The sequence below is a fragment of the Ricinus communis genome, chromosome 8 (assembly GCF_019578655.1).
Source record: "Ricinus communis isolate WT05 ecotype wild-type chromosome 8, ASM1957865v1, whole genome shotgun sequence".
NCBI lineage: Eukaryota > Viridiplantae > Streptophyta > Magnoliopsida > Malpighiales > Euphorbiaceae > Ricinus > Ricinus communis.
Genome location: NC_063263.1, coordinates 22,902,776 through 22,974,864, shown reverse-complemented (window position 1 = coordinate 22,974,864; position 72,089 = coordinate 22,902,776). Strand labels below are relative to the sequence as shown.

At 31.9% G+C, this 72,089-nt stretch overlaps 2 protein-coding genes and 1 long non-coding RNA gene across 12 annotated transcripts; all 3 read left to right on the top strand.

Annotated features, from left to right (window-relative positions):
• The first annotated feature begins 31,706 nt into the window (after positions 1-31,706).
• Positions 31,707-44,937, top strand: LOC8282016 (abscisic-aldehyde oxidase). Of its 6 annotated transcripts, XM_048378160.1 has the most exons (10): positions 32,198-32,254; positions 39,292-39,362; positions 39,437-40,983; positions 41,521-41,780; positions 41,913-42,113; positions 42,227-42,445; positions 42,876-43,841; positions 43,935-44,030; positions 44,245-44,343; positions 44,544-44,932. In XM_048378160.1, exons 3-10 carry the CDS (start codon positions 39,513-39,515, stop codon positions 44,754-44,756), a joined length of 3,525 nt encoding a protein of 1,174 aa, XP_048234117.1. In that variant the 5' UTR covers positions 32,198-32,254; positions 39,292-39,362; positions 39,437-39,512; the 3' UTR covers positions 44,757-44,932. The 6 variants fall into 6 exon arrangements, with proteins under 6 accessions (XP_048234116.1, XP_048234115.1, XP_048234113.1 ...); XM_048378158.1 differs by having other exon boundaries at positions 31,710-32,254; positions 39,292-40,983; positions 44,451-44,684; XM_048378156.1 differs by having other exon boundaries at positions 31,712-32,254; positions 39,292-40,983; positions 42,263-42,445; positions 44,544-44,936.
• A 3,825-nt stretch (positions 44,938-48,762) lies between these two features.
• Positions 48,763-54,737, top strand: LOC8281988 (beta-glucosidase BoGH3B). The gene is made up of 10 exons (XM_002523889.4): positions 48,763-48,996; positions 49,590-49,846; positions 50,044-50,248; positions 50,749-50,839; positions 50,936-51,084; positions 52,592-52,835; positions 52,941-53,045; positions 53,195-53,377; positions 53,482-53,686; positions 53,910-54,737. Exons 2-10 carry the CDS (start codon positions 49,615-49,617, stop codon positions 54,392-54,394), a joined length of 1,899 nt encoding a protein of 632 aa, XP_002523935.2. The 5' UTR covers positions 48,763-48,996; positions 49,590-49,614; the 3' UTR covers positions 54,395-54,737.
• A 5,295-nt stretch (positions 54,738-60,032) lies between these two features.
• On the top strand, positions 60,033-62,209 carry LOC107261636. Of its 5 annotated transcripts, none has more exons than XR_007216888.1 (4): positions 60,033-60,663; positions 61,095-61,159; positions 61,553-61,775; positions 61,974-62,209. It is a non-coding gene; the product is annotated as an uncharacterized LOC107261636 (long non-coding RNA). The 5 variants fall into 5 exon arrangements; XR_007216886.1 differs by having other exon boundaries at positions 61,525-61,775; XR_007216885.1 differs by having other exon boundaries at positions 61,516-61,775.
• Positions 62,210-72,089: the final 9,880 nt, after the last annotated feature.

Here is a 72,089-nt window from a genome sequence, read left to right as displayed (position 1 = left end):
TCAAATGGTGGAAATGTTATCCCCTCTTGAATAACTATCGATCCAATCTCTATAGCTCAAGATCTCCTTCTTCTTTCCTTTGAATCTTCAGACTACTCCTCAAGAATAGTTATCTCTATCTTCCTCTTCTTGATCATCTGGAAGGTTGCTCTCAAAGTCTTTCTTGAAGACCCCAAAGTTCTCTCTTTAGAATCCTTCAAAAAAATCCTCCTTTTCTCTTTCTCTTTCTTTTTCTTTTCTTTTAAATTAGGTTTCAGAATCCAACACAACTTGGATTTGGGCCGTGCTATTAGATCCTTGTTGTGTTAAGCTAAAATTGTACATTTGGCTTTCTTCAGCACGGCTTGGAATTGAGTCGTGCTGCTCAGCACGAGCATGCTCCTAGGCCGTGTCACTCTCGAAAATCTTGTTGTAAATCGCTTCTTCTCACCATGGGCAAGGCATTTAAGCACGCCCTCTAACCCTGACCGTGCTCCTCAGCACGGGAGTGTTGGCAAGGCGTGTTGAATAGTCTAACACGACCGATTCATCCGTTTCTTCCCGATTTTAGTCCGATTTCTCTCTAATTTTGATGATGTACTTAGAAAAGCACCTGAGACATAAAGAAAATTAAAATAGGGTGATTTTAATATAAAAACACATAATTTTCCCTAAAAATAACTCAAAATCAAGCATGCAAACATGTGTAATATCAAGGATATCAATTGACTAACTAAAAATGGACCACATAGACTTAGGCCTTAAATTTGGACCCAACATGAAAACCATAGTCCATTAGGCTAATAAATGGTAATTAAGCTTAAATTCTAAAATCAATATAGACTAAGTTGGCTATACCATGTTTTAGTTAGATCAATTGGGCCATATTAGATTTAGGTTTATACAATTAGGCCTTATCATAATTAGTAGTCCATCTAAGATCAAAGGCTTGGTGAAACATAACTTATAATTAAGCTAGACTAGGAGGGACTTGTATATAATTAACTAGTAAGTTAGATTAATAATCTTAACAAGGGTTGGACTTAATAAAAAATGGCTAGACTTAACTGAACTATATATGTTATTTGGTTTGCTTGTATATGAACTGTTATTTTTATAGGGAATGATTTGTTAAATAATAAAATTAATGACTACAATATATAAATAAGGAAGTTGGCTTCTGAATCCATCTTTGAATTTGTGGCGTAAGCTTCCCTATGAAATTTAAGAAATATCACTCATCAGTAAAGGTTTCTCGGTGAATCACCCGGGTGGCGGCTCCCATCTCCCTGCTAGTCTCAAATGTGTTCTCGATCAGATTGAAAAGACTACGGCGCTCTCCCAAAACTGCTTCCCATAATGGCGATTCCACTAGGGATAAGAGAAGCTGATTCCAATGTATGTTTGTCTTTAATTTTATTATTTAACAAATTATTCTTGCATCGTTAGACCATTTTCACACATTGAGCACTTTGGTCCTTATAGCCCCGATGGCATCGGTTAGTGGTTCTTTGGTTCCACTCGAACCCTAGAATTGTGACACTGGCTAACCATCACTCACAAGTAATGAGTGAATTTCCTTCATCGGATGGACTCTTAAGTACCTAAAAACTAATACAGAATATTAAAATACATCAAAATCGTCTAAAGCTTAAAAATTAGGACTAGGCCTTGTACAACCAATCGGCTCAACACAGAGCCAATTGGCTCTACCTTGAGCTCATCGGCTTTAGGGTTCCTAGCGGCTATCTGTTAATTTGTTAGTATGTTTTGCATCCCTAGAGCCAAATTTCACATGCATAGAGAGAGAAATTAATTAGATATGAAAGAATGTCGTTGAGTCAAAGGCTGGGTAGGAATCCAGTTCTGGATCTAGTGTTGAGAAAACTTCTGGCAATATAGAAACAAGTTTCCAAAATAGAGTTCTTTTTTCAGTGGCTTAAGTTCTCAAGAACGATAGTCTTTTCTTTTTTACTTTTCTCTCTAGTTTTTTTTCTCTTGGTTTCTTTTCTTTCCAAGTGTTTTTTTAAGTGTCATTGTTACTTATTGGTAATTGGTAACTCTAAACCTAATCACCTCTTTCTATTTATGTAGGTAGGATTTCAAGGGAGACCCTAAGAGAGATATAAATTTGAAAAATAATGCTGATAAATATCCAATGTATTTTTTTAAATTTAAATAATTATTATTAAAAATCATGATTATCGTCAAAAACCTTCTAGAAACTATATCTAGATGTAAAATTATCGAGAAAAATGATGTCGGATTGCAAAAAAACCCAATCAGCCCTATATAGAGCAGATTAGCTTTATATAGAGAAAGTTTAAAAATCTTGCGATTAGGTCCCTGAATTTATGAAAACTACCGTTTTGACCCTTGAACTTTTTTTTTGAAAATTGAGTCCAAATTGGTTTTAATTAGGTAATTCTAGCTGGATTAACCTCAACCCTAGCCATAGATTCGCCTGTCCTTCATCTCCCGAGACTCGAGAAGACAGTGACTTTCATCATTGAGTTTCTTGTATTTCCCTCGATATATAGATCCAAAAAAGGGGTGCTGACACCAAGACTCAACACATGGTAATTATCGTAGTAATCTCCCTTAGGAACCCTTTTACTTGCTATATGAAATGTTTCTCCTTATAAGTGTCTAAAGCCTAAGTATTAAAAGCCTTGGCCCAAAACATAAAGAATTAGGCCCTAGGCCCGAAATATGTAGGCTCTTATGCTTATATTGAGAAACATTGTCATGTTTCTTTCTCTACTTTGAGAGCTTATGGCATGCGCATCGGGCCTATGGTCCTTTGTTGATAAAAAGCCTAAACCCAAAATACTAAGGTAGAAAAGACTCACCATGAACCGTCTTTGGGAGAAATAAGTTTGGAAGGATGCTTTGTATAATGACTTTGTGTATGCTAACCTTTCTCTTCGACCTTGTGCATATCACGTGCATCATACATGCCATGCATAGCGTGCATCATACATGCCATGCATAGCGTGCATCATACTAACCCTTAATTTTTTAGCCATATAGATTCTCTTGTGGCTTGGAAGAGGCAAGATAGTGGGAGGCTGGAAAAGGTACCCATTCTCTGAGAATCCGAGTTATATTAGAACATCTTGAAAGAATAAGGTGCCAAGCTACTGAAGCTACATTTGAAATGGCCAAGGAAAGAGCTAATGAGCAAGAAGTTGAGATCCTCAAGAATGTCGTCATTGACGATTTGAGGGTTATGTTTCAGGAAGAGTCCAACAACTTTTGGCTAGGGCGACTACAAATCAATCCCCACTTGCTGCTCCTATTCCGCTAACACGGCCATGTTCAGCTTCCTCATGCGCATACTTAGCTTGTTTCGGCAGCTTTGATGTCCAATTATGCTCCAATTCTTCCCTTTATCATTCTTTGACTTCTTTTGAACCTAATGCATACAAACAAACGCATAGGGTGAGTGTTGGGACCAATTCACATCCAAATGTCCATAAAATCAATCTTAAAAATCCCATTTAGATGTGTGTATTTTACGCACATCAAATAACCCCATACTTAGCTCATTGCTTGTCCTCAAGCAATCAAAAATTAAAATAAGGAAAATAAAACACTAAGGAACAACACTTAAACTGACAGACAAGCTAGAGAGCGCCTGTACATATCCTTAACAAGCGTAAGTCAAACAAAAAGAAACGAAGCAATCAATTCAAGTATCACAACCAAGATGCCAATAATTTGCAAAATATTGTCTCAACAAAATTATTCAGAACCAGCTCCTCACCAGATTCACTCTAAATCACACAAAGTGTTTAAAGGGTAGTGTTTAATCGCTTAATGAATCAACTATTGGCTTACTATATGTTTGCTCTTAAACCCTACTCCTACCACTTATGGAGAGTCAACAACCATGTCAAGAGGTCTTTATAAGGGTTGTAATAGGGATTAGGTAGGGGTAGGTAAATTTGGTAAGAGTTGAACCCATGGTGTTCTGCAATAAAATACATGACCTGCACACAAGTCACAATAGTCACAAGGGGTAAACAATGGATAGTAGTCTAAGGTGGGAAATAGGAATTAAGTCAAAATGTAAACTCTGAAAAGCAATTAAACAATTAGCTCACTTACTTCCTCTCTTTTCATCACCCTTCCCTCTTATTGTTCTTATTATTTTTTTTCTTTTTCTTTTCTTTTTTTCATAAGGGAAGAACATTCACATAATAGAGTGAATTTCTTTTGGATTGAAGAAAGCTGCTACAAGATTCCACACTATTCCCAAGATAAAAATTCCCAATAAAAATAACTCATATGCAAAATCATAACCCAAAGCAGAATAAAACTAAGTGCTAATGGAATATGACCAAAAAAATGGTGAAAGAAGGGGTTATCTACAGAATCAATAAACGAATGAAGGCTATTTGGCTAGAATGAAAAACCTAAGTGCCTCTATCATACCAAAGTGTTAAACTCTCCTTGTGGCCCTTATAAGCATTACTGAGCAAGTTCTAAAAGTAAAGACAGTAATTGGCACTCTCAACAAGAAATAAATACAAGCATATAAAGTGTATGCTTACAATTTAGGCTCAATTTCTCACAAGTGTGCTTTTGAGTAGTTTCCAAACAAAAATCATCAAGATAGAATTAAATAAACCAAAGCAACTTAGTGCAAAACTCAAACTAATTATCTTACATTCTTCCGCAAAACTCAACACTATCAGTTTTACTCGATCACATGGACATAAACAGGATTTCAAAAGCAAGTCAACAGTAAGAGCATCGAAACAAAGTGAAAAATTTTCAAAATTTTACAAAAAATTGCATAAAGAATAAACAAATTACTAATATGGGATAAATATCACCCACCCCACACTTGAAGGACACACTGTCCCCAGTGTACAAAATATATAAGAAATGAAAAAGGAAAAAGAACTAATACTGCCCTGACTATAGCTCCGGAGTGAAAAGAGGTGCATCAGCAGGTATATCAGGGCGTTGGCTAGTCTGTGGTAGAGGAGTGGCTGCAAATAATAAAATAAAGAATTAAAATCGAAACCGAAACAAAAGTTAAATAAAATATGAAAACTAAAACTAATAAAATGTTTTAAAACAAAAGGTTAAAATATTAGAGATTAAAGATAAAACTTGGGGTGCCTCCCAAAAGCGCTTCTTTTTTATGTGATAAGTCTTCTTAGCTGGACTCATGGTGAAAAGCAAACGAGCGTGATCGACGACCATCCGTCCTTCTTCTAAGGAAATGTCTTCGAGTATCCACTTAGAGGGATAATCGTCAATTTCCTCTTCCCGACTGTCAAGCAAGCTGCCAGTATGATGGGCAAGGCTCGCTCCTCGTATAATTGCACATAGTCATGATGCTCTTCCAATTTGAAAGCTAAAGTTTCACCAATTGGAAGGATCGACGGTTGGGAAATTTCTTCAGGAACGTCGATGGTTTTCTCTAGTCCTTGGCTTGGTTCACTTGCTAGAAGAAACTCGAGCTCCTCCAAGACTTCTTCATTGGATAACTCATGCTCATCTTCCATCATCGAAGGAACTTGTGGAAAATCCACCAAAAATTCCTTTAACTGCAACTCAGCATCATCAACTGTACGTTCCTGTTGGTAGTCTTTCAGAGGGATCATTTTCTGGTTCTATCTCCATGTTCAAAGAGTCGTCTTGCACAAAAGCATCATCATCAAACATAATAGATAACCCAGAAAAATTCTCACATGAACGCAAAGTGACGGCGCTCAAGTGTTCCTCGGATTCAGTAGCGTTTGATGGAGTTCCCAATTGCTCTTCAGCTAGTAACTTGAAGATTAAGCCTACTTGATGCTCTATGTTCTTAATCGAGGCTCGTTGATCTTCAAGTATCTTCTCTGTTTGTTGGAATCTATCCTCAAGACTTGCAATAAACCTCATCATCAGCTCCTCTAACACTAACTCTTCACCTTGAGTTGATGGTGCAAGATTAGGCTGCTGAAATTTTGGTGGTTCTTGGCCATCTAAGCTCCATCCAAAGGGTGAAAGAGTGCTCCATTCTTGATTATAAGTGCTTCCATACGAGTCATTTGGCCAACTTCCCATATAATTCACATGTTCATAGTTATAAGAACAATGAGCAACATCACTATACAATGGACAAACATTACTCAAATGTAAACCATAACAAAATTCATTAAAAAACTTGAGATGAAAGGATAGGAGTAGAGAGTTGATCGGTAGCCCTGCAAAACGATTCCACTCGAGCTTCTAAAGATGCACGGGTATCCCAATTTTTAGCACTCTCTTGGTTCCTAATCCTATTTTCCAACGTGTCATACAAAGAGTTTAGTATTGAACCTCCTTATCATCCACTACCCGAGTCATAAGATTAACTAAATAAATATGTATAAATAAAAGAAAATAAATAAATAAATAATAATAAAAACCATAAAAAAATAAAAAAATGGCTAAATTAATAAATAGCAAATTTCACTCTAGTTTTCAAACAATTCCCCGGCAACGGCGCTAAAAACTTAATGGTTGCTATTTTTGTTAGCTACAATCTAAGACAGTGTACCTATCGATGCAATCTAGCACTAATGGCGAGTATCAAGGTCGTATTCCTCGAGAAAGTGAAAGCCTAGAGTTACTCCTTTGTTCTTTGTTATATTAACCTAAAATGAGTGATGAATAATTTCTAAACTAACTAATAGCTACAAGCTAAGTTCTAAGGGAGATGCATGAGTAATTGATAAATAAAATAACCAAGACAAGAAAGCAAACCCAGAGGGAACCTAAATTAGTTGGCAATCAAACAAATGATAAAGGATTGGTGAGTCTAATTATGCTACCCGTGGATGAATTCTTAACCGAATTCAGTTTCTCTCTCTCGATAACCGAATTCCTAAATCTAATAACCTAAAGTTGGAATCTCTTCCTAACAATTGACTCTTAAATTAGCATTAAGCTTTAATCCGCCTCTATTAAGCTTTGTTAATTCTTAATCTGGCTAATTAATTATCCTTATCTCTAAGCGATCATTAACCAGTTCTTGCTATTCAAAATTCCAATTGCTAAATGGACTTCTCAATCACACAAAGCAATCTAAACATACAATTCACAATGTCTCATGAATAATGCATTATCTTATTAATACTGAAAGCAAGAAGAATACAAAACTAACCCAAACAATCCAACAATATAATACTAAGCCAACATAGTAAAGAAATCCTAATGGACTAAATCAATCTAGCTAATCATGTTCATTATCAGAATCCACAAGAATTCAATTACAACAATGAGTAAAGGTAGAGAAACCCGATTACACCCTTGGATGAGAGTAAACAGCCCTAATTCCTCTTGCTCGAATTGAATCGATTCTTGTTCCTCTTGCTCGAATTGAATCGATTCTTGTTCCTCTTGCTCGATTTGAAAATCGATCAGCGAACCTCGCCCAATCTTCAATCTTTGAAGGGAATCCGATTGAAACCTTGATCCAAGTCTCCTTTTCCCTTGGTTCCAGCTCAGAAAACCCTTAGAGAAAGAAATATTAGGGTTTGGGACGTTCTCCCATGCTCTCTTCTTTCTTTCCTCTCTTTTTTCTTTTAATTAATTCCCCCTGTCGCCGCCAACACGATCATGTTGATGCCCGTGTTCCCAACACGGGATGGTGTTTATGCCCGTGTTACTCTCTGTGGCCATGCTCCCTAAAAACTTCTTTTTCTTTGATGTTTGATGCACCCAACATACCGTGATTGGTGCTGTTGAACACGCCGCTGTTGAAACCAACACAGCCATGTTCAGCTTCCTAATGCGCATACTTAGCTTGTTTCGGTAGCTTTGACGTCCAATTATGCTCCAATTCTTCCTTTATCATTCTTTGACTTCTTTTGAACCTAATGCATACAAACAGATGCATAGGGTGAGTGTTGGGACCAATTCACATCCAAATTTTCATAAAATCAATCTTAAAGATCCCATTTAGATGTGTGTATTTTATGCACATCATTGACCTAGTTGTAATTGTTGTCGAAACTACTGCCACTACAGCTGCTACTACTGTCGTTGTTAATGCCAATGTTGAAAACTCAACTAGGAGGGTAGTGCCCCTTAATTTTTGGGACTTTGATGAATTTATGCTAGACCAGGCTAAAAGAGAGACCACCCTTGCCACCAATGAAGTTGTAAGTGGCTTGAGCACTAGGCTTGATAAAATGCAAGGCATGCTGGAAATCAAAGGTTTGGACCCTACTTATGATTTCATAGAGTTGGTTTTGACATGTGAAGACAAGCTGCCTTCGAAGTTCAGAATGCCCGAGATGAACAAGTTCAATGGAACTAGTGATTAGAAAGTTCATCTAAAACATTATGTAACAATTATGGGAACTACTAATCTAATTAGGACCTAAATTGTCAAGCTATTTGTATTGTCCCTTGAAGGACCCACCGTAAACTGGTACCATAGTCTGGAAATATCCACTAAAGCTAAATGGCATGATTTATATATGATATAGGCTACAAGAAAGTTGAGGCATTATTTCTAATCTTATAGGGTGCATGCAACTTCAAAAATAGACCTGTTGAGTATATGTTTGAAGCTACGTCTCTTATAGGGAAGCTAGCTAGATGGTTAATACTACTAATAGAGTTTGGCATTGAATACATCACCAAGAAGGTGGTCAAGAGTAGGGGCGCAATGGAGTTTTTAGCTCAAAATGCCATCAAAGGAGATGACCTTTAGAATTTAGAGTTTTCAGATGAAAACTTAGGGGAAGTCAAGATCTAGGAGTGGAAGATGTACCTCGATGGAGCTATGAACGCAAGAGATGCATGGTTAGGAGTAGTTCTGATCACACTAGAAGGAGAAATGTTGTCAATGGCCAAGAGATTGGACTTTAAAGTGACCAATAATATGGCAGAGTACAAAGCATATTTATTTAGATTAGAAGCGGTCATGGTAGTAGGAGTTAAGCAGTTGATGGTCTATGGGGATTCTATACTTGTAATCCAACAAGCCCTCGTGGAATGGAAAGTAAAAGAAGAGAGGTTGAAGCCGTACGTTTACTATCTCAAGACTTTAGTATATAATTCCTCCATGTGTTCCTTTGTTCACTTGCCTCAAAATGAGAATCACATGGTAGATGCATTGGCTACTCTATTATTTGTGTGGGTCAACCCCTTGCAGCTTTCGATGAAACCTTTAGTGATTGTGAAATCAAGTGCGCCTTGTTATCAAGGGGATCGGCTAATGTAAGTTCAGATAGAACTAGAAGAGAGGCCATGGTTCTACAATCTGAAGAGGTTTATAGAAAACAGAGAATATTCAGAGAAATCAACTGCCAAGAAAAGATACACACTGTGAATTCAAGCTAGAAATTACATTATCCATAAGGGAGTCTTGTATAAGAGGATGGTGTCGGGTGTACAGCTCCGATGTGTGACTAAAAAAGAAGCTCAAGTAGTAATGGAAGAAATATACAAAGGAGTATGCAGGCCATATATGAATGGCATAGTGTTAACCAAGAAGATCGTGCGTCAAGGATACTATTAGTTAATGATGGAAAAGGATTGCATAGCATTAGTGAGGAAGTGTCATGACTGCTAGTTGTACGGTGACTTAAGCCACATACCTCCAATCGAGTTACACAATTTTACCTCTCCTTGGCCCTTACAGCTTAGGGGATTGATATTATTGGAGAAACAAAACCTCCCTCGAACGATTATAGGTTCATAGTCGTAGCAATTGACTATTCACTAAGTGGGTCGAAGTCGAGTTATTCACAACTATGAGGGCAAGGCAGACAACCAGATTTATAGAAAGGAACCTGATCTGCAGATATGGAGTCCCACATCATGTCGTGACATATAATGGGGTGCAGTTCATGAGTGAGACAACGAACCTACTAGTAGAAGAACCTGAAGAAAATACTCTAAAAATGGTGTGGAATTACAAGAACTAGTTATTTCAGTTACCTTTTGCACTTTGGAGATATCGAACAACCAAGCGTACGTCAACTGAGCAAACACCATAATCAATGGTTTGTGGGACTGAAGTAATTTTGTCGGTTGAGTTGAATTAAAGTCTTTGAGAGTTGTATTACAGGCTGAAATACCAGAGTACCAATGAGTCGAGCAAAGACACCAGTAGTTGGCTTTGGTTAATGGAAAAGGGATGAAAGTACTATACCACATGCAGTTGTAATAGAAAAGGATAGCTAAAGTATTCAATAAGAAAGTGAAGCCGAGAAAGATCAAAGTCGGTGATCTAGTATTGATGCATATAAGACCTACTGCATTCGACCCAAGAGGGAAGTTCAAGCCAAATTAGGAAGACTCGTACTTGGTAAAGAAGATCTTGCCTAAAGGTGCTGCTAAAATTTCAGACTTGGAGGGGAACGAGTTACTAAACCAATCAACTTGGATTGTCTCAAGAAATACTATATATAAAAATAAGTAATAGAATAATAGCCTATTGATAAAAAAACCTGAAAAGACTAGTCAGGCAAAAATTAGGGCAACAAGAGGGAAAATAATTAGCTAGAAAATTTGAAAAGGCAGGCTGATGACATAAGTTATATCTTGAGAAAACATAATGTACCCATCTGGGCTTTTACAAAATGAATAAATTGTTTACAATTGTTATCAAACATATATATGTATGTTTACCATTCTACATACTAACTGAAAGAAAAACAAAGCTAAAGGTCCTAAGCAAATTAAATGAGATTTAAAAAGAAGCATATTTTATATCTTCTTCTCCTTTTTGTATCTGCATCCTTAGATAGAGTAGCTATTTGTAGAGTCCTCTTGAACCGTGCAAAACTAGGAGAAGTGGAGATATGAAGTTGAACAAAAGCCTTGAAGTTGTCATAAGTGGTCAAATTGCCTTTGAATCAAGGTTTCGCTCTATGTCTCGGCGGGGCCAAGGTCTTTCGATCTTATCTAGGAAATCCTGTCTTAGCAGGAAGCCTTTGAATCCAGGAAGAAATTCCAAGGTCCGTTGCTTCTGCCCATACTGGCACCAAAGTCTCTAAGGCGTGTAAAAGGTGGAAGCCCGTAGTCCAAGTAATGGTATACAATGACATGCTTGATTCTCCACCAAGGGCAAATCCAGCGGATGAGTGTGTCTAGAACACCCTTCATCTAGGAAATTCAGCCACCATCTCAAGATATATCGATAAGTGCGAGCCGAATTAGTCAAGAATAAAGTCTGCTAAGTTAAAAACTCAAAAGGACAGCTTAGGCAAAAGTTAAGACAAAAACCTACTAAGTTGAAAACCTGATAGGCTAATTTGTAGCTACAATCTAAGGCAGTGAACCTATCAATGCAGACTAATACTAACGGCGAGTATCAAGGATGTATTCTCGGGAAAGGGTGATCCTAGAACTACTACACTGTCTTATGATATCTAACCATAACAAAATCGATGAAGTTGTTATTCTATGATTAAATGTAAACAAGTGATTAACTAAGTCTCAAACAGTCTGAAAGGATTTCATGAAACAATCAAAGGAAAAAGCAAACCCAAGGGGACCTAAGCTAGTGGGGTTTTAGCGAAGGTAGAGATTATATTGATTACCAATTGCGATTACCCGTGGACGAATTCTTAACTAAATTCGGTTGCCCTCTCAAGATAACCAAATTCTCAAACCTAAGAACCTAAAATTAGAATCTCTTCCTAACGATTGATTATTAAATTAGCATTAAGCTTTAATCCGCCTCTATTAAGCTTTGTTAATTCTTAATCCGGCTAGTCAATTACCTTTATCTATAAGTGATTATTAAACGACTCGAGATAAAAAGAAGTGCTTTTGGGAGGCACCCCAAATTTTATTTTATGTTTTTAACATTTTATTTTTTAGTTTTGAAACATTTTATTAGTTTTAGTTTTCATATTATATTTAATTTTTATTTTCAATTTTTATTATTTCTTTATTTTTCATTTTCAGCTCCTGCCGACGAACCACCAAATTTTCACTCCATCAGCCTCGGCGGATGATCAGAGCAACCCCCCTAGATCTTCTTTTTATTTTTTGTGTTGATTTACTTTATTTTTCATACATGTCATCTACCTAGATACTATTGATTTTGCTTTCTTTATTTGTACATCCCATATGCGGGGTACCCACTTCGTTTTACACTGAGGACAGTGTGTTCTTCAAGTGTGGGGTGGATATGGGTAAACCATATGTTCTTTCTTTTTCCTATGACTTTTGGATGTGTTTGAAATTACTATCACTAGTGTTGTCTATTTTTAGGATGTTAGGACCTATGTTCTTCATGTCGCTTAAGCTTAGTTTGTTCTTTTGTAATTAATAATTTAATTCACATACGTGTAATTGACTGTTCCTCTTGATTTTTGTTCTTGGAAAGCAATTGCACTGTGTTCAATATGTCACTTTGGCCAGGTTAAACCAGTGTTGCTTGAGTTCTTTGCAAATTTCCAGCCTTTATCTTTAAACTTTGATTAAGCCAATCTCTTATACCATTTATGTGATGATTCAATTGATAAGTCTGGGAACCAATTATAAATTTTAGCCACTTCAAACGTGAGCTTTTGAACTAAAATTTGAGAATCCATTGCAAATTATGCTCATGATTTTTCTTGTTTGAGTGTGCGTTGTACTTAATTTTGTTTCCAGAACTTGTTCTGTAATACTTGTTGAGGCTACATAAATTTTTGAATACCATTAAATGATTTAGGCAACTTAGGATTCACCATATCTAGCTAAAAGCCTACCCTTTGTTTCCATTAGTCAGCCAGTATTGAGCCTTAACCTTTTCTTCATGATTTTCACCTATACACTACATCTACACTATTCTCGACATTTATCTTTTCTTTTACTTTGTATACTGAATAATTATGTGTTATGCTTCTTCTTTTATGGAATTATAGTGCCTAACTTTGTTATAAATTCACTTAGTCCTTTTAATCATTCTTTGATGCTCCCTTCAATCCAAATTGTATAACTATTCTCATTGTTTGTGTCATTAACCATGCAGCCTCTATATAAGCTGCAGTGCCATATAAAAAAAATAAAAAAAAATTAAATAAGTGTTTATTGTGCTTCTTTTTTAGCTCTTTTCTCTTTTGGATTCAATTCTTTGAGCATCCTCTACTTCAAATAAGGTTTATTGAGTACTTTTGTTGATTTGGCATTCAGCTCCTAGAGCATTCATTCTAAATAATTACATGATTTTTTAGTATATTTTACACTTCTTTCCAAATATTCTTACCTTTACCTTAGCCACATTTCAACTTTTATAAAGACCCTTTGATTTTGGTATTTATTGATTCGCAGTAGCGAAGATGGGGTTTATGAGCAAGCTTATGGTAAACAGGTTTGGTGCAGCTACATTGAGAGAATCTTTTTGTTTACCTGTAAATACTGTGAGTGATTTGAGAGATCCCTGTGAGGCAATGGTTCCTAGTCTTTAATGCTGAATTGTTATATAAGTTGTACTTCGAGATGGTATTATTATAGTTCTTCTTTGAAGGTGTATAATTTGTTTAGCTACTTGAGTTTCATTCTTTATATGTTGAATAAGGTTAAGTTGTGAACTTTAGCATGGATTTTGAGGGGTGATTGTTGCTTGTATATGTATTGAGTTATTGATTGGTTGAGGACAAGCAAAAGCTTAAGTGTGGGGTGATTTGATATGCATTGTTTTACACATGTTTATATGCCCAATTACTTCCATTTTTGTGCATAGTTATCTTGTTTTATGCCAGAATCACCTGTGTTTTGGTTCCTTTCATGTTTTAGGTGATCATTGATGGACATTATCAGTATTTGAGGGAGATATGTGCGAATACAAACCAGAATCCATCAAAATTGAGCAAAGGCTAGCATTTCAAGGTTAAGCATGATATAGACTTTGGCCATGCTGAACCATCGACATTTGACCCTCAAAAGTGACCTTTCAACATGGTTTCCGAGGCCACCACTACCTTCATCACGGCTTGTGGTGGCTCAGCACCGACGAGGGCAGTGTCAGGGAGAAGAGGCTGATTTTTCGGAACTCAGAGGTCTAGCACAAGCTTGAGCACGACCGTGCTGACCAACACAGGCTTGAGCACAGCCATGCTGAATCATTTATATAGGCAAAATCGAGTTCTTTTGAAAGGGGTTCGATTTTCTGACTTGATTTTTCACATACATGCACGAGCCACCCCTTTTTAGACTTCAATATTTGACTTTTGGAGACTATTTTTGTATATTGAAGGACGGATTTCAGTGGTTTAAAAATCATATTGAAGATCAAGAGTGGGTTTTGAGGGAAATCAATAGGCAATTCGGGAAATCAACCGCAGTGTAGATTCAGATTTTAAGTTGTTTATCCAATTCGAGGGAAAACGGTGTATCTATTTCATTTTCTTTATTCTTTCATTGTAATTGAATTCTTAGTTGTTTTAGACATGAACATGTGTAGCTAGATCGATCAAACCTATTGGGATTTCCTTACTATGTTCGCTTAGTACTGAATTATTCGATTGTTTGAGTTCCTTTTTTTATCCGTCTTGCTTTCAATATTAATAAGATATCGCATTATTCATGAGACATTATGAATTGTGTTCCTTAGATTGCTTTCTGTAATTGAGAAATTCATTAAGTAATTGGAATTTTGAATAGCAAGAATTGGTTGATGATCACTTAGAGATAAGGGTAATTCACTAGCCGGATTAAGAATGAACAAAGCTTAATAGAAGCGGATTAAAGGTTAAAGCTAACTTAATAATCAATCATTAGGAAGAGATTCCAACTTTAGGTTCTTAGGTTTAGGAATTCGGTTATCTCGAGAGGGAGACTGAATTCAGTTAAGAATTCATCCACGGGTAGCATAATTGGATTCATCAATCTGTTATCTTTTGTTTGATCGCCAACTAGTTTAGGTTCCCTTTGGGTTTGCATCTTGTCTTGATTGTTTAATTTATTTATTCATTCTTGCATCTTATTTAGAACTTAGTTTCCAATTATTAGTAAATTTAGAATTTATCCATATATATTTTAGGTTAGATAACAAAGAACGAAGTAGTAACTCTGGGTTTTCACTTTCCCGAGAATCCAACCTTGATACTCGCCATTAGTGCTAGACTGCATCGATAGGTTCACTACCTTAGATTGTAGCTGCATAAATAGCCTATCAAGAGTTGTAGATCCCTAGTTGTAGGAGGAATTCCTTGAGTCACTGAACAAAGTCGTACCAAACAGGTACACCAGAAAGGCTCGGGCCATCTGATCCACCTCCCGAGCATTTTGAGGAACAAAGCCCCAATATTTAAGGGGTATGCTCTAATAAGCGATGTAGCGTGTGTTCTAGCATGCCGAAAAGAACTTTAGTAAATCAGTAATAAAGCGCTCCCGGACATTAGAATGCTAATCATAGATCACATCATCAAAGAGCATGGGCATGCCGGTAAAATCAATACCTATTATGGCAGCAAATGATAGGAGAAATAGTCAGTTGACCGATCAGAGTGTGGAAGGTGTGGGTGGTGTCCATCCACCTCTCGAGTAGGTCATATACGGAGGTATGATATGTCCTCTTAATGACTGACGAAAGTGTAGCCACAAATCGATGGAAGCTGGTGTAGCTAATCCTAGCCTGGATAGAGCTAAGGAGCTCATTAAACCACTCACGAGCTCTATAAAGGTGTTTGGCAAACTGGATCGATACAACGTCACCTTGAAAAGCCAAACGCACAGGTAGTAAACACAATTTACGCATAAAAAGACTCTAAACATGTAAGTATATGTTTATTTTTTGATTTTATGTAGAAATGCCCTAAAAACCCTAATTCAGCCCGTGCACGGTTGATTCGGACTGTGCAAAGTTGATCGGCTTAGCACAAAGCTGATCGGCTGTGTGCACACTCGATTAGCTCTACATAGAGTCGATCGGCTCTACAAGCTAGGGCACACATTTTTTTGACATTTTTCATAATTTTTCATGAATTTTAAGCAAATAATGTGTCTATCTAGTATATAAGTGATAGAAAACAAATTCCAAAGCTAGAAAAATTACCTCTCCGATGGCCAAAAATGCCCAGTGTGTGTTCAATTTCACTAAAAGGCGTGATTTTCTCTCCCTTCATAAGCCTAAGTCGTTTTGGCAAGAAATTGAAGGCGAAAACTCCTAATTTGATGTGATTGGGGTGCGTCCAGTAAATCTTCATGAAGAGCTCGCCATTTCAAAACTGATTTCATAGAATTTGGTTAAGAAATAAGTGAGAAATCGAAGAAAAAGAAGAAAGAGATATTGAGAGAAAATAGGATGGCAAATAAGATGAAATGATTTATGCATGGATATGAAGGCTTATATAAGGCCTAAGGATGGCAAAAGTATTGTTTAGGTCCCTGAGCTATCAAAATCACATTTTAATTCAAAAATTGATCCAAGTCCCCAAAAGACACATAGAAAGCTAATTGGCATCCCGAGGTGAAAGTCTCTTAAAAAATTACTGTCAGCACTCCTTTTTTCCGGATATAGCTATCTAGGGAAATATGAAAAACCTTATAATGATAGTTACTGCTTTCTCGAGTCTCGAAAGGTGAAGGACAATGAATTCGAGGCTGGGGTAAAGGTTAATCCAGCTAGAATTAGCTTTTTGAAATCAATTTGGACCTAATTATCAGAAAAAATTAAGTTTAAGTGTTAAAATGACAATTTTTATAAAATCAGGGACTAAACTTCAAGTTTCAAAACTTCCTCTATAGAGCCAATCGGCTCGATATAGAACCGATTGGATTTTATCGATTCTTCAGACGATTTTATGTTCAGATACAGATTCTCAAAGGTATCCTTAACGATAATTATAATTTTATCAGAAATTACTTAAATTTTAATGGGATATTTATCGATATTTCCTAAATTTTATCCCTTTCCCTAAGGTTTCATTGAAACTCTACCTATATAAACAGTAGGAAGCATTTAGGGTTCAAGGGAGAATCAAGAACTAAAAATCAACCGTGAGTGAAATCAATAGAAAAGAGACATTGAGAAAGAAAGAATAGAGAGAAAATCTCGAGGAAAAAGAAAGAAAAGCACTATCGATCATAGTAGTCATTAGAAGATCCAAGCCACTGAAAAAAGAACCATTTTAGGAAACAAGCAACTGAAAAAAGAACCATTTTAAGAAGCAAGCCACTAAAAAAAGATCATTTTTGAAAACTTTTTCTAAATCATAAAAGGTTTCTCAAACCTAGATCTAGCTCTGGATTCCTACTCGGTATTTGATTCAACTGCCTCCTCATCGCCCAAGACTCGCAGATCTAACATCCATGGTGACAACCTGATGATTCCTTCCACCATACATCTGCATCAATCATAAGACTTGGTTCTTTCATTCCTCTTGTATTTTTTTATGTTATTTGTTTTAAAAATATGATTAGGGTTAGATCTTTGATAAATATGATTAGATTAGGTGTTTTTATTAAAATGTATAATAATAGGATTTTGAATATGATATTAAGAACTAGGTTTTTCAGATATCATTCTTTTATCAATAGGATTTTAGATTTGATTAAAAACATGTTATAGGGTTAATATTTAGATCTCTTTATTAATATGATTTAGTACTTAAGCCTAAATAAAATATGATTCTTTTTATATTCTGTTAGTTTATAAGATTTTAGGGTCTTTTAGCTTCTATAACTTTTACTTTGTTATTTTTTATCCGTTTTATCTCATTCTAATTAATTTTTAAACACTCGTGTATATGAAAATTGGCTCTGGAATGTGATATTGAATTGATGAATAAAGAAAAACTGACAAAAATCTAATTTCTGACTCTAGAGCCGATCCGTAGACCAAGTTGGATACTACTTTTCTTTTCTTTTCTTTTTTATTTTTGGTGTATTTCGATGTATTCTTTGCCTCTGTATAGTTTTAAGGTCTTTTCAATTTTGCAATTGTAGTTTTAGACAGGTTGTAATAGCTAGGGTTTTCTTTTCTGCTTTATTTTCTTCATTTCTCTGTTTATTATATGTTAACCCAATACATAATTAAGTGATTAACTAATAAAAATGGGCCACATAGACTTAGAGCTAAAAACTGATCCAACATGGTAGTTTAGTACTCAAATCCACCTTAATTAGGCCTAAACCCTAAAATTCAATTAGACTAGTGGGCTTTAGCATGTTTAGTTAGTATTCGAACTTAGTTAGGGTTGAGATCACAATGAATGAGCCTTCTCATAACAAGTAGTCCATTAGGCTTAAAGGCTGGAATCCAAAGAGCATAATATGTGATTGGGATAGAATAGGTGGCTTTATATATAATTAGTTAGTAAGTTAGATTGATAACCTAAATATGGACTGGCCTTGAATAAAATAGGCTAGACTTAGATGTATTATGTGAAATTTTTGGCATGCCTATGTACAAAATACTTGCATTTATAAGGAATATTTTATTAAACAATAAATTTAAAGACTAATATACATAAATAAGAAAGTTGGCTTCCTGATCCATCTCTAGACTCTATGGCGTAAGTTTCCTTATGAAATCTGAGAAATACCACTCATTAGTAAAAGTGTCCCAGTGATTACCCGGATGGCGATCCCATCTTTGTGCTAATTTTAGTGATTCGTTAGCGTATTCCCGATTAGGTTGAAAAGCTTTACAGTACCGTAGTCGCTAAATATACTTGGGTGCATGCCAAAAACTGTTACCCACAGTGGCAACTCTGTTGGGGATAAAAGAAATTGATTCCAGTCTATGTTTATCTTTGATTTTATTATTTAACAGATTATTCTTTTATCACTACACTTTCATATATTATGCACATTGGTCCCTATAGCCCTGATGGAGTTAGTTAGTAGTTTTTTGGTTCACTTAAATCTTAAAATTGTGACACTGGCTAACCATTATTCATAAATAATGAGTGAAGTTTCTTCGTTGCATGGACCATTGAGTGGGGAGACGAGTTAAAGAAGAGCACATTTCACTTACAGGAGCCTTTTATCCTTACCCAAGACTTAGCTCATAGTAATGACAGTAGCAATCTCTATTCGGAACCCTGTTGCTTGCTATATGAGATGTTTTTTCCTTGTAAGTATCTTAAAGCCCAAGTATTCAAAAGCCTTGGCCTGGAAACATGAAACTAGGCTCTAGGCCCAAAATATGCAAGCTACTTATACTGAGAAACATTGCTTTGTTTGTTTACATTTGCTTTGAAAGCTTATGGCATGAGCGTCGGGCCTACAATCCCCTATTGGTCGAAAGCCCAGACCCAAAAATCTTAGAAGAGAAAGACTCACTATGAGCCGTGTGCGAGAGTAATAAGGTTAAGAGGATGTTTTGTATAATAACTTGTCTGCTAACCTTTTTCTTTATCCTTGTGCATTGCATGTGCATCATGCATCACACTAACTCTTTATTTTGAAGCCATTTTAGATTATCATTCTTAGTTTGGATAAGACAAGAATGGATATCAAGAGGACCCATTTCACTAGTAATCAAGACAAGAGCCTAAGAAGTAGCACTTCAGAAACAAAGATGCTCATAAGCAAGACATCGATGCTATAAAGACTGCAATCATAGTTGATCTAAGAATTATTATCTGAGAGGAACTCCAATAAGCTTTAGCTGAGGATTTTAAGAAAAAAACTACCCAAAAGGCTGTTGTTGCCCCTGTAACTACTACTCATGATATAGAAGCATATGGTGAGCACCTTTGGAGTCTATATGACTACATGCTAGAACAAGCTAAGAAAGAGTCGGCTTTTACTGCAAAAGCCGTTATAGAATCTGAGACTTTGTAGAGTCTGACTAAACGTCTTGACATGATGTAAGATATGCTAAAAGATCAAAGTTTAGATTCACCCTTTAATTTCGATGAACTAATGCTGATTGGAGAAGACAAGTTGCCTCCCAGATTTCGTATGCCTGAAATGTAGAAGTTTAATGGAATTGGAGACCCAAAGGTGCACTTGAAGCAATTTTTTATTGTCATGAGTACTACTCATTTAGCTAAGACCCAAATCATTAAGCTGTTTGTCCACTCATTAGAAAGGTTAGTTGTGAACTGGTACCATAGATTGGAAAGGCCCATCAAGTCTGATTGGAAAAAGCTTTACAATGCTTTTGTGCAACAATATGACTATAATGCTCACCTACAAGTCTCTATAAAGGATTTAGAATCAACAAAGCAAAAGCTTGAAGAGTCCTTTTCTAACTTCTTAACTAGATAGAGAAATAAAGCAATTTTTATGAAGAATTAGCTGCAAATGATGAATCAAAAGACCTTCACAAGCTTGTGCGATGATGGCTTACAAGTAGAAAAAATTGAAAATGCTAAAACTGGTTGGAGCATGGAAAACTTTGAAGCTACAAAGATCGAAGACCTACCATCTGAAGATGATGAAGCTTCACAAGATTCAGGTCTTGATTTGTTTTAAGAAAAAAAAATATGATTATGCTTTTAGGATCAACTATATAACTTTGATTTTGCTTATTTTATAATGTTTATCTTAATGGTATTTTGCATTACAATGATTATTATATGAGTATGTTTGATATTAATTCTATTTGAATTCATTTATTTAATTTGGGTACAAATGACAATCCTATATATATTTCTATCACACAACATAACTCTTGAAAGAAAAAAGTAAGAGAACAAAAAAAAGAAATAAAAAAGAAAGAGATAGTATTTGATATGCATGATTAAATTCAAGGTAATAGAATTATTCAACATACTGGGGGCAAGCAAAAATTCCAAATTCATCCTCCATCACATAATAACCTTGAAGTAGGGACCCTCAAAAATTAGAAGAGATTAAAGATTAGTGCTCTAATCTTGAAGTCTGCAAGACCGATAACATCTGACTCTAAAAATAAATTTAGATCGAGCTAGAAACTTTCAAATCAAATAAGAAAAATTATGCTCGAAGATGCTGAAAAGAGTTCAAATCTCGGGGGCAATATGTTCACGAGTCAATCTGTACTATTTTAGATACTATCCTCTGAAAAAAATAGAAAAAATAGAAAGAATTAAAAGGTGAGAGAAAAATATTCGACTAGAAAATCTAAATGGACTAGTTGATAACAAGAGTAGTATTATGTGAAATAGAAAATGTATATGTTTATGCCTTTATTAATGAACAAAATTTGTTTAGAATTTTTGTCAAACTTGCATATCAATTTTCATTACTTGTGCACTGCTAGAAGGATAAAATAGAATAAGAAGCAAGGTCTATGAGGTCTGAATAAAAGCAAGATCAATTTCTTTAACTCTCCTACAGGAAAAACCTAAGAATTGGCAACACTCAAGTCTCCATCAATCTTGACATCATGCACAACGAATCGGTACAGTAAGAGCCTCACAACATACATTTAAAGAAGTCTCGTCTCAAGAGAAATCCTAAAAGCAGTGGAATCATCTACAAGCTTGATAAAAGAGACTACAAGTACTCAAGTAACCAAATCCACAAAAGAGAATAAAAGAAAAAGAAAAGGAGAAAATAAAGAAAATGCTAAGTTGAAAACTTGAAAGGGCGGCTTAGGTAAAAATAGAATCTGCTAAGTTAAAAACCTGAAAGGGCAGCTTAGGCAAAAGTTAAAACATTAGCCTACTAAGTTGAAAACTAGAAAGGGCGGCTTAGGAAAAAAAGTTAAGGCATAAATGTAAGAGATAAAAAAAAGAGATATGGTTACTATATGTATAAGATTGTTGTGAAGCCAATTGTCATTAGACAAGTATTATTATAGCTCCAAGGCAAAATAATTCGGTCTTTCCATGCTTGAGTTATCTCTAGATCTACACTTCCTGTCGTCACCATGACTTTTAGATTTCTGATATGCATCATCGTCTTCATTCGGCTCCATGCCCTGTGATCGAAGAGTAGACATCCTACTTGTCAAAGAGTTAATCTTTTACCGATGAGCGTCAGTATATGCCTCTATCCAAACTAAAGGATTGTTTTTAGAAATACATTACATGTCATACATAACATGCATATCACATACCTTCACTTGATGAAATCTCTATATACAATTGTATATATATCACTAACATTTAACAGGAAAATAAAGAAAAGTTTGATGGATAAAATCTCGTTGTAACAAGTGTTGATCTACACTCAGTTTACTTTCTAAAGCAGAAGTTCATAAGTTTACATCCTAAAGTGGAAGATGATTAGCTCATTCCTCGAAGTGGAAGTTTATCGGCTTACTTCCCGAAGCGGAATATCATCATACATCCTGAAGTGGAATATCACAAGCTGATTCCCAGAAGTGGAGAACCAGTTCAAGTTCTAAAGCTTACTTTCCAAAGTGGAAGCTCACAAGCTTACTTCCCAAAGTAGAATATTATCAGACATCCCGAAGTGGATGATCTCCAACCTATTTTTTGAAAGTAGAGAATTAGTTTAAATTTCAAAGAATCAACAACAATCTAAGAAAGTAAAGCACATACTAGTCCAACACCTAGAAGTGAACAATTTACCAAAAGTCACAACCTGAAGTAGAAATTACAACATAATTGCATCCTGAAGTGGAAAATAACCAAAAAGCCATAGGGAAGTCTCTACAAATGTTTATCCTCAAGCGTGGCTCCTAAATCAGTTGGGCGTAGTTTCTAAATCATCAAGCATGGTCCATAATTCAGACGGGCATGGTTCCCAAATCAACGTGCGTGGTCCCTAAATTATCGGGTGTGGTTCTTAAATCATTGGGCATGGTCCTTAATTTACACAAGCGTGGTTGCCAAATCAACGAATATGGTCCCTAAACCATCAGGCGTGGTTCTTAAATCAAAGGGTGTGGTTCCCCAAAGAATCGGGTGTGGTCCCTAAATCAACGGGCATGGTCCCCAAATCAACGAACGTGGGTGGTAGTTCCCAAACACCAGTTCAACTTCTAGAAAGAATTAGAACAAGTCAAATTTGTGCCAAAAAGTAGGAAATTCCAACCCAAGTACTTGAAAGTGAAAAATTACCCAGTTGACCCAAATTAGCAAAATTGTTTCCTATAATGGAAAGTAGCCAGAGGGGGGTCTCTACAATCACTAGTTCAACGAGTATAGCCCCAATTCTATGGGCGTGGCTCCCAATTGAAATAGACATGACACCCGAAAAGCAAGAGTCCTCAATACAAGTAGGCAAAATCCTCGATCCAAGCAGGCAAAATCCTCAATTCAAGTAGGTGAAGTCCTAATTCAAGCATGCGAGTCCTCAAACCCAAGCAGGCAAAGCTCTCAGTCTAAGTAGGCGAAATCCTCAAACCCAAGCAAGCGAAGTCTTCAAATCCCCAATGGAGTGAAGTTGATAATTTCCTAATAGAATGAAGTCCTAAGCAGGCAAATTCCTCAACCTAAGCGGGCATGGCCCCACATCGAATCATCAATCAAAGTTTGAGCTTATGAAGCGTGGCTTATATAGCTCAAATATCCTTTTGCCCTATCCTTGATGTCTAAGATTTATCTCAAATTATTTAACGCATTTTTATACTTATCAATTTCGACAAATCGAGGGCAGCTGTCAGCACCCCTTTTATCGGATATAGATATCGATGGAAAAATGGACAACACTATGATGAGAGTTACTGCTTTCTCGGATCTCAAGAGGCAAAGGATAGATGAGCTCGAGGTTAATTTAGCTAGAATTAGCTTTTTGAAATCAATTTGAACCTATTTGTTCATAAAAATTAAGTTTGAGGGTCAAAATGGCAATTTTTATAAAATCATGGACTAAATTGTAAATTTTAAAACTTCCTCTATAGAAGCAATCGGCTCTATATATAATCGGTTGGATTTTGACTCTCCAACATCATTTTTTCAGACGATTTTATGTCCTAGTAGGTTTTCTTGATGATAATCATTATTTTATCGATAATTACTTAAATTTTAATGTCGATATTTGTTAAAATTTATTCCTTTCTACAGGATTTTCTTTGAAATCCTACCTATATAAATAGTAAGAAGAAAGAAAAGCATTGTCGATCATAGTAGTCATTAGAAGATCCAAGCCATTGAAGAAAGAACCATTTGAGGAAACAAGCCACTGAAGAAAGATCATTTTTGGAAACTTTTTCTAAATCATAGAAGGTTTCTCAATACTAGATCCAGCTCTAGATTCCAATCCAATTTTTTGATTCAACTGCCTTCTCATTGCCCAAGACTCACAGATCTAGCATCCACGGTGATGACATGAGGGTTCCTTCCACCATACATTTGCATCAATCATAAGAATTGGTTCTTTCATTCCTCTTGTGTTTTTTTATGTTATTTGTTTTAGAAAAATGATTAGGATTTTGATCTTTAATAAATATGATTAGATTAGGTGTTTTTATTAATATGTATCATAATAGGATTTTGAATATATGATATTAAGAACTAGGCTTTTTAGATCTGATTCTTTTGCCAATTAGGCTTTTAAATTTGATTAAAACATGTTATAGGGTTAATACTTAGATCTTTTTATTAATTTGATTTAGTAATTAAGCATAAATAAAACATGATTCTTTTTATCTTCTATTAATTTATAAGATTTTAGGGTTTTAGGATTTAGGATTTAGGATTTTTTCAGCTTTTGTAACTTTTATTTTGTTATTTTTTTATCCATTTTATCTCATTCTAATTAATTTTAAAACATATGTGCATATGAATATCAGCTCTAGAGTGTGAGAATGAACTGGTGAACAAAGGAAAACCGACAAAAATCTGCCCTTGGACTCTAGAGACAATCTGCTCACTATAGAGCCAATTAGCTCTATACTGAGCTAATCGGCTCTTCATGCATAGTCAATCAGTAGACCAAGCTAGACACTATATTGTTTTTGTATTTTTGGCATATTTCAATGTATTCTTCGCCTCTGTATAGTTTTAAGTCTTTTCAATTTTGAAATTGTAATTGTAGGCGAGCTGTAATAACTAGGATTTTCTTTTCTACTTTATTTTCTTGATTTTTTTGTCTATTGTATGTTAACCCTATACATGTTAAGTGATTGACTAATAAGAATGGGCCACATAGACTTGGGGTTGTGGTTCCAAATGGGCCGAAGTGGTGAATTATTTTTTGAAATGGAAAACAGTGAGAGAAAAGTCTCTACAAATATCAGATTAGCGGGTGTAGTCCCCATATCGAATGTGGCTCCAAAATAATTAGACATAGTTCCCCCAACCTAAGTAGATAAAGTCCTCAACCTAAACAGGTGATGCTTCTACAGCTTAAAAAGATATCCTTTTTTCTGTATCCTTAACATTTATGATTTGTCTTAGTTTTTTAAACACATTGCATGCTTATAAATTACAACAAATTGGTAGCGACTGTTCCCATCCATTTTTCGAATCTAGATATCGAAAAATTATGGAAAACCCCATATGATGAAAGTTAATACCTTCTCGAGTCTCGAAAGACAAAGGACAGGTGAATCTGAGTTAGGATTGAGGTCAATCCAACCAAGTTCACATTCTTGAAATCAATTTAGAGTTAATTATTAAGAAAAATGAAGTTTGAGAGTCAAAATGATGAATTTTGCAAGATATGGGACTAAATTATAAATTTTTCACAAACTTCCACCTATTTAGAGCTTATCGGCTCTGTGTAGAGCCACTCGCCTTGACACAGTGTCGACTTGTGTTTTTTCTTAGTTCGACGTCATTTTTTGGCACTTTTACATTTAAAAATAGATTCTATAAGGTATCTAATGATAATTAATAGATTTTAATGATATTTATTTGAATTTTAAAGATTTAATTTGCTTATTAAATATTAGTAAATAATTATCTGCTAAAGGAAAATTGATTCTTTAAAAAGAGTTTTAAATGTGATTGAAGGCCATCTACTTCTCTAGAGTTTCTTAAAAAAATCTTTATAAATAGAAAACGATGACCTAGGGTTAGAGGGATAACAATATTGATTAGAAGATACTCTCTGCGTTCATTTTTTAGCAGAGAGTGTTTTTGGTAACTGAAGAGGAATATCACTAAGAAAGAACCCTAGATCTGAAAACTTTTATGAACGATATAAGCTTTTTTTACACCTCATCCATCACCGGATTTTCAATCGATCTTCGATTCAATTGCATCATCATCTACTGAGACTCGTAGAACAACCATCTATGGTGACAACCTAAGGATTCCCCAAACATCATCATCCATATCATTTTTATGCTTTCCTAGAAACATGATTATGATTATTTTAATTGATTTATGCATTTTTATATGATTAGAATAGGTTATTTTAAATGATTGCATGTTATAATATTTTTAGGGATTCGAATTTGATAATAAGAACTTCTTGGGAATTGAATATGATAATAGGAACATGTAGGGTTTTGATTGTTTTATTCTCTTTAATTATTAGTAACATGTTTAAGATTTAGGTTAGATTTGTAATTTTAATAATCTAATAGTTAAACGTTTAAGAAATCACATAATTCAAATATGATATATAGCCATCTCTTGTTTACTGTTAGTCTAGGTTTTTAGGGTTTGCAAGTTCCATTTAGGGTTTCTAATTGATTTTATGGCTTTTTTATATTTTTATCTGATTTTACACGTTCTAATCGATTTCATGTTTCATGTGCATGTGAGACTGGCTCTGAGGCATTGAATCAAGGGAGGAACTGTCCAAAATCCACCTGCCAAAGCCCTAAAGCCGATTGGCTCTACTCTCTATAACCCTAATTTCAGCTTTTTATGAGTTTTTGATGTATTTCTTGAGTTATTCATGTATTGTACTTAGTTTTAGACCTTTTTATTCCTCTTTTTCAGTTGTAGGCGGGTTATACTAGTTAGATTTATTTTTTCTGCATTTTATTTCTATTTATTTTTGTTTACAATGTGATTAAATAAGTGTAATATGATTGACTAATTAGAAATGGACCATATAGACTTAGGCCTTAAAATTGGACCCAACATGAAAACCGTAGTCCATTAAGCTAATCAATGGTAACTAGGCTTAAATTATAAAATCAATATAGACTAAATGTACTATGTTTTAGTTAGATCAATTGGGTCGTATTAGATTTAGGTTCACATAATTGGGCCTTATCATAATAAGTAGTCCATCTAAGATTAAAGTCTTAGTGAAACAACTTATAATTGAGCTAAACTAGGAGGGACTTGTACAAAATTAACTAGTAAGTTAGATTAATAATCTTAACATGGGTTGGGCTTAATAAAAAATGGGCTAGACTTAAGTGAACTATATGTGTTATTTAGTATGCTTGTATATGAACTATTGTATTTATAGGGAATAATTTGTTAAACAATAAAATTAAAAATTAAGATACACGAATAAGAAAATTTGCTTCCTTATCCATCTCTAAATTTGTGGCGCATGCTTCCTTATGGAATTTGAGAAACGCTAATCATTAGTAAAGGTTTCCTTGTGAATTATCTAGGTGGCGACTCCCATCTTCACGCAAGTCTCTATGATTAGTTAGTGTGTTCTCGATTAGGTTGAAAAGCCTTGCAGTGTCGTAGTCACTAAAGATACTTGGGTGCGTGCCTGAAACCGCCGCCCACATATTTGTTTCTGCGCTGGTACTTCCATTAGGGCTTGTTATTCTAGATAGTTTATATTTTATCATGAATTGATGTTTTCTTATTTTTTTATTTATGTAATTGCTTGTTTTTTATGAGTTGGTTATGCTTTACCGGGCATTTGGTGGTTCGAGGAGTATTAGGGCGCAAGCTTAATAAGTAATAATGATCTAGAAGTGCCTTAATTGCTTTACTTGTTGCTTATTATGCAATATTGTTGATGTGATTGCGTTTGCTTGTGTCCTGGTTTTGGTGATGGTCAAACATCAATAAGACTTAGTCGCTATCTAATAAAACTGATTGGATAGTAAGAGTGGAGACCCTCTTTATGCCCAAGTGAACTTAGTCCATATAGATCTTTTAGAGGTGCGAAAGTCTAATATATAAAGAATATGGTCTGTATGAGTTGGAATGAACCTGAATGAATGGAAGAATATGTATATATTTCAAAAGGTATTAAGTATTGAATGGAAGTTGAAAAATATTTTCAAAATGGTTTTTTCTTTCTCTTAAGGTTTTGAGACTTAAAATCTTGTGTCTGGTGCTACACATATGTCTTGCATATACATCAAATCAAACATTATCATCATACATCATGCAAAAAAATATCAGTCCTTGCACTAAGTGGTAAGTCAGTTGTTCCTCACAAACGCAAAGATGAAAGTTTCAAAATCAAAGAAAATACGAAAAAAATATATTAGATATATATCTTTTTACCGGATATTATAATTAAGTGTTTTGATCATTTGGACATGAGTCAAATGGACATAATTCTCTATATAGACATTCAAACAATAATGTGTGTTGGCAGGTGAGATGTTATAATAAAACTTAAAGTTTGGATGTGACGGTCATGAGTGCTTAATATCATGATTTTAATTAGGGGAATACATATAATTTTTGAATGAATTATATATTCGTGCTTATGATTGTGTATTAATATATTTAGACTCGAGTTTTGCTAAATAAGACATTTTTTAAAATAATTTTGTTAAACTATTATCGAACATGATTTTATAAGGGGATATAGTTTGGGTTTTTAAAATCAAAGTTTTCATTGAAGTGAATTATTTGTAATTCTTTACAACTCAGATTTAGAAGATTTAAGAAAATGTGGGGCGATCATATGAGTTTGATGGACCACGATGTGCTCTTGTACCATTACAAGATTGTGGTATGCTAATGGACGGGTATGGAGGCGCTCCATTATGTGATATGATTTGTAATGCAGTTGGACGGACGGTCTAGAGAGAGACAAGCCTCCTCTACATATTATGATAAGTTTGAAATCATGTTTTGATACAATAGCACATCAATGGATCTCGAATGAGATTATGATTGTAAGCCCCATTTTGAGAATGAAGTCGAGGATCGAGATTTTAAATATTTGATTTGTTTATAGGATAAAATGAAATTAATTGTCTTGATTTTTTTATGATGTGTTGTTTGTATTGCCTAGCTTAAGGTTACTAGGTAAGTACGAATTAATTTCTTAATTGGCAGGTAATGACGAGATAATGTTAATGAGGGAATGTTGTGCTTTAAAGAAAAGTCGATGATGTGATAAGTGGTAGCAAGTTTTCAGTGTTGAGATTAAATTTAAGATTATTTTATATTAGAAGTTTCGGGGATGAACTTATTTAATGGGGAAGATTGTAACCCCCTAGAAATCTGTATTTTCTGAATCTAGTGAAACATGTTGGTTCGATGGATCTAAAGGAGAAATTTATTAAGAATCTATAATAAATTGAAATTTTGGCTCATGAAATTGTTAAGGTATTAGGATTAATTTGGTGATAGTTATTATCATAACTTAATATTTGGAATTAAAGAGGAGTAACATTTAAATCATTGAGATGTTAATTATAAATTATTAAAGTCATGTAATGAGGAGATGTTGTGAGTAAATAAAAGTCCAATGGTTTAAATGTGGTTTGATATACAGAAAGGATTAAGTGTTAGGGATGGAGTAATTTAAGAACTTAAATGGGTATTATCCCAACCTAACCCTTTATAATATATATATATATATATATATATATATATATATATATATATATATATATATATATATATATATCTCATAAATATCTTCTCTCTTCTATTTGTCATTTTCTCTTTTCTCTTTCTTCCTCTATAGCATACTCTCTCTTCTATCTCTTTTCTCTATAATAAATTTTTTTAATCCTAAACTTAACTTTATGTTTGAGTGTTTATGTACAAAGAAAAAAATAGTTTTTTTAAAATAAGGTAGATTCTCACCTGTGAACTTTTATTCACGACCATGAAATATCGGTTTTCTAGCCGTGAAGAAAAGTTCTCAGCTTAAACAATAAAAAGGGCAATAGCATTTGCAGCTTCTTTCCCAACCGTGAAGAAAATGTACACGCCGTGAAGATGAAGATTCACAGCCGTGAAGAAAAATTCACTCCTATGAAAGATGCCAACTCTCTAATTCTTTAAGAAATCACAGTAGAGTTCACGGCCAAAGTTTCCAACTGTGAAAGTCAAAGTTTCCAGCCGTGAATAAACATTCCCAGCCATGAAAAATTGTTCACGGCCATCTGTTTTTTGCACTGAGGCTTCACGGCTGTGAAAAATTCTTTCCACCCGTGAAGTTGCATTTATGAAGGTTGTTAAAATGGCCATATTTGCATTTAATGAGGGAATAATAGCTCTATTTCACCTAGGGCTGTTTAAACTTCATTTCTAATTGTTCTAGGTCAAGCAAGAGTATTTATTTTGAGCCTCATTGTGTATTTACTCTCAATAACTTTTAAATTTCATCTTTTACATCTTGTATTAAAGATTCAATTTTGGGATTGAATTTGGGGGCAATTGGGTATATAATTCTTATATTCAAAGCTCAAAAATGGTAGATAGAGTGTTTAAGTAAGGGACTAAAAGCTATTGTAATTAAAATTGAAAATCTTAGAGTAGGTTAGAGTGTGAGCTTGTGAAATACACTTAGGTTTTGTTATTAGCCTTGTAAAAGAATACAAATATAGTTAGGTTTGTATTCTATTTGATAGTGGAGATTTCAAAATGATTCTTGAGGAGTGGATGTAGGCAAGTATTGGTCGAACCACTATAAATTCTTAGTATTGTGAGTTGTACTTGATTTTCTATTCTTTGTTTAATTTATTTTGGATTTTTAATTTCAATAAATTTGTCCTACATCATGGTTGCTACTAGAATGATACATTCTCAGTTGAATCCTCGCATCATTTATCACAACTCGACTAAACTCTTAAAATTTAGGAGGCAACAAAATTCAATTAATACTAAATTAATTAGTATTGAACTCATTATACTTGAAATATTAATTCACTTAATTTATACTTCAATCGCATTATAATTGTTCACGTATAACTTTAACATTATTTATTATAAAATTATAATATACCACAAAATCTAGTATTGCGGAATCTAAGATGGTTTACACCTACAAATATTATATTACCTTGATAGTGAATGCCATGAAGAAGAATTGTAGCACTGCTTCACCTCCAATTATCATCTAACCTCTAAAAATAATTGAAGGGAGTCAGATCTCACTAAATAAATAATATAACATATATCCTCTAGTATTAGTGGATCGCACATTCATTTTATATATTTTTTAGATATTTATATACACACACATTCATAAAAAAATTTCGTGATATGCAATGCATGAGGTATGGGAACATATAGAAGAATGCAAATATTGCTCTTACCACTGTTTAAACATTAAATTGAGGATTTACTACCAAAGACGTCCGTCACTTTTAAGGTTGAGTGCTCAACCCTTTTGTTACACTTTGTAGTTCACCAATAGGTGTCAGTCACCTCTTAAGGCTCGGTGTCTAACTCTGTGGTACCTTCCATCACATATGGAGGCATCCATCACCTCTTAGGGTTCGATGCTTGATCCTCCAACCACGACGAACTCAATTATCTTTATTAATGTACTTCACACATTCTTAAATATTCAATTGCATAATTTTTCCAGCAGCTAAATCATTCTAAGTCATCCCATCATGCAATTACACTCCAAAAATAAGGTGAATATGTTGCAAAAAAGGTTCTCAGTCTAACTGCAGCTAGAGGAATTTGTGTAGAAATTTTAAGCTTGCTTTCCTCATTTACTCATGTTCAGTTTATTTATATTCCCAGAAACTTTGAATGTCTTAGCTCATACTCGGGCTAAGTTTTCTATATCATAAAGCTTTGATATTATTTGGACCGAGTGTTGTCCTCCAAGTATATCTACAATTGCCTCTCTTTGGTTTTAATGAATATTAGTTCTTTGTTCTTAAAAAGAAAAAACTAAAAATAGAAATATAGATACTTTTGCAATTATCTTTAAAAAATAAATAACCGGTAAATTGTTTTCTTTAATCTTAAATATATGATACTACATGCAAATAGTCCGGCATATAATTGGCGTCCTGAGGAAGTAAACGGCATCAGGACATCCACCGAAAGAGAAAAAAAAAAAAACAGAAAAGAAAAAAAAAAACACATCAGGACTTATTCAAAGACACACGTTGAATACTACTTGTTCCAAAGAGGCCAGGTGTTTATTTAGAAGCGACAGTTTTTAGGATCTATTAGAAGCCCCTATTAACTGCTTCCTACACCATCTAAACTCAAAAAATAACTAAAGACAGATATGGGAGAGGAAAGATCAAAAGCAAAGGAAAAATATCAGCTGGTTTTCGCCATTAATGGCGTGAGGTTTGAGCTTTCCAGTGTCCATCCTTCTACTACTTTGCTTCACTTCCTCCGTACTGACACCGCTTTCAAGAGTGTCAAGCTTAGTTGTGGTGAAGGTACACGCACCTTCCTTCCTCCTCCTTCTTCTTCTTTACATAATATATATGGAAATCTCGTTTGTAACATTTACTGTGTGTTTAAGTTTTTCTTTTTTTATTTTCAAAGACTTTTGCTAAAATATTTGAAATTTGTAAAGGAAAAAAAAGCTCACGTATAAGTTTGATATGTATGTATATTTCTGGCTTTAATTGTGGGTTTGTTATCATTATATGTTAAATTAGAAGATAATAATTTTATATTCAATAATATTTAGAGTATGCCCTTTTATTAATAAACCATACATCCTTTATATAAAAAAATATATATAAAGAATTAGGGGTGATGGACAAAATAACTCTCAATATCAATATTTAATAGGAATAAGGTTCTAGGCTCCTAAATTTGAAAGCGGTCCAATAAACCCGACCTAAAATTTACAATTAATTTATTAAGAACAGAATAAAATTAAATTTTTAAAATTAAATTCAATAAATATGTAATTAATAATTAATAATATATTATAAATTATAAATTTTTAATTATATTAATTATTTCTATTTTAAAAAATATGACTCTCATTCTCTCGAGATAAATTAAATTAAAATATTAAAATATTTTTATTAAAGTTTAGAGATTATATGGATCTTATCCCTATTAATATGACTTTTTATACAAATATTTTAAATACCTGTAGAGTATTAATTTCTAAAACATCTACTAAAAGAATTTTTATATTTACAGATATTGACTTTTATATATTTTTAATTACTTTTTATGAATTATTATAAATAAAATTTTTAAAGATTTTATATCGCTTCTCCTTAAGATCTCAATAGACTTTTTAAAATATACTTATTTTTTTTCTCTCAAATGTTTATGCATTATTATCTTTATTCTTTTTCACTATATCCTCCATTTAAAAAAAAAAAAAAGAGACTGAATGAAATTCAAAAGCTAAAATTTTATTTTACTAATAATATCTTTTAATACTCATAAATACTAAAAATTATTAAAAAAGTCTAATTTAATTTTAAGAGAGACCCTCATGAAAAATATAAAATTCAATGAAGAATTAGTAATTTTGGAAGAGTTGTTTTGAGCAAACAACCTCACTATAAACTTCTAGATTTTATTAGAAAAATTATTTAAATAAATTATTTTTTATTAGTGAACGTGATTATTATTAGTTTAGAAATTTATCAAATAATCGATAAATGTGATTATTATTGATTTAGATATTTATTAAATAGATAATATATAAAATATAGTGAGTATTGTATGAATTTAGGGGTTTTGGAGACAAATTGTGATATGATAATTTTTTTAAAAAAAAAATTATTATCTTAACAAAAAAACAGTGTTTATGTTATGAGATAGAAAATTCAAAAATGATTTAAATTTGCCATAATGATAAAATGAGTTATTTTATTTGTATATGCAGTTACAGATAATATTATGTGAAATAATGCTTAAAATAAATAAAAAAAAAAGAAGAAAAAAATAGTAAACACAGAATGATTAATTTTATTTTTAAATAATTAAATAATAATATGTGAAAATTAATAAAAATTAGTAAAAATCTATTACTATCTATAAAAAATTTTAAATAAAGTCTATATAACATGAAGTCTGCAAAAATATTAAAATTTTATAAACCCTTTGAAAGTAATTATGTGGATGGTGGTGTCGAGCGCGCAACCAAATTCTCTAGCGACTACAGTATTATAAGATTTTTCAACCTAATTAGAAACACGCTAACTAGTTATAGAAACTAGCACGGAAAAAAGGAGTCGTCACCCAGTATTTTTCTGAAATGCTTTTATTAATTGACTAATTGAGTGGCGTTTCTAGATTTTATAAAGAAGCTTCCTCATATCCAGAAATGGATTTAAAAACTAACTTTTTTATTTATGTATCTTTATTTTTAATTTAAATTTTATTATTTACTGGGCTATTCCCGGTAAACACAACAATTATAACTCTATAATTATCATGTGAGGTAATCTAAGTCTAGTCTATTTTAGTTAGGCATAATCCTCGTTTATTTTATTAGTCTAGTTTTACTACTCAATTATGCATGAAATTTATCTAGTTTAGCTCAATTACAGGATATGTTTTTAATTATTAAGTTTTTAGTCTAAATGGGTCACATTAAGCATAACAAAGTTCACTAAGTATAATTAGATTTTAATTTAAGCATATAATTTGAATTCCAAATATAATATCTAGCTCAATTAATTATAATTCTAATTGAAATTTTGACTTGAAATTTTGACATCCCAAACTCTGTAAAACTTTGAAAAAATAATAATTTTTAATATTGAATTTTTTGTAATTATCTCGATATCTAGATTCGAAAAATAAATATTGAAAAATTTATTAAAAAATTTATAAAATAAAATTTTTAAAGTTTTAATAATTTAAATTGTTTTTAATAGTTCTTAAGAAATTTATAATATTTTAAAATTTTATTAATGCGATAATATAAAAGTAATTTTAATTTAATTAGATATAAATTATATTTAATACTGCGATTAGAATTATAAATTATGGCATAATTTAGAAAATTAATTTATTAGTTAAAAAATTTAAAATTTAGTTCAAAATACTATTTTTAAAATTTAAATTATTCTTTAATTAAAAAATAATTATTAACTGATATAATTTAAAAATTTTATTAGTTGTGTAGCAAAATTATTAAAGCTTTTTTATTATTAGATGATAGTTTATTTAAGCATTTTTATTTGGACAAGGTTATCTGTATTATATATAATTAGTAAAAGATAATTTAAATTAGTTATTTTTATATAATTACTTTTTATTTATTATTGCAAAATTCATATTTATGGATAAACTTTTATATTGATGGAATTTAAGCCTCAAAACCTATTTTTAAATAGATATGTAAATTTTTATAATAAAAATATAATTGATTATTGAGCAACTACGTTTAATTGTCAGCTATTATAAGAAACTAAACCAAACATGTCCTATATATGCCTAACAAATTCATGTTTTCATTTTTGTTACTTTTATTATTTAAAGTGTATGTAATTATTATATCGCATTATTTTTAGAAAATATAATAAAAAATTTTAATTATAGAAATATTTTTATCTTAATTTTTAGATTAATCACTAGTTAGTTTCTAATAGAATGACAAATTTGGCATACTTCTCATTTTCTTATTACAATATTTATATGACAAATCAATCACATTTGATATAAATGATGTATTGATTAACTAATTTTTTTACTCACATATATTATATATGAATAATAATTATCTGACTCGTTATTATTTAAAATTAAAATAATATATATTTTCAAACATTATAAACATTTAATATGAAGATTATTACATTTTTCTTTTACTAAGAAATCAAGATTCCCATACAATCTACCCTTTTATATTATATTTAGTAAATTAAGAATTTCAAAAATTAATAATTTCTTAAGAAATCAACTTTTTTCTTTAAATAAATAAATTTAATAAATTAATAGTTTTAATATTTAATAATGTTTAATTTACTAAAAGGGACAGTACATCGTAAATTTTATTTTTATTTTAATAAAGTAAAATATAACAAATACTTTCTAGTATCAACTATTTTATTTTTATATTTTTATTTTAAAATTGTAAAGTTAAATTTTTTAATTCTAGCATTTAGACTTAGATATGTAAAATATATTTTAATCATTATCACTATTTGAGATAAGTATTAGTTAGATAAAAGTTTAATAATTTATTTTTCTTGAATTTTGGAAATATAGAAAAATAATCATCTAAATTTTATAAAGCTTTTATATAAATCATGTCAATTAGTTTTAAATTATTATTAATAACTTAATGATTGGATTGAATATGATGTCTTTCAATTAATCTAATAAAATGCTCCAAAATTAAGTCTAGATAAATAATAAATCAAAACTCTTTTGTTATAAACTACACAACAATTTTATATTGTCGTGATATAGCTGAGATAATATGTTAATATTTAGCTTTACTTAGTATTAGCTTCTTCATACAACTCTTTCCATTATCAATTTTGTGTAACAACTCTTTGGTATCATTTTGATATATATATGTATATATATATATAAATAAATTATAGACATAAGATTCTGCAGTTTAATATGTTTATACTTATTAGATAATTGAGTTAATTATAATTTAATTTGATAATAGTAATATTAATAATTTATTAAGTGCAAGTTTAATTATTAAAGTCCAATTCTATTATGATTTTAAATTATAAAATAATATAATTTAAAAAAAACTATATTAATTAATAAAATAATATTAAAATAATTGAATTTAACGTTCTCATAATTAAAATCATTGTTAAGATTAATACAATAATCATTAGTAAGTTGATTCATTACTGATTTTATTTTTTCAACATTTCATCATATGTTTGTTTGGTATATATAACTCATTTAATTTAAATATCTATAATACATTGTAGTATTACAATTTATTGAATATCACAAATATTTTTATTATGATATGTTTATTAACCCAATTAATATTTTAACCAGCAGTATTTTATTTATCTATATTCAATTTATAGAATTCTGTTAGCTAATATAAGATTTATTTTTTAGAACTAGAATTATTATTGATTAGAAATTCTAATAGAGTTGGGATTGTAAAATAAGAATTGTAATAAATTAAATAATTTTGAATATTACATAATTATTAAATTAAATTAAATTAAAATGACTAAATTAATCTAATTAATTATAGAATTAATAAATCAGTAATATTATTAACTTTTTAGATGAACTCTTTGCAATATCAATTTGTATAGCAATTTTATGTATTCTCTGGACATATTTATTTTTCTTTTATCTTAATCAATAGTGAATCCTTACAAGTTTATATATGAAATTATATATGTCCTTTATCTCATCCAGTATCTTTTTTTCATAGATTATTAACGCCTTTCAGTATGTCAGTTTAATTATTTTCTTATTATATTGATATTAGATTACTAAAATAATTAATATGCTATTTTTAGGATAAAAATAATTAAATGATAAGAAAATTAGTTTATTAATTAATATAATATTTAAAATATAATAAAAAATTATTTTTAAAATTAGAATTATCATTAATTTTCAAAATCCTATTAGACTTGTGCTAAATGAATAATTAATTATTAATATTATAAAATATTAAATTGATTTAATAAATAACTACATTAACTTAATTAATTAAAAAATTAATAAAGATTTAAGGATTAGAAATTATTATATAATTAAGAAACTAATTTATTATTTAATATACTGTTTAAAATATAATTAAAATATTATTTTCTATAATTAAAATTATTATTAATTTAAAATTTTGATAGAGTTGGGCTTCCAGAAATAAACTTATACTGAATAAATTTTTAATTATCAATTTTAAATATTATTAAATTAATTTAATAAATAATTAAATTAATATAATTAATTTAAAAATTTATAAGGCTATATCTGTGAATTTATTTGTTTTCATCTCTTTGCATTTTTATATATATTATAATTATAGTATATGATAGAAGTTTTTGGTTTGTTTTCGTTTACTCTTGAAAAAAAAATTGTAGTTCCTGAAAAGGAGAAAGGAGAAGTAGAGTAAACCATGTTCTCTTCAGAAAATATGTTCTAAGAAGATTGAGACGGTAATAATAAGAAAATTACAATTTAAATTTTCGAAAGCTGATAAAGTATTTCACAATAATGTGAACGCTAAGATGAATGTGCTGACATATAAAAATGTATAAAGTACATAATAAATATATTAAAATAAAGATGGTTGGTTTTCATTGAGAAAGTCAGAGAATATATTTTATTTTAATTTTTTTATTTTAATAAAATTATATTTATATTTAAGAAATTATTAATATTGTTATTAATAAAATTAATTAATAAATTATCTAATTAATTATATAACTAATAAAATCATTTTAAATATATCTATATATGCTTCTCTTTTTATATATGTTATGATCAGTATTTTAACTCTTATTTTTAGTTTCATTAATATGGGTTAAGGAATGCGTATAAATTGAGTTTGGGATCGGTACAAATAACGAATCAAATTCTTAAATAAAATTATTAATTTTATAAAAATGATTAAAAGCTTAATTATTATTTATTGTTATTATCATATTATAAATTTAAAAAAAAATTCCTAAATATATTTAATTTATGTCAAAAAAAAAGAAGCAAATCTTTAGTCCAAATTTTTTTATAAATAGACATAATCAACAAAATATTGAAAAATATATACTGTAATACAAAATTATAATTTCATACAATATAATTTCTTAAATTATTAGTTATCATATAAAATATAATGTCAATATTTCCAATAATAATGCATTTAAATGCTCCACAACATTGCACGGATAGCATACTAGTTAAATAAATGATACTATTGAAAAAATTATAATCAAATCCAACATCTTAAGATTGTTTTTAATATTTTATAATTATCTTTTTAATATAATTAGTTAATATACTAATTATATTATATTTATATGAATTAATACTAAAAATATAGTAAATATGCTTTCGTATATGAATGAAGAATAAATTTACAACCCCTCGATAAAATTGTTACATGTCAATAAAATAACTTAAACTTGTATCAAAATTTTGGTCGTATATTAACAAAGGTCAAAAAATTTCCATGAACCAACCTATAGAAAAGGTTAAAAATTTATCAATTTTATTAAATTATTTATGAAGAAAGGGTAGGTAAAAAAGAATGAAGTACACATTAAAAGAAAAAGAAAAAAAATGAAGTGAACTAAGTAAAGGAGCCTTTTGAGAGTGGCTTTTTCCTTTTCTTAATTTTCTGATTTAAATTTTAAAAGTTGGTGAGTTTGAAAGACTAGCATGCACTTTTTATGTCTTAACAATGTCTTAACCTTGTCTGTAATGATTGCTTGCTGATTGGTAAGCAATATTTATTACCCTCCATGTATTTGATAAAATGAGCTTTCCTCATTCTTTTGGCTTTATTGCAATATTTAAGTAGTTTCTTTCTATATATAATTAGGTGGCTGTGGTGCCTGTGTTGTGCTGCTTTCCAAGTATAATCCAGTGCTCGACAAAGTTGAGGATTTCACTGTAAGTTCTTGTCTGACACTGCTTTGCAGTATAAATGGATGTTCAGTTATAACAAGTGATGGTCTTGGTAACAACAAAGATGGGTTCCATTCAATTCATCAAAGATTTGCTGGATTCCATGCTTCCCAATGTGGTTTCTGTACTCCTGGAATGTGCGTGTCACTGTTTGGTGCACTTGTTAATGCTGAAAAGACTGATCAGTTCGAACCCTCTTCAAGATTTTCCAAGCTGACAGTCATTGAAGCTGAAAAAGCTATTTCAGGAAATCTTTGTCGTTGTACTGGATATCGACCTATTGCTGATGCTTGTAAAAGTTTTGCATCTGATGTTGATATGGAAGACTTGGGATTCAACTCTTTCTGGAAGAAGGAAGATTGTCAAGAAATAAAGATAAGCAAATTGCCTGATTATAATAGGAAGATTTGTACTTTTCCTGAATTCCTAAAATCAGAGGTCACCAAATCTTCCTGGTTTTTAGATTCTGAAAGTTACTCTTGGTATAAACCTGGTAGCATTGAGGAGCTTCAAAGCCTATTAGAAGCTACTGATGCTAATAATGGAGTTCAAATGAAACTGGTTGTTGGTAACACAAGTGTGAGTTACTATAAAGAACTGGAACAATATGACAGATACATTGATCTTTCATGTATTCCTGAGCTCTCAATCATTAGAATGGATCAGTCTGGTATTGAAATTGGAGCTACTGTGACTATTTCTAAAGCTATTGAAGCTTTGAAGGAAGAAAGTAAAGGTGAATACAAATCAGATTATAAGATGGTGTTAAGAAAGATTGCAGTTCACATGGAAAAAATTGCTACTCAATTTGTTCGAAATTTAAGTAGTGTGGGAGGAAATTTGGTGATGGCACAAAGGAATAGTTTTCCTTCAGATATTGCTACTATACTTGTTGCAGCTGGTTCATTTGTTTGTATAATGACTGGTACCTTGCATGAAAAGCTTACTTTGGAAGAGTTTTTGGGAAGGCCTCCTTTGGATTTAAAAAGCGTACTTGTAAGTTTAAGAATCCCTAATTATAGATCAAACCAGAATATATCTCCTAAAAAAGGTAGTAAATTATTATTCGAAACATATCGAGCTGCTCCACGACCCCTTGGAAATGCTTTGGCCTACATGAATGCAGCTTTCTTGGTTGATGTTATATGGTCATCGGGAACATCTGGTGGTATTGTGATAAACAGTTGTCAGTTGGCTTTTGGTGCGTTTGGAACCAAACATGCAATTAGAGCAAAAGAAGTTGAGGAGTTTTTAACTGGGAAGATGCTATCTGATGTTGTTCTTTATGAAGCTATTAAATTAGTTAAAGCTACTATTGTACCTGAAGATGGGACTCTATATCCTACATATAGATCAAGCCTTGCTGTCGCTTTTCTTTTTGATTTTTTAAGTCCATTAATAGAAACCCTTTCTGATGGTTGGTTGAATGAACATATCAATATTTCAATGTTTAAAGATGCACAACTAAAACAGAACAATGACTGGATGGATCCTGTTAAATTCCCTACTTTACTATCATCATCAAAGCAGGTAGTCCAAATAAACAAGGAATATCAACCCATTGGAGCCCCAATTATGAAATCGGGAGCTGCTCTCCAAGCTTCTGGTTCGTATATATTTCTCTGTCACATATATGTTCATGTGAAATGGTGCATTTTTTTAATTTCTCATCATATTATTGTTTAGTAGCATGTGTATAAATATATTTTAATTGGTTTTATTCGAGATTTACTTTCAACAAGTTGATTTTACTTGAATTATCTTTCATCATGACATATGATAAGTTTTAACTTGTTTTCTCTTTTTTTGATTTTATCTTTTCAACAAAAGCAAGAGACCTTTATTCAATTCACTTCTCATATCATGCAATATAACATATCTCATTTTCATTTCCATGTCTGTACTATTTAGTGTATGTTTTCACTAAGGAATTAAAGAACATTATCTTTGTGAAAAATTTATATTTCTGAAGTCCCCCATATTCTTTCTGTATCAAGTAAATTACATAGAAGAATTGATTGGTATTATTCTGAAGTTGTATAGTGTGTCAAATCTTAATTTAAATTAAGTCATTACTTCATAGGTAAGGGATACCTGTAAGCATAAATGGCTATCTTTCTCATCCAACCAATTATTTATGCAGGTGAAGTTGTTTATGTGGATGACATTCCTTCTCCTCAAAATTGTCTATATGGATCATTCATTTATAGCACAAAGCCTTTTGCAAGGATTAAGCGCATAGAACTTAATTCTAAATCAGACTCTGAAGGAGTTATTGCACTTATTTCTTTTAGAGACATTCCAAAAGGTGGAGAGAACATAGGTTCTATTGGCATGTATGGTCATGAACCTCTGTTTGCTGATGAGCTTACTCGGCATTCCGGGGAGCGTCTTGCTCTTGTGGTGATTTCCTTCTCTATTATTCTTGTTCATAAATATTAACACTTTGGGCCTTGAGGATTATCAAATACGCATTGATTTAGTTGCAGCAGCTGTTTGCGCTATCTAGTTTTTCTCATCAAATGGTTTTCATAGGTTGCAGATACACAGAAACATGCGGATTTAACATCAGAGCTTGCAGTGGTTGATTATGACTTTGAAAATTTAGAACCTCCTATCTTAACTACAGAAGAGGCTATAAAAAGATCAAGCTTTTTTGAATTTGAGGTCCCCAAACATGTTGGTGATGTATCAAAGGGAATGGCTGAAGCTGATTATAAAATCATCTCTATTGAGGTATCCTTTCAATAAAGAAAGAAAACTAAACATGGGTTCAAATGCTCTTTAGCATTAGTATATGTGTGTACTCACTATTGATTTCTAAGTTTTTCTTGAATTAAGACGTCTAGATAACACTTGATTCTCAATACTTTTACTATATGGAGAATCAAACCGCCCTTGCTGTGCCAGATGAAGACAACTGTGTAGTGGTTTATGCTTCAATTCAATACCCTCAATATGCACATACTGTGATCGCAAGATGTCTTGGTGTTCCTGAAAATAATGTACGTGTGGTTACAAGAAGGCTTGGAGGTAGCTTTGGTGGAAAAGCCACAAAAGCCATGCCTGTAAGTGTTTTTCCTATATGGACCCTATATATTTGTAAATTAAGTCTATAACATGCATGTACATCTATGCTCAAATATGTCTATATGCATGTAGAAGAAATAAATTGAAGCACGAGCAAGTTTTACAACAATTTAAAACTTTTATGAAATTGAAGTATTTTCTTGTTGGCACTTAGGTATATTCAAAGTTTGTCTGTGCCGAGAGTTGGATAGGTTCCTTATTTAGATCATGCAAATTATTATGAAATAGGTTCACCAAATACTGATTGGCAGCATTGTTATATATGATCAATTTTTGAGGATTTATTCTTAATATTGATATTTAATCTTTGTCTTTCTCTATGCATTATTTTTTGTTGGGATTACTAGTCCGTTCTATATGTAATTATTGATACATGTCCTTATAAATGGAATCTGGTGTTATTTTTAGGTTGCCACAGCATGTGCACTTGCAGCACACAAGTTACAACGACCTGTTAGGATGTATCTCAATCGTAAGAATGATATGAAAATGGCAGGAGGAAGACATCCTATGAAAGTGACTTACAGTGTAGGGTTCAAAATGAATGGGAAGATTACAGCCTTACAACTTGATATATCAATCCTTGCAGGCATATATCCAGATTGGAGTCCGCGGATTCCAATACTCCTTATTGGTGCTCTGAAAAAGTATAACTGGGGTGCTTTATCTTTTGATATAAAAGTGTGCAAAACAAACCATCTAAGTAGAACAGCAATGCGTGCCCCTGGACAGGTGCAAGCCACATTTATTGCAGAAGCTGTAATGGAACATGTGGCGTCTTTTCTTTCTATGGATACAGATGTTGTAAGAGCCATAAATCTCCACACATATGAAAGCCTTAACTTATTCTATGGTCATACTGCTGGAAACCCTATGGAATACACTTTGATTTCAATATGGGATAAGTTAGCAACATCTTCAAATTTAAACCAAAGGATTAAAATGGTAAAAAAGTTTAATAGGTGTAATGTGTGGAAGAAAAGGGGTATTTCTCGAATACCAGTTATACATGAAGTGATGCTGAGACCAATTCCAGGAAAAGTAGGCATTCTTAATGATGGTTCTATTGTTGTTGAAGTTGGGGGTATAGAGATGGGCCAAGGGCTCTGGACAAAGGTTAAACAGATGGTTGTGTTTGCTCTTAGTCCAATCAAATGCAATGGAGCTGGAGACCTCTTGGATAAAGTACGAGTCGTACAATATGATAGCTTAAGTTTAATTCAAAGTGGAATTACTGCTGGCAGTACTACATCTGAGTCAAGTTGTGAAGCAGTTAGAATTTGCTGTAAAACCTTAGTTGAGAGACTCCAACCTCTAAAAGAAAGGTTGCAAATGCAATTGAGTTCTATAACTTGGGAGATACTTATCAACCAGGTAGTTATGTGCATTTGTTTGTGGAATAGTATTTTTAATATGACTGCTTAAATATAGAACATTGCTTGCTATCTAACTATTATAAAAATGTAGGCTTATTTGGAAGCTATGAATTTGTCCGCAAGTACTTTGTTTGTCACTGATGTTGCTTTTAAGCAATACTTAAATTATGGTGCTGCAGTTAGTGAGGCAAGTCACCTTCTTCTTAGTTCTTTTATTTTCTATTTTTCTCCGCTTAAGCTGAGACTATAGTGTTTTTAACAATCATTGAGATTTAGGTGCCTCTGCATGTTCAAACTTGCATTAAGACCCTCAATTATTTAGGAAAATGTGGTTATTTTAGTACTATAGTAGCTTGGATACTTGATAATTGTGTACTTGAGACAAAGCGATATTGACACAGGTGGAGGTAGACCTTTTAACAGGAGAAACAATAATTTTGAGATCAGATATTATATATGATTGTGGGCAAAGTCTCAACCCTGCTGTGGATCTTGGACAGGTAAGATGATGCTATATATATATATGAAGTGAAAGTCAATTTTTTACGCAAGGACTTCTCTTTTTTTTTTTTTTTTTACAATGCTTAAACTATAGCCTCTTATGTAGGCGTTTTTCTTTCTCAATTTGGGGAGAAAAGAATTTGGCAGCTATCAATTCTCATGGCCTCTTATAATGAGATGTCTGGATTGGTGTTTGTAGATTGAAGGAGCTTTTGTTCAAGGAATTGGGTTTTTCATGCTTGAAGAATACACGACGGACTCAAATGGATTGGTGGTTCAGGATGGCACATGGAATTACAAGATCCCTACCATAGACACCATCCCAAAACACTTCAATGTTGAAATACTTAACAGTGGACATCACCAAAACCATATTCTCTCTTCAAAAGGTATATTCTTTTTGTACCCATAAACTTGTGAAAAGCTATAATAATCTCCTCCATGCATGTATTACCTAAGTTTTATTTCATAATCAGCCTTTTATTTAAGTTTTTGGCTGGATAAAAATTATCATTTTTAATTATTGATTGCTACCTTAATTTATCAGAATAAAAGGGATAATTAGTTAACTACTAGCTTTAGTTAGGCACCTGCAAGAAATAATTATCTATAAAGATTTAAGTTAACATTTAATTTAATTAAAGAAAACTCTTCGCATATCGATAACAATTTAAGTTATTGAAGTATTTATATTATATGCACGGTGAGCTTCACTGAGCGGCAATTCAAGATGCTCGGCAACAGCTTCATTCATGGGGCTTCCTAGAGGATTTCCATTCAACATTTCACTTGGGGATTCCTGCCATCATGCCTGTTGTGAAGGATCATTGCGGGTTGGATAATGTGGAGAGGTACTTGCAATGGAAAATGAGCAAAAAGTGAATTGCAAGGGGGCGATTTTTGGTGGATATTTCCTTTAGAGTACTCATGACTTCGCTTTGGTTGGATTTTTATGCCTATTAGGATCCGGTCCAAAGTAGCTATGGCTCTACAAACATTTTGTAGTGGAGAAGAACCTGCATGGTGACGCTCAGTGAAAGTTGCTACCACTGATCGTCTTCTCTTTTCTTTTTTCTTGATAAGAAGAAAAATTTTAAGCTAGACTTTTTTGCATAATTCTTACTGATATTAATATTGTAGGTAATTGGACTATAGAATAAACTTTATTTTTTATTGGATATTCAGTATAAAAGCATACTTATAATTATGCATGAGAATCTAAGTGTTTGTTTAGATATATCTATTTTAAAAAATTTATTGTGCAATGGAAAATAATATGTGTATTTAACTTATCTTCATTCAAAAGAAAATATCTTTTCAAACTCTCAAGTTTGATTCGATAATTGAAGTTCAACTTTGTGAATTTCTTTTCTTAATTGCCAATTATATCTTTAAACAATTTTATTCAGTTAGTTTAAAATTTAAAAATAAATATTCATACTTTTTATTTATTTTATATATTTTATAATAATTGTTACAATTTCATAGGACATTAAAAATTAACTTTGTTAATTTTAAAAAAAAAATTATAAGGTTATATTTAGATATAAATTGTGTAAAAAAAGATATAAAATTTTAATAACTATATTGTTAAATTTAAAATAATATTTTTTTACAAACTTATTAATTTTTTTAAAAAATATAATAAAATTTTCACATGATCTTTTTACTGTAAAATTACAAAATTATCAATAAAAATATATTTTTTAAAAATAAATTAAGAATATAAATATTTATTTCTATATTCTAAAATGATCATATAAAATTAATAAAACATGTAAAGTTTATAATTAAAGTGGTAATTAATTTTTCTTTTAATTTCATTAAAAGTCTCGTGAGTTATTATTTTGAAAGTGATAAATTTCGGTATCGAAAGAATTCAAACCTAAATATTTTTTTTTGATTCTTACAAATGAAAATAATAATCATATAAAATAATATCAATTTTTCATCTAACTCAATCATCCTCATCTAAATTATTTGGTTAGATTAATGCTCATTTTTCTCTTTATTCTAGTTCATTAGATCAATTTAAAACAAAACGGAAAAAGAAAAAAAAGATGCCTATGAATGTTTGATTTTGAAAGTTAACACCACTTTGGTGAAATGAGAGGAGAGAGAGACATAAAAGGAAAACTGGGCCCAGTTTGAACTCAACGGTAACAATTTTGAATTGTTTCATTATTTACTCGCTTAAAATAGGCAATGTACGTGGACACGTGGACCCAACCAAGGCACATGGATTTGAAACCAAAATATATAATATATATAAAAGAAAGTGTACAACTTTTTTCTTCTTTTTGTTTTTTTTCGGGGGTTGGAATTTGTAATGATTTATTGGACGTTGCAATCTGCAAAAGATAATTTAGCCACGGAATTCATGCTATCTACAATTTTGTTACTTTCTTTATTTTGTTTCCATATAAAGAAGAAAAGTATTACGTGATTTATTAAATCGAGGAAAAGGTGGCGGAAGCATATGAAATCAAATTGATCCATGGAAAATGGAATGAAGTCCCCCTTTCTGGCTTTTTTCCTTTCATTGTGAGTCCATTAAATGGAGTAAATAAAAATAAAAATAAAATAAAATAGATACAACCCAGAATATCCATTTGATTAATAATAATAAGAAAAAAATAATACAAACAGTAAAAGATAATGACAATTTGATAGGAAAAAAACTGGAGAGATTGATTGAGATTCCTTCTATGAGCTCTAAAAACATATGATAGAATGAAGAAATAAGAAAAAGAATTGCAAATGAACTAGAAAAATAGATGATAACTATGTGTCCGGTTGTTATCCATTCAAGAATTTAATTTATTTTTAGATGTATTTTATTTAGAATTCATCTAAAACTGAACTTTTATATTTAATATATTTATAAATATGAATTTATTTTGAGTGAATTGGATATATATATTAAAAATAAATTATAATTAGGAATTATATAGAAAAAATATGTAAAAGAATAAAAATAAAATAGTAAGATTAAAAGAGTTATTTTAGTTATAAAAAAAATCGTATACTTACTAATGCAAAATTTATTTAAAACTCCTATATACTTCTCTAAAAGTTTAGTTTAATTATATTTAATTTTATAAATTTAATTAACATTTAAAATTTTTTATATGCATATTTAATTTTGGACACATAAAGTTTTTATCTTGATATGTGTATTCATTTTTGACACATAAAATTCAAGTTTATCTATCATTTTTCTACTAATTTATTGATTCATAAATTACATTTTAATTAAATACTGATTTTACTTCTAAAGAATAACACAATAATAAATTTTAATATTATATTAATTAATATATAATTAATTATACTAATGACACTAATTATTTTAAAAATAATATATTAATTATATTTTAATATTACATCAACTAATAAATTAGTTTTTCTAGAAAATAACATCTTAAATCATATTTTTAATATTGTATTGAATAATAAATTAAATTTTAATTATATAATAAACTTTTAATTCTAAAATATAGCAATATCGGGTATATTGATATTTTAATTTATATAATATTAAAATTAATTAATAATTAATTTTTAGAATAATTTTTATATTATTGTATTAATAAAATTTTAAAATCTTAAAAAAATTAAAAATATTTTCAAAAATTAGTTCATTATTATTTTTAAAAGTTTTATAAATTAATACTAATATTAATATTTTTATTAAATTATATCTACAATTATAATAATCAAAATAATAATAAATATTGTATAATATATTTTAAATAAATTTAAATATCAGCCAAAACTCAAACTTTAGATGTATAATGGATTACGTAACCAAAAAACTGTGTAAATTCCTCAAAATTATTGAAGAAATGAAACAAGAGAGGAGCTAATACTAAAAGAAGACATGAAAAATCTAGAATTAAGTGGTGGGAGGAAGCCGTTCGAGGAAGAAGATCAGACCGCCTCAAATGCCATTGGACCTAATCAGTATTCTATTGCTCAGAATGAATCCATTATGTCTAAAAGTAACAGCACAAAATTCCAAAAACAACCTCAATTGCCGTTGGACCTAATACTGCCCTTTAGATATTTCCAATCCTGAGATTCTCTTGTTTTCTAGAGCAAAAATCATGCAACAAAATATTGATTATAGTCTTTGAAAATTGGAAAGTTACAAATCTTTTCTGAGCTGTCAACGTTTTAATTTAACTGCAATTCTAACCAAGTTACTAAATTTAAACAAAATCCATATTATTGTGGTCTTAAGAAATAACCAAGAATTCTTAGTAAAGAAAAATTATTGTTTAAATATTGTTAATACTAAGTTGTTATGCTAGGGTAAACCGATTTTTTTTGCTTGGACCAGAATCCATGAATTATAAAAAAATATTTATAAATGTGCCTTATGTTGAAGTGGACCAAGAGTTACGTAAGAAATTTCTTTTACAATACTAGAAAAATAAAAAGATGTCGTTAATGAGAAAAAAGAAAAATCAAGAAATTTGTATATAAGTAGACTAGAAGGTCGCTAGCTAAGAGTACATTTCACATACCACTGTCTCCTTGAAAGTAGTAACTGGAGCCGTGGAGATCACTTCCTTTACCAAACCCCAATATCATTCTCTCTCTAACTCTGTCTGCAAAATTTTAAAGTTCTGGGTTTGCTTGTTTAAGTGAGTTCAAGTTACTACATTTTCATTTTCTTGTTCATTCCTGTTTCTGTTATGAGCATGATAAGTACAAACTGTAATGCTATTTTGTATGCCTCTGTTTCTCTTGTTTTTGATACTTAAGTCATTAAGATATGGGATTGAGTTGTGGCTTTAACTCACTTCCTGCAACTCTCTTTTTAGCATAATGTTACTTTTTAACTGGTACATTTTGGTTTAAGTTGGCTAAAGGTTACCGCAGCTCAGAATGTGTTGGTTGAATCTGACTCTCTAGTCCTTGTTAATGCACTTCATAGCTCATTATCAGATTCTTCCAGTTTTGGTTTGATAGTTGATGATTGTAAATTCCTTCTCAAGGAATTAGTTTGTATTTCTGTTTCTTTTGTCTCGAGGTCAGCGAATAGTGTTGCTCATGTTCTTGCTAGAGCTTCTGATTCTGTGTCTGATCCAAAGGTCTGGAATGGCACTCCGTCTCCATTCCTTTGTGATGTTATTAGTTGGGATTTGATTTAATGAAGTTATCCTTTTATTTCAAACAAAAAAAAAGAAACTGGTACATTTTGAGCTTTTTCGCTTACAAGATGCTTTATTTCCAGATTTGCCAAGTGAATAGATAAAAGAATGGGGAGGATTTCAATACCCATTTTGGGATTTCTGCTATTATGTTGCTTAGCAGCAGCTGCTGCTGCTGCTGGAGAAACTAAGTATCTGAAATACAAAGATCCGAAACAACGATTGGGAGTCAGAATCAAAGATTTGATGAAAAGAATGACTCTTGAAGAAAAGATTGGCCAAATGGTGCAGATTGAGCGTGCTGTTGCAACCCCAGATGTAATGGAGAAGTATTTCATAGGTAACTTATTTGGTTTCATATGCCCATTTGCTTGGCCTATGTATCATGTTGTTTCTTGGATTCGAATGTTTTTTTCTTTTCCTTTTTTTTATCCACATACATGTCTTGAACTGCGAACTTTTTGTAGTTAAGAAGATAAGGTTCAATCTTGGCTTATAAAGTAACTATTATAAGTGTAATGGGTGATGTGTGTGTAGGGAGTGTGCTGAGTGGTGGAGGGAGTGTGCCAGCACCAAAGGCGTCAGCTGAGACTTGGATCAATGCAGTGAATACTATCCAAAAAGGGGCTCTGTCGACCCGGCTTGGAATCCCCATGATTTATGGAATTGATGCTGTTCATGGTCACAACAACGTCTACAAGGCTACCATATTTCCTCACAATGTGGGGCTTGGAGTGACCAGGCATGTATATATGTTACGGAGAATTTTGTTATGAAATCTTCAATTGATTTATGAACATCTGCAACTTCTCTTATGAGAGCAACATCAAACTAGAGAGTATCAACTTTCTAATGTCTTAATGGCTGCTTGGATTACTGCTAGTGAGTTATGAAAGGATTGCAAATTTTTGCTAATCTGTTCTTTTGAACTTAGTATATGTTCATATTCATAAAATTGTTAAGGATCTCAAGTTGTTTAACTTATAGGATAGTCATTAAACTAAAATGTCAAAAATCAAGTGTTTGATTTCTTTCAGAAGATCGTGAGTGTTGAAATTCACACTAGAGCATTTCAAAATTTATACTCAATAACAGACCAAATTATTTCCATAAATTCTTTAACTTTTTGAAATCTTGTTAATTTTTTCTGTTTAGCATTAGTTTTCACATCCTCTGTTCTAGGATAATATAATGCACTTTGGTGTAACTAAATATTTTTGTTGACTTGTGGTTATCATTCAGGGATCCTCAGCTTGTGAAAAGAATTGGAGAAGCAACTGCTCTTGAAGTTAGAGCTACGGGAATCCCTTATGTTTTTGCTCCCTGCATTGCAGTAAGTAATATGACAATAAACTGGTTATTACATATCCTAGACAGTCTTCACCAAGTAATTTGATATCCTTTCTGTAATTGTTTTTGGTTTTCACAGGTTTGCAGGGATCCGAGATGGGGCAGATGTTATGAAAGTTACAGTGAAGATCATAGAATAGTCCAAGCAATGACTGAGATTATACCGGGTTTACAAGGAGACCTCCCTGCAAATTCTAAAAAGGGCATTCCCTTTGTTGCTACTGGAAAGTAAGTTCCTTTCCAACAAAATCCTGCTCTTATTTGCCTTTTGATTTGACATGGTGAGTTTCTGATAGAAATTATTCGAAATGCATATTTGTTCCAATTAATAACATAATTTTGTGAGTCTCATGATCTTTTATCACAAGCTCTTTCAATTTATCTTTTCGAGTTTCTCATTTTCTTGTGTGTATATTGCATCCAATGGAGCTCGTTAGATCAACTTGTATCCTAAATGACCTTCATGGATTTTCTTTTGTGCCTCTTTATTCTGCAATTCTTTTTTGAATAATAGAGTTTTCCATCCTAAACTTCATTGTGGCAGGATTTGAAAATTCAAAATGGTTTTAGTTTGTCCTCCTATTTGTTATTCCTTTTACATTTCATAAGATGTAAAGATGACTTTATTTGGACAACATTGGTGCCCTCCTCATGAGTGAGGCCCGCATAGTGGACCATTTAGTTGCCCAGAAATGGAACAAATGCAAATGACAAAAACAAAATGCATTCATCTCCTAGTCCCTTACGGTCCTTCCCCAGTTCATCCATCTATCCATAAGAAAGCACACAAGTCATCTTTTCTTCCAGTTTGGGAATTGTCACTGTCTACTGGGGAGACTTTCAGCTTTCATGATGCATGCATATGTGAACAGTTTTGGCTGGTCTCAAACCTCAACCATGTGGAAGGCATTAATGTCGGGCCACCAAATCTTCTAAATATAGAGCATAGATTAATGACAAAAAAGTCCTTAACAATTACTTCAGCATAGATTGATGGCAACAAAGTCCTTAAAAATCACTTCTTCCCATATCTGAATAAGTTCATCAGCTGATGTCGGTATAAAATATCTTGAATCTTTTTATAATTTTATAAAATGATTTAATAAAGTTGTGGGAATTAATTGGTTTTCCTTTTCATAACTTGAAACATCATTCAGAAAAATTGTTTTGTGAAAAAAATAGCACTCAGTGTGAATCAATCATGCAGATGTTTGCATTCAACATGCTCCACATGCTAAATCTGTTCATTACATAATATTGATGAAACTGCTAATCATCATTTACCTTGTAACTTTAACTAACTCCAAAGGATCTTGGTCAGATGTGTTGACCATGAATGTATGTATTGATTGGAAATTTTATTCTGTTGATATTAATGATATATGGCTGGTCTGATTGCCAATGACTTCTATGTAGGACTCGTTTAATTAGATGAGTTTGAAAAAGGTCTGGCAGTGCAGTAAGATATGATTCCAAATTTTATTTTATTCATTATTTGGGCAGCTGCTGAAAGCTATACTTGCACAAAATGTTTTTCTGATCAGATATCTTTTCTCTGTTCGTGGGTCTATGCATGGAGAAAGACTTTAGATCAATACTTTAAGCAGTGCCAACGATTTAATGAGATTTGTGAAGGAGCAATTTTATTTTGGCACTTCTAATTAGAAGTTTCCCATAATTTCTCATTGGGACTTTTGATTTGCAATTAACCTGATCATTTAATTACTTTCATCAGGACCAAGGTTGCAGCATGTGCCAAGCACTATGTAGGAGATGGCGGCACGTCGAGAGGTATCAATGAGAACAATACTGTGATAAGCTTGAATGGTTTGCTCAATATCCACATGCCAGCATACTTCAATGCCATCAGCAAAGGAGTTGCAACAGTCATGGTTTCCTACTCAAGCTGGAATGGAAAGAAGATGCATGCTAATCATGATCTTGTCACTGGATTCCTCAAGAACAAGTTGAAGTTCCGGGTAGCGATATTTATTCATACCAATAATATATTTCTGTTCACAGTTAAGTATATATATAGTGATGTAATTACTAGCCATACTTTGTTTTCTTTTGGTATGTTCCAGGGGTTCATGATATCAGATTGGCAAGGTATTGACAGGATTACCTCTCCTCCTCATGCCAATTATTCATATTCCGTTGAAGCTGGAGTCGGTGCTGGAATTGACATGGTGAGTATCATTTCTAAATGATACAGTATCAGGCTCTTTAATTTAGCAGATGAAATGAATTGTTGAAATTAGGTTTAATGTTCCAGAAACTGAGACGTGGAAATTTGTCTTTGTTATAAACTTATAATGGGTCTTCTTTGGTTTTGCAGGTCATGGTTCCATATAACTTCACGGAGTTCATTGATGACTTAACCTATCAGGTGAAGAACAAAATTATCCCCATGAGCAGGATTAATGATGCTGTACAAAGGATTTTAAGGGTTAAATTTACCATGGGCCTTTTTGAGAACCCACTAGCTGATCTCAGTTTAGTCAACCAACTTGGCAGTCAGGTTTGCTGATTCATTCTTCTTGCTTTAAAAGGCTTAAATCAATTTTCATTATCATTTTTAGACGTGAAATTCACTGTTCTAGTCACATAATGTTCCTTGAACAGGAACATAGAGAATTAGCAAGAGAAGCTGTAAGGAAATCACTTGTGCTGCTAAAGAATGGTGAGTCTGCTGATAAACCATTGCTGCCCCTTCCCAAGAAAGCACCTAAGATACTAGTTGCTGGAACCCATGCTGACAACTTGGGCAATCAATGTGGAGGCTGGACAATCACATGGCAGGGTCTCAATGGCAATGACCTGACATCTGGTATGTTTCTAAGATTCCTTTTAGGTGCAGACACTACTTGCAAAAACAAATTTGGTTTCCGTCTCAAAGAAAAATGTTGATCTATTTTCCTTACTGTTGACATTTGTTGGACATTTGCTAAATTAGATAGTGACAAGCCAAGATAGGATATACAACTGACAATCAACTGTAATTTTCCTTCATTATCTTATAAATTGTTTCTAAATGTCATCTTCAACAACAGGTACTACAATTCTAAATGCGGTGAAACATACAGTTGATCATACCACCCAAGTTGTCTATAGCGAGAACCCAGATCCAAATTTTGTCAAGTCTAACAAATTCTCCTATGCCATTGTTGTTGTTGGTGAGCCACCATATGCAGAAACTTTTGGTGACAGCCTTAATTTGACAATACCTGAACCTGGCCGGAGCACTATCAACAATGTTTGTGTATTTGTAAAGTGTGTTGTTGTAGTCATATCTGGCCGGCCTGTTGTCGTCCAGCCATATCTTTCAAATATAGATGCTCTGGTAGCTGCTTGGCTCCCAGGAACTGAAGGCCAAGGTGTTGCTGACCTTCTGTTTGGTGACTATGGATTCACTGGCAAGCTTGCTCGCACCTGGTTCAAAACAGTAGACCAGCTCCCCATGAATGTTGGTGATCCGCATTACGACCCTCTGTTTCCCTTTGGGTTTGGTCTGACAACTAAGCCAGTCAAGAACTAAAACTTGCTAAACTGCAAGGCTGGTATCGCATTAGTATCTTGGAGCTTTACAAGGGGTTCAACCTGTAAACAAAAGAATGGTGACGAGGTGGAAGAATGTTCCAATTTCTATCGAATTGGTTTTAAAATTAAGGAATTATAGCTGAGAGGTATGATTTCTAGAGGACTTTGAAGAGTGCTAATGATGAACGGACTTGAAAAAGCTGCTTCTCTTTGCCTCTTCTGTTTTGGTTTCTTATCTTTTTCATCCTTGTCTTTACTGGTAATTACTATTTGTCTTCTGCATCTTTACATATTTCACTCTTACCCCTTGGCATCTAAATATTATATGTTTCATCTTTTTATTTTGTAAATTTATTTATAATTTTATGCTAAAAAGTCCATTTAAAATTTCTATTAAATAATTACTAATAAGTTGAGTTAATAAATTATTTACTCCTGATCTTTGGTCTAATGTTGTCTATATATTTTGTTGATTATAAAAAACCTCCTTGTTTATTACAAGCTGCCCCTTATACTTTTAAGGGGTAATAATCATTTCTCTTCTAAGTTTTGCTATATTATTCTAGGCAATTCTTATTATATTAAGTTCTCATGGTCTTTTATAGTATTATTTTAAGATCTTTTGTTAATATTTTCGTTAATTCATTGAACGGGTTGTCGAAACCCTTCAAAATAAATTACTGATTTTTCTAAATTAGTTTGTAAAAATAGTGAAACCAGGTCGAATTCTAAGGAAACCAATTTGAATAGCTTCTCAAAGTTAAATAATAAAAATAGGGGGTTTTGAATGATTGAACTAAAATTATAAATAAACAAGAAAATAATAACTGAATATTAAAGTAAATAAAAATTAATATTTCCAAACTTCCAATGTAAGTGTAAATTTCATTCAATTGTAATTCTGATATAAGTTTAAAACACCAATTTTTCTATTCAAGTACTTAGTCTACTTATTTGAAAAAGCCGCAACAAGTGTAAATTCTTATAATATAATTGATTCAAACTCAGTATCTAAATCAAAATTTAACATTAATCAACTACGTACGTTTCATATCAACTCAATGATAGCATTAAAAATAATGAGAATGACTAAACCAATATTAATTAATCGAGATAGCTGCAATTGAATTAATCTTGTTCTTTTATTTTTCTAGAACTTATTTGCAAGATATGTAATTCGGAAAGGCCGCAATCACACACACATGAGCAAACTCTTTGCTACTTGTATCAATTGTTCATGACAATTATGAATCACAAACTCAAGGATAGCAATAGAAAAATCAATATCAAATTGAGTCGTCACTTCAATCAATATTAAAAATTCATAAACAATTAAAATAAAAAATAAAGAATACTTGAATTAAAGAAGAGATTTTGTTATGCACAAAGCCTCACAAAATCATAATTGGAATTTATTCACTTTTGAATCAGAAATTAAAAGTTTACCCACACATGGTGGAGTGAAAATTCACAAGAGTTGTAGGGAATAGAAGAAGAAAATACACGCAACCTCAGGAGAAAGAAAAAAATAAAAATAAAAGTTGTCCCCTTTTATAAAACTAGCCTTCCTATATAAGAAGTCAAACCTAAATCTTAATAAAATAATTTCTATAAAAAAAGAAACAAACTCCCTATATAATTTTAATCCTATAAGGAAAACTAAAATAAATGAAAATATAAACAAATAAAGTTCTAATAATATAGGAGACAATTTTCTTTATCTATCTAGCACTTCTAAAATAATAAAAAAAAAATATACAAGTGGGTGCACCACGAATTTAACTTAAAAAATTTAAGATTCTCTTTAACAGATTTTAGCAGCTCACAGCGCATTGTTGAAAATGATATTCTACATAAATTTTCACTCTTTTTTCAAACGACTTGATTTTTGATAAGTGATGCTTTAAAACATGTTTTTAAGCTGTATTTCACTCAATCTTTGATATTTCACCACCTAGATCAGAACAAACACAATTTTTATAATTAAGCACAATATCTAATTAAAATATAAGAAAATTAAACATAATAAATATATCTATTTATGATCTATCATCTAACGTTAAATTTAAAATGAAATGATATAAATATCTTTTAATTCAAATTATTGTTATATTTTGACCTTTTACTAAATGAACTCAAAAACTCTCATTTTTCATGCACGCCATCTTCTTCTTAACCAAGAAAGAAAGAATAATCAAGAATCTAAGTACATGAAAACAATTACAATTTTCTTCGGATCTCAAGTGAATTTCTCTACAAGATGAACATCACCTAGCATTATTACATGCATATCCTAAAGCTTTGATTTTTATTTTTTATTTTTTGTTTGTTTCTCTCCTATTGCAGCTTCTCTTTCTATGTCATCGTTGAATAACTCCTCTTTCTTTTTCAAATTACTCATAGCCACCTTCATTACCATAAAAATGATAACATAATAAACAAAGCAAATCTAATAAAACGAAATCATATACGCTCTTAATCTATTATACTAGATGCTGTAAGAAAAGAAAGAGCAAATCGAAAAGAAAAAAATGGCAGTTGTAGTTAGATAAATGGTAGATCTATTAAAGGCATAGTAGAACAAGTCTTGATGCAAAACCAAGATAAATCAAATAACCCAAGATAAAATAAAAGGAAATTTATAAGGATAGAGATGATAGCATAGAAGGAAAGGGAAGTGTAACAGTAGAGTTGACATTTTTTTCAAACTTATCAATTATTTAATGGAAATAATAATAACAAAAGATAAAAAAGATTTATTATAATGTTAGAAAGAGAGATCAACTAGTATAATATGAAAATTGATAAAAGAAAATTAATAATTATCCAAATACAGTTTATTATAGGAGAAACCTATATTTTGCCCTTGCATTTTCATCGATTTTGAGATTTATCTCTGCATCATTTTTCATATATATATATATATATATATATATATATATATATATTCATCTTTACACTTTATTATTGTACACATCCAATAATGCTATCAATATTAGCATTAGGATTTCACCATCTTTTCCTTGAATTGTGTATTATAGACCGAAAGGAATTTTATTGAATGTTTAGTTAATATAGTTAATTAAATAATTTATTAATTAAATTTAATGATTAATTAATATTTTTGAATTTTGTCTAAGTTTTTTGTTTTTAATTATTAATTTTAGTATTTTTTAATTTAATAAAATTAACTATTATATCATTCCGTTAGTTAATTATTACTTTTATTTAAAATATCAGCTTTAATCCTATAAATAGAGATATTTTAATATTTTAAATTTTATCAAATTATACTAATAGGCATCTCTATTTTTAATAATTAATTTTAATATCATTCTCAGAAATATTAAAATAATTAGCCTAAGTTTTTTTATTTTAACAAATAAAAATAAAAATCTTATTAGACAAAATCTTATTAGACTAACGCTTTTATACTTAGAATTTAGATACTTCAATATTTAAAAGTTAAAGTTATAAATTATTAGAAAAATTTAAAGAAATTAAGATTTGCAATAAAATATTTTAACTAAAGAAAATACCTTAATTTTGTTTAATTCCTCGCATCAAACAATAAAGGCAAAACTGCACTTTCTCCCAAAATTATATAAAAATATTTAACAAAATTATATTCTTTTGTTATTAATCAAGTTAATTAATATTAAGTTAATTAAAAAAATATAATTATGTTCTTTTAATAAATAAGTAAATAATAGAAAAATTATATATATAAAGCTTTGAGTTGACTATTATAGATGACACTAATATATTAGTGCAGGTAAATTGATATTTTAATTTTATTTAATATTTATTTTTAATTGAAGGACTTAATGGTTTAATATAATAAAATAAGAGATATTAATATTAGTTATGAAAATATAGAGATCTATTAGTATAATTTAACAAAATTTAGGGATGTTAAAATATTTAATCCATTAGGAGTATATTAGAGATTTTATTCACATTTAACCTCTATTTTTAATATAAGGATGTAACTGTTTAACAGAGTTAAAATACATGAATGTCAAAGTAATTATTAAAAACAAAATGATCTATTAGTATAATTTGACATAATTCATGGATGTTAAAATAATTAATTTTAAATTTAATAATAGATAATTTTAATAATTTGTTGAGTATAAGTCTAATTTTAAGAATCTAATCTTATTAGAATTTTCACTAGTAATTATAAGATAGATTTTTTTTTTGATATTTTTGTAGATAATGTGACTTTTTCTACTAATTTACCTACAATAAAAAGTCATTTTCAGCTGCATTAATACATTATGTGCACTGTAGAAAAACTCAAACATTAAAATAGTCATATAAAGCCATGCGCACATTGTTTACTATTTCATAAATTATTACATTATAGGCTTGCTTATTTTATTTAGTAGATAGTATGTCATTCATGTTAGAAAAACACATATATAAAAACTTTAATGTATTTTGATGTCTTTCACATGCGCCATTTATTCTATAAATATTACGATTTATCATTATTATTTTTTTGCCTCCATCATCAATTCTTCCATACTGAATAAAAGATGCTTTTGGAGAAGGAATAATTTCTATTGTAATTTCTTTTTCACTCCAAGTATCTCGAGCGATTATGACGTTATGACACTGCAAGTTTTTTTAACTTAATAGGAATACACTAGCTAGTCACACAGACTAGCATAGAAATGGGAGTTGCCACCCGGGTAATTCTTCGAAACATTTTTACTAATTGAGCGACTTTTTTCGATTCCATAAGAAAGCTTCGCCACATCTAGAGATGGATTCGGAAGCCAACTTTCTTATTTGTGTATCATCTCTTTTAGTTTTATTGTTTAACATCTTATTCCTTATAAATAAAATAGTTATATTTTTATAAGCAAACATTACAACATGTGAGATCTATCCAGGTCTAGCCATTTAATTTAAGCCAAATTCCCATTTAAAGTTATTTAATCTAATTGGACTAGGACCATCTAGTCTAGCCTAATTACAAATTATATTTTTAGTTACCAAGACTTTTAACCTAAATGGACTATCTTTTAAAATGCTGAGGTCCAATTAGATGACCTTAATCTAAGTTAGCCATTTAATTATTTAAAAGTATGAAAAAAGTCCACTATGTCTATATGGATTTTATTTTAAGCCCAATATGTCATCTTATTAATCTAATGGACTACCATTTCATGTTAAGATTCAATTTTAAGTCTAATGTCTATAGGTCCAATTTTTAATTAAGCAATCAGATAACAGGCTTTCGACATACATAAAAAATAAAGTAGACAATTAAACCTAGCTATTGCAAACCTCATATAATAAAGAAATTAAAAGGAGAATAAATAAACTAAGTTATAGTGTACAAGAACTGCCAAAAATAGAAGAAAATCTGGATTTAGGTCAAGTTCGGGAACAAAGCCGATTGGCCTAGGTCATAGAGTCGATCGGCTGTAGGGCTTGTTTACAGATGATTTTTGCCTAGTTCTTCGATCCTCCTCGCCCTGAAGCTGATATAATTTGCACAGAAGATATCAGACATAATTAATATATGAAAAAAATAAAATATAAGACATACAAATTGAATAAAATAAAGCTAGAACATATAAAATTATCAAAAATAGATAAATTAACAAAAGACATAAAATTTTCATGGCAGATCCTAAAACTAATCATGCAACCCTAAAATTGAAAATTGGAAATAAATACAGTGCTTTTTAGGGTTTGTTTTGGTGTGTTGTAATAATTTATAAAAAAATATAAAAAAACAATAAATAATAATAATAATATAAAAAAAGAGATTTATTTTTCCCCTTTTTCCCTCTCCCCTTCCCCTCCCTCTATTTGCCTTCCTCCCTCTTCTCCCTTTTCCCCCGTCACTGACAGCTCCCCTCTCCCTCCCCACCTGCACCGATCGAGCCGTTGACGCCGTCCAGCCCCTCTCCCTTCCTCCCGCTGTCGCGCCGCCCTTCCCTTTCTCCTTCCCTTCCACTGCGACATTGACTATACGAGGAAAGCCTCCCTCCTCGCCACCGAGCCGCTGCCATCCTTCCTTGCCGCTGTCGGAATCGAGCTCCCCATCACTGAAACCCCGAAAACAAGCCTCCTTCGCCGTTTTCCACCGCCGACAGCCTTGAAGGAGCTTCATAGGAACCGAGACTTTTCGGCCCTGATCCGGTGCTTTCTAGCGAGTTTCCAACCGAAACTCTTGTATTTTTGGACTCCTTGCAACTTGAGCTTTCCGGCATGCCCTTTCGGATTCGAATTTCGACATTATTGGTAGGACCGGCTTCTAGACACTGGTGTTTTCCACACGCCCAAAATTTTGAAATTTCGGCTCGGTATAATTTGGACCTAAAAAATTATGTTGTAATCTTAGAAAAAAATATTGTTGCTATTAATTATCAATTATAGATAATTTGAATTTAATTGAATTTAATTAATTGTGATTTGTCGGATGTTGGAGAGTTGGAAAAAATAATATAGTTTTAGTGGCCCAACTCCTGTTAGTTAATTGCAGAATATTTAAAGTGTTTCTAGCAGGTTCTTGACTCATTGTACGAGGGGTAAATGTCCATAATTTAGAGGAGGTTTTGCTGAATTTTTGACAGAATTTTCGAGTCTGAAATATTTTTTTTGGCAGTCTAATTTAGGGGTCTAAGTCTAAGGAAATTTAAGAATGTACATTAATTGAGTGTTTTCGTAAATAGATAATCTGTCCATCCCGCCAGCTCCACCCGAGGCGTAGAAGCAGACTGCAAAGCGCGACAGAACTGTGAGTTAAAGTCATATAATCACTATACCATTAGCATGTCTAAATCTAATGCGATGTTTAATGATTAATATTTAATATGGTTATCATTATCGTTATTATAAGTAATTTTATTTAATTGATAATTATCACGAATAGTATTAGTATTATTTTTAGTAAATTTATATAATTATTTTTGATATTTTTAATTAATGTTATTTTAATACTGGTATTATTATCACTACTTATAATTGCATGTTTGCTAATCCCGAGGTTTCTAAATTTTTAATTCTCAGTATGTTATTGAATAATTTATGTTGGCCTATGATTATTCTATTTATGATTTTTATAAATGTTTTGATTGTGACATTGGGATGAAGTGACAATAGAATATTGCCACCTAATGGGTTACATCAGGACCGCGTGCGCACCAGTTATTTTTGGATTTTGCCCTGGTCGAGTATAACTTTCTGGAAAAGGTTGACTGCCGAAAAAAGGTCCATGGTCGAGCAATGCTCTTTAGACGCTGCTTAATTAGGAATCAAGTGTCCAGGCTGGATGTAAGGACCTTGGTTGAGCTTTGCTCTCTAGGCGCCAGACCTATTGGAATAAGAGAGCCAAAAGGCTACTAGCATTTTAGGTTAGGGTTCTGCTGAGCCACTCATTCCATAAGTCTTTAAATATACTTTCTTTTTGAATTATGACATGACTCATACTTTAATACAAAATGATATGATATACTGATTTAGTGATTATTATATTGAGCAGACTGCAATAGTTACAGGGTTATATGATTTTAACTCACTCTCAAGGCTAACAGTTTTAATTTTTTTTTCAGGTGACACTTAGAGTTCTTCGCCTCCTGCATTTTGACAGTCTGACTTTCTTCTCCATCAAGCCTATTGTAATGAATTTATACTTTTGTATTTTGAATAATTTAAAAATTCTAGATTTTCTGCAGTAGTATCTTGATATGTTATGTTTAACCTAATCTATAACAAACGTGAAATGTTATCAATGACCGGTTAGAGATTTGTGTATGGCATGTCAGACATGATTAATATTATGTTTTCATATGCACTTTATTGAATATTAATTAATAAGGCTTACTATTGGACTTGGTGGCCTTAAGCCTACCCATTCCTTAAGGTCGGTCACGGGCCCACATATCGGGTCGTGACATGTGTGATTTTTGAAAAGATCTATTGGAGAATTACTATCGTTCTATGAAAAAGCTTTCCTAAAATGAGTACTTACTTACTGTCACTTTTTAATCCCTATTGACTATTAAACAAAATACTATGTCAAGATATTGATCATAGCTAACCTTAAACCTAGAGCATAGCTTTCTATTTATAGCAATAGGATTTAGGAAACCCTAGAAAATAAGATAATATCAATAATTAAAATAAAAATTCATTTTGATATATCAGATATTTAGTTTGATAAATATCAAAATAAAATCTTTTTAAATTCAAATAATTATCGATAACATCTTCTAGAAGACACTTTTGGCGTTTTTTGATATTTTGAACACATAAAATGACATAAAAATTCGAAAAATAGGCCAATTGGGACTGTGTGGAGCTAATCGACTCTATCTGGTGATCGAGCTCTAGGTACAAATTGATTCAAATTTGTAAACACAATTAATTGACTTAGGGGCCAAAAAGTTATAATTTTTTTTATAATTTAGTCCCTAAACTTTCAAAAACTATCGTTTTACCTCTCAAATTTAGTTTTTTTATCAACTGGGTTCAGATTAATTTTAAAAAAGTAATTTTGGTTCAATTATCACAATCTTAATTGAGATTCGCCTGTCCCCAACCTCCCGAGACTCGAGAAAGGCAGTGACTTTTATCATCGAGTTTTTCATAATTTTCTTGATATCTAAATTAAAAAAATAGAAGCTGACAGCTGCTCCTGGTTTATCAAAATGTATGAACATTAATGTAAATAAATTGAGAAAAATCATAAGTATTAAGAATACCGTAAACGGATATGATTATAAGCTGTAGAAGCTGCGCCTCGTAAGTCTGAGTTGATGTAAAATTTGACTTTGATGGAGGGACCATGCCTGATTAGCTAAAGGACTACGCCTGCTTAATTGAAGGACTATGCTTGTTTAATTTGGAGGACTACGCCTAATTGATTTTGAGGATCACGCCTGCTTGATTTTGAGGACTACGTCTACTTGATTGAAGGACCATGCCCATTTAATTTAAGGACCACACCTAATTAATTGAAGGACCACACCTACTTGATTGAAAGACTATGCCTGTTTAATTTAGAGACAATGCCCGTGTGATTTAGGGACCATGCCCGTCTTCTCAAAATTATATGGATGATGGGCACTTCCTCCACTGATTTTCTATAGTTTCTTAATTACCTTTTGCTTCGGAAAGAAAAGAGTTGTGAATTCCACTTCGGGTTGTGATTTGGTAAATTTTCCCACTTCCGGGTGTTGGACTAGTATGTGCTTCACTCTTTAAGATACCTTCCTTTTCGGAATGTGTGTCGATTCTTTGGAACTTAAATTAATTCTCTACTTTTGAAAAAAAGGCTAGTGAGCTTTCGCTTGGAAAAGTAAATTGATGATCTTCCATTGATTGTATTCCACTTCGGGATAATGATATTCTACTTCGGGATATAAATTGATGATTTTCCACTTCATAAGGTAAACTTGATAATCTCCACTTTGGGAAGTAAACTAGAGTGTAGATCAAGCATTTTCCTGTTACAAGTTAGTGGCATATACAAGTACATAGATATCAGATCAAGTGAAGGTGCGTGATATGCATGTATGGCGTGTGATGCACTTCTAAAAATCATCCTCTAGTTTGGATAGAGGCATTCTGGTTCCTATCAACAGTTTGAGAGTTCTATCGCCTGCTTTTCGAGCACATGGCATGGAGCCTAATGGTCGATGTTGTAATTGATTCATATCAAAGATCTGAAAATCATGGTGACGACAGGAAGTGCAAATCTAAAGATAACTCAAACATGCGAGGACTGAATGATTTTACCTAAGAGCTGTATTGATACTTCTGCAATGATAGTTAGCTTTGCTACAATGTCATGCAGATAATAACCAAATCTCTTTTCTTTTCTTACTTTTACGCTTTAAATTTTACCTAAACCATCCTTTCAGGTTTTCAACTTAGTAAGCTATTGTCTTAACTTTTGCCTAAGCTGCCATTTTGGGTTTCAATTTAATATACTCTATTTTTGCCTAAGCTTCCCTTTCAGGTTTTTAGCTTAGCATGTATTTTTTCCTTCTTTTCTTTTCTTTTCTTTTCCTTTTTCCCTCTTTTCAAATTTGGTTACTGGAGTATTCAGAATCTCTTTTATTAATGATTATAGATGATTTTACTGATTTTTAAGACCTTCTCTGAGATAAAATTTATTAAATGAAAGCTAAAAGACTCTGGCTCTACCGATTCATTGTGCATGATGTCAAGACTGATGGATACTCGAGTGCTACAAATTCTCGGGCTTTTCCTACAAAAGAGTTCAAGAAATGATCTTGCTTATATTAAGATCTTATAGATTCCGCTTCTTATTTTATTTTCCTTTTCTAGTAGTACATAAGCAATGAAAACTAATGTGAAAATTTAATAAAAATTCTAATCAAGTTTCATTCATTTAATAAGGGCACAAATTGGTACATTTTCTATTTCACATAATAGCACTTTATGTTTTCAACTAATCCTTTCAAACTTGCTAATAGACTATGTTTTCTTACCTTATTTCCTTAACTTTTGCCTGACTAGCTTATATAGGTCCTCTAGTTTGCAGGATTTATTTATTTCACATCTTAAAAGGCCTTGGGCCAAGACATGTGATATCAGGCCTTAAGCCCAAAATTATATAGGATTTATTTTTATATTAGAAAATATCACCTTATCTGATTTAAATCGCTTTGAGAGCTATTGGCATGTGCGTTGGGATTATTATCCCATGTTTCATAATAAGCCTCGGCCTAAATTTCTAGAAAAGAGAGACTCACCTTGAATCATGTACGGGAGTAATAAGGTTGGAAGAATGGTTGTACTATACTTTTCTTAACCTTTGTCTTTTACATCTCACGTGCATCATGCATACCATACATCTTATGCATCACGCTAACCCTTTGTTTTGAAGCTATATAAATTCATCGACTTTGGTCTAGAAGAGACAAGAGGGTGGCAAGCTAGTATGGATATCAAGAGGTCCTATTTCACTAGCAATTAAGACAATAGCCCAAGAAGTAGCACTTCAGAAGTTGAAATAAAGATAGCCTACAAGCAAGACAATGATGCTATCAAGACTGCAATTCATGGCTGACCTAGGGATTGTGATCCGAGAGAAACTTCAACAAGCTTTGGCTGAGATTTTTAAGAAGCAGACTATCCAAGGAACTATTATTACCCCTACAATTACTACTCATGATGTGGAAGCACGTGGTGAACATGTTTAGAGTTTAGATGACTACGTGCTAGAACAAGCTAAGAAAGAGTATGCTCTTATTGCAAAAGTTACTATGGAATCCGAGACTGTGCATAGTCTGACTAAAAGGCTCAACAAGATGGAAGATATAAAAAAGATCAAGGTTTATATTCAACCTTTGATTTTGATGAACTGATGCTGATTGGAGAAAATAAGTTGCCTCCCCAATATCATATACTTGAAATACAAAAATTTAATGGAACTAGAGATTCAAAGGTGCACTTGAAGCAATATGTTGTTGTCATGAGTACTACTCATTTGGCTAGGACCTAAATTTTCAAGCTGTTTGTACTTTCATTAGAAGGGCTAGTTGTGAACTGGTACCATGGGTTAGAAAGGCCTATCAAGTTTGATTTAAAAAGTCTTTGTAATGCTTTTGTGAAGCAATATGACTATAATACTCATCTAGAAGTCTCTATAAGGGATTTGGAATCGACAAAGCAAAAGCCCAATGAGTCTTTTCTAACTTCTTGACTATATGGAGAAATAAAGCAAGGTTAATGAAGAAAAAGCCATCTAAAAGATCAAGTTCAAATGGTAATTCAAAATTTTCTCACGTCTTGGGTGGAAAAGCTACAAATGGTGAATCCCAAGACCTTTGCGAGCTTGTATGATGGTGGCTTGCAAGTAGAGGAAATTGAAAATGTTAGAGCTGGAAGGTACATGGAAAACTATGAAGCTACAAAGATTGAAAACCTATAAGATTCAGCTCTTGATTTATTTTAAAACAAAAACATGATTATGCTTTTAGGAGCAATGAAGTAATTTTGATTTTTGCTTATTTGATATTTATTTTAATAGTATTTTGCATGACACTGATTACTACATAAGTATGTTTAACATTAATCTATTTGAATTGATTTATTTAATTTCGACAAAAATGATAATCCTAAGTGCATTTCTAATGCATATAATATAACTCTTGAAGTGAGAAAAAGTGAAAGAATAAGAAAAAAGAAAGAAAAAGGAGATAGTATTTGACAAGCAAGATTGAAATCAAGGTAGTAGAGTCATTAAACATACTAGGGGCAAAGTAAGAAGGCCAAGTTCATTCCTTATTACATTAATTACAACCTTGAAGCAAAGGTCTCCAAAGGTAGAAGAGATTACGATTAGTATTCTAATCTTAAAGCATGTAAGACCCATTATATTTGACTCTAAAAAAATTTAAATCGAGTCAGAAACTTCCATATCAAATAAGAAAAATGTTATGCTTGAAGATACTGAAAGGAGTTCAAATCTCGAGGCAATAAGTATACAAGTCAATCTAGACCGTTTCATATGCTATTTTGAGAAGAAAAAAGAGAAAAAGAAGAAAAAAAATAAATACACTCTTATAAGGAAAAATATCTCAGATAGCAAGCAACTAAGTACCTAGGGGATATTTCTATTGTCATTTCCATGGGTTGAGTCTTGGATAAGGATAAAGGCTCCCACAAGTAAAAAATATCATTTCTTTGCTTGTCTCCCCACTAAAGAGTCCATATGACGAAGGAAACTTACTAATTACTTGTGAGTGATGGTTAGCCAGTGCCATAATTCTAAGGTTCGAGTAGAACCAAAGAACTACTAACCGAAGCCATCGGGGCTATAGGGACAAGAATGCAAAATATGCAATGCAAGAATCACTTATTAAATAATAAAATTAAAAATAAGCATGTTGTCCCTTAGAACCAAGAAGGAGGGTTGAATTGGTGACCTCAAATTGCGGAAGATAATGATTTTATGTAAAAACACAAGAGATTAAGGATAATGTAAAGAGATTAAGGATTAAAGAAGATAATGCAAAGGATTTATAATGGTTTGGAAATAAACATCCCTGCATCCATTCTTTAAGATCACACTTAAGTGTTTCACTATAATCACTAGGATTATAACCTTTGGATTTTACAACTTCATTTAGCAACTTAGTGTTTTGAAGGCTTACACTAAATCTCTTCCCTTAGTGAATCAATCTCTCACTAACTCCCTTAACCCTTGAGTATTAATGGTTAACTCAATAACTAATTTCTTGTGTTTTTAATACCTAGGCTCAGACAACCACCCCTTTTAGTTATATTTGAACAAAGAGTTTCAACTTGATATACTTTACAAAGAAAGAAATTGAGTGTAGAAAATTGAGAAATAAATTTGTAAGAGTTTTAGTATATATAATTCACAGACTTAGTTGTAGTGTCTTTAAGAGGGGTATTTGTACACGTACCGACCCCTTGGAGATGTTATAATAAGGCCAAAGCTCTTTAATTGCAAGATTTGATGACTTGGTAAAAATTTCCTAAAGTCATGGAAAGTGCTCCCGTGCTCTCCAAGAGCGCTTGCACTTTCTGAAAAGAGACGCTGGGGCTTGAACGGCTCCAGCCACATGGCACTAATAGGGTGGCTGATACCTCAACGGTTACCGACATCACATTAATTATGAAAACTGCCCCACACCATAATAGCACTCTCGCACTTACCTTATCCACGCCTAGAAGCGCCCTCACGCTTCTCATCGCGCTATCCTCCGCCAGTTTTTATCTCAAGTCTAAAGTGAGGCACCATCGCGCTTCTTAAAGCTTTGACACTTTGACTGCTACGTGTCATGAGGCAATTGGCTTAGTGTTAGGTGGACTTTTCAATTTCTTGTGAATTTTTGGTCATATGAAAAGCGCCCTCATGCCTTGGAATTACCTTCACACTTTTGGATTCTTTTTACAAGACTTATTTCAAGGCTTAAGAATGTTTAGGATAAGCTTAGTTCCTTTGGTGCTCTGTCACATAGACACTCAGTCATAATATTAGTGATAATCAATTTGGTTGTTAGGATCAAATTAAAGATCAATTACGCCTTAGGTCAATCTCCGTCTCTTTTATTTTGATAATCAAATTGATTAGTAAATCAAAATTGATCAAGTATAAGTGCAATTGAATAGCTAAGAACTAACATTCAAGAGCCAAAGGAACAATTTATTTGAAGAAAATTAATAATTTGTTACTCCCCCTCAATGTTTGTACTTCCTCCTCCTTAGTTTTTATAGTTAAGCATATTTGATTTATACATCTCCCCCTTTGATCAATTAGGTACATACTTGATAACTTTTAGTAATCAATTACTCAAGTTAAGTATTAATCATCTTTACCTCTTTAAGTGTTAATCAATTTAGATTTCTCTCCCTTTTTAGGCATTAATTAATTTAGATTTCTCTCCCCTTTTGGCAAAATTAAAAAGAAAAAGGTAAATTGCAAGGAGATAAGAAAAATAAGATAAAATTGCATTCATAAATAGAAAACTATACATATACGTGATCAATGAAAGGAAGATATGAATGAGAAGGAAAGCAAAACGAGAAATGAGGAAATAAAAAAAAAATCAATCTTCTTCTTCTTCTTCCTCTTGATAAGCCATAAGCTCCTTTCTTTTTCCACCAGAACTTGCTTGAAGAGGTGGAATTGGAGCCTCTTCTTCTTCTTCTTCTTCTTCTTCTTCTTCTTCCTGCTAATCCTCTACATGACAATAAGAAACCTTGTAGGCTTTTTGGATTTCCATTAAGTCCGCATGCAAATGGTGGAGATAATTTCAAGTTTTCTCCATTTGCTTAAGGACTTTGTCCTCAAAAGAAAGAGAAGATGAAGTAGGAAAAGAAGAAGGGGTTGGCTCACTTGGGTTCCTATGGTGTTTCTTTCTTTTCTTCCTATCATCCATATATTCCCCTATAAGAAGAAAAAACTCCCCACCTATTTTCTACTTAGGTCCAAGTCAAATGACTTTGGCATGCTCTAGGAAAGCTAAGCCTAGCAAAAGTGGTGAGATAAGAGGATTTAGATAAGGTTTGTTTATAGGAGTGAGGGCTTGGAACTGTTTGGAAATTTTGGTGACATGGGAGGAGACAAGAATGAAACCTTTTTGAGTATTTCCAAGATGAAAAAGGTGATTAAAAAAAAATTTAGAAGTGAGAATGCGCTTACCATAAATCATCGCATAGAGGAAAAGAAGGTCCTTTTATGGAACTTTCTCAACCCATTATCCTTGCATAGATATTGGTGGCGATCATCCTATGCACTACCTAATGTGTCAAGGATTTGAGGTCTTTGGAGAGGGAGTCTTTAGAGTGGGTTTCTTTGGTTGCAATTTGCCTCCAAAATTAGAAAAGAGAGAAAGGCATCTCTATAAGATTTTCAATAATTAAGAGATGGCTTCTTTCTTGAAAACCAAAGATGAAAGAGAATTGGGTTCTATAAAGGGTTCTTCTCTCCCCAAAGAGCCTAAACTTTATTCCATAATAATCATCCCCATCTTCCTTTTTATTGATCACTAAGGTAGAAAGAAATTTCTTAGTGATATCCTTAAATCCATTTTCTAAGATTGGGGGTAGGAAGAAATCTCTAACTCCTACATTATCAAGAAGTGTGTGTATCTCTTGTGAAATACCAAGCTTAAGGAGGACTTCTTCATCAGAGAATCTACTAGGTTGAGTTTCTTTCCTCTATATGGTCATGTAATTGATTCGAATGATGAAGAGCTTCTTCTAATAGTTTTCCTTAGACCCATACTTGTCTTGAGGAAGTGGAAGAGAAAGTAGGAGTTTTTGAAAAAGAAAAAATGAATTTTTAAAAGCTTAATTGAATAATTGTGAAAATATGGTGTAAATTTGTAAGATGTGGCTTTTATAGCCTTAAAAAGGTGTGAAAAATGGTAAAAAATAGCTAGTTGCACATTAATCCATTTTTAAAAAAAAAAAAATTGTAAGGGCTAGTTTTTTGTTGAAATCGAGGAGAAGCATGGCCGCATTTTTGAAAAAATAATCACAACGGCTATAATTTTAAGAAATCACAATCGCACTGAGGAGTCGCGAGCGCACTTTTAAGGTCATTTCTAAGATTGCATACGGACCTATAAAGCGCAAGTGCTCCTTGAAAGTGCGAGCACGCTTTTTATAATTTCATACAAAAAAAAATGCAAAAATGAATAAATGAGCATGCTCTTTTCACATTGATCATATCATTTCATGTATGAGTATTAAAATGCACAAAGATTAAAAATGATCTAGTGCAAAGACAATTTCAATACTCAAGTGTTGAACAAGAATAAAAAACCACAAGTATAAGCATCACAAACAAAAGAATATACACAATTAGCACACATAGGCAGGAATTTAAGCTAAGGTGCTTCCATTTATCGTTCCTAGTTATCTTTTTATGAAATTCATTCTTTCCTCGTTTAGGGGTTTAGTGAAAATATCGACTAATTGTTTATTTTTATCAACATACTCTAGTACTACACTACCATTTTGAACATGATCTTCTAAGAGATGGTGTCTAATATCTATGTGCTTACCCCTAGAGTGTTGAATATGATTCTTGTAAAGATTTATAACACTAGTGTTGTCACATTTGGTAGGAACGTGATCAACCTCTCTCCCATAATCTCTTAATTATTGCCTCATCCAAAGGATTTGAGCATAACAATAACCCACCGCCACATATTCAGCTTCCGCGATGGAGAGAGTAACCGAGACTTATTTCTTACTAAACCAAGACACTAAGCATTCACCTAGAAAATGGCAAGTTTCAGAGGTGCTTTTCTATCTAATAAACTACTGGCATAATCAGCATCCTAATAACCTATTATATCAAAGGAAGTTTCTTTAGGATACCAAAGTCTTAAATTCAAGATTCCACACAAATATTTCAAAATTCTTTGAAGACATTTAAATGAGACTCTTTTGGACAAGATTGAAATCTAGCACAAAGGCAAACACTATACATAATATCGAGTCTAGAGGTGGTTAAGTATAAAAGTGAACCGATCATACCTCTATAAATCTTTTATTTATGCTCTTGCCCTTCTCATCCTTATCCAATTTAGTTGTAACACTCATTGGGGTCTTGGCTACTTTGCAACCATCCATCTCAAGTTTCTTTAGGAGCTCTCTTATGTACTTGGATTGGTTGATGAATATCCCATCTTTGCTTTATTTGATTTGAAGGCCAAGAAAGAATTTGAGCTCTCCTATCTTGCTCATTTCAAATTCTCTAGCATACACATAGCAAAATTCTCACAAAGCAACTCATTAGTAGCTTCAGATACAATGTCATCAACATTAATTTGAATAATTAGAGTATCATGTTTATGTTTCTTTACAAAAAGAGTGGTGTCAACCTTGCCCTTTTGAAATCTATTTTCAATTAAAAGAGAACTAAGCCTCTCATACCAAGCTCTAGGAGCTTACTTCAACCCATACAAGGCTTTAGAAAGTTTGAAGACATGATTGGAAAACTTATGATTTTCAAAACCGGGAGGTTGCTTAATATAGACTTCCTCCTCAATGAAACCATTTGAAAAAGTACTTTTCACATTCATTTGAAACAACTTACAATTTATGTGACATGCATATGCTAAAAGCATCCTAATAGCTTCTAATCTAGCAACTAAAGCAAAGGTCTCATCATAATAAATGGCTTCTTCTTGGCTGTAACCTTTTGTAAC

Coding starts and splice junctions, on each gene's coding strand:
- LOC8282016 (XM_048378155.1), top strand. CDS start 32,095: ATGGGAGAGGAAAGATCAAAAGCAAAGGAAAAATATCAGCTGGTTTTC. Junction 42,446..42,875: donor AAGCCACAAAAGCCATGCCT/GTAAGTGTTTTT, acceptor TGTTATTTTTAG/GTTGCCACAGCATGTGCACT. Junction 43,842..43,934: donor GGGAGATACTTATCAACCAG/GTAGTTATGTGC, acceptor ATAAAAATGTAG/GCTTATTTGGAAGCTATGAA.
- LOC8281988 (XM_002523889.4), top strand. CDS start 49,615: ATGGGGAGGATTTCAATACCCATTTTGGGATTTCTGCTATTATGTTGC. Junction 51,085..52,591: donor CCCTTTGTTGCTACTGGAAA/GTAAGTTCCTTT, acceptor TACTTTCATCAG/GACCAAGGTTGCAGCATGTG. Junction 52,836..52,940: donor AGAACAAGTTGAAGTTCCGG/GTAGCGATATTT, acceptor GGTATGTTCCAG/GGGTTCATGATATCAGATTG.